The following is a 69223-nucleotide window of genomic DNA, read 5'->3' as shown; positions in this document are numbered from 1 at the left end:
ACCGGCGCTTTGACCCAACCAAGTCCTCCACCTTCCAGCACATGCACAAGCCCCTGTACATCCAGTATGGCACAGGCAGCATGCAGGGCGTCCTGGGCTACGACACGGTCACCGTAAGTGGGGCTGCTGGCTGGGGGTGGGGTGCACCTCGCCTTCCTGTGGCCAGTGGCCAGGAGCCCTTTGGGTCCTGCCCACATGCTAGCTCAGGCGGAGGGGCCAGCCAGCCAGCAGCCAGCCGCCCTCCTCTCCTTCCTGCCGCAGGCTGACGAATTAGGGCTCCTGGCAGGGGGATTTGCTGCCCAGACATTCGTTTTCCTCTGCCACCATCTGCAGCCATTTGCTTTCTTCTCCTTTTTTGGGGGGCGAGGCACAAACTTGCCTCCTCCCCAGAGAGCTGGCCCTGTGCCTCTGCTGTGGCGAGCCTGGCTGTGTCCACCTGTGTGCCTTGGGTCAGGCCCTCCCTCCCCCTAGGTGGCAAGAAGGCCTCAGGCTGGTTTGGGCTTTGCCTGTTTGGACCAGCGTTGGATAGGGCTGCTGAGGGGATGGAATGGGAGGTCCTCCAGCTGCCTGTCTTGAGCAGGAAGGGCTTTAGGGGTTGAGGGGACAACGAGGAAGTCCAGGGGGCTTAGCCTGGCTCGAGTGAGGGCGGGGGAGTCGGGGTTGGAGCAGCTGGGGCTATCACAAGAGCCACGGGGGCAGGGGGCTCTGAGCACAGGTGTGGGAGGGAAACAGCTGAGGTCTCTTCCATGTGGGGGGTCTCCCACTCACCCAGGAGCACCTGGGGGAGGAGATCCACTGCGGTCAGGAGCAGATCTCCGGGGCGGGTACAGCTGACTTCTTGTGAGCTCTGTTGCTTTGGGCAGACCTCAATATCCCACTCTGTAAAATGGAGGTGTTTCCAGCACGCGGCCCCCTTGGTCCAAATCTCCAAAGGCCCCGCCTCCTCTTCCTGCAGTCGGGCTCCCTGTGACTCAGTCACTGTGGCTGTCAGAGGGCTGCCCGCCCCCGGCACAGGAATGGACCGTCCCCCGGTCAGGCCCATGGCCACATCCACAGGGCCCAGCAACACACACTGGAAGAATGAACCATTTATTCTTGAGCTTAATCATCATTCACTCATTTACCTCACAAATGTTTTTTGGACCTCATTACAGGAACTGGGGGTCCAGTGAGGGACAAGAGGGGCCAAGGACCTGCCTTTCCCCTCCCCCCACCTAGGCTTACAAGGGCTGTACTCTGAGCTCCCTCAGGCTCCCCTGGGGCACTATGGTTGCCACGGTGATGGCGTGACTTGGGCGTCCATTTTTAAAGTTCTCTTTGGCCACTCTGCCTTTGTGGAGAGTGGTTTATCTGGGGCCAGACTGGGAGCGGGAAGCCTGAACCGGCTTCGGTGGTGGTCTAGGCTAGAGACAGGGTGGCGGAGAGTAGGCTGGGGGACACAGGGGCCTACCCCAGGGGGCTGGGAAGACTGAGGAGCTGCCTTGGGGTCAGCGCTTCCTGGCAGCGTGCAGCCAGGATCAGCCAGGATCAGTGCTCGGTGTCGGCATTGCATAGCTTGAGAGACACCTGTCCCCACTGGGGCCCTGTGGATGCACGATGTGACCTTGCTTTTCCTGTACATTGTGTGCCTCTGTGATGCCCAGGTGCCACAGATGACACACAGGGCCTTGGCACATCCCTGGTCCAACCCCCTTCCTTGGAGGTCTACTCCCCACCCCCTTCCCTGCAGCAATGAACTGGCTCCTGTCTTCCACAGCACGGGGTCTTGGGAAGGGAGTGGGGTGGGGGTAGTGTTTCCTCTTAAGCTCAGATAACTGTGTTGCCTGTACGAGCGATCGAGGCAAAGCCAGCAAGGCCGAAACTCTGACGCCAGCTCCTGATCTGGGCCTGGCTACCCCTGTCCTTGGGACTTGGCTGTTTCTGGCTGCAGGGGGCTCCCTGGTGGGTGTCAACATGACTCTTGCAGGTCGCTGGCATCGTGGACACACACCAGACTGTGGGCCTGAGCACCAAGGAGCCTGGCGATGTCTTCGTCTACTCGGAGTTCGACGGGATCCTGGGCATGGGCTATCCGAACATCGCCTTCCCTCACTCGGTGCCGGTGTTTGACAACATGATGCACAAGCACCTGGTGGCCCAGGACCTGTTTTCAGTTTACATGAGCAGGTAGGGGCTGAGCACAGCCGGGGCAGGGCTGTGACGACCCGGTGGAGATCGCCAGCTGAGGAGTGGGCCCTACTCAGAGACACGAAGCCCAGGGGCTGTCCCCAGCATCCAAGTAAACCCTCCCTTGTTCCCAGGCACATCCAGTCTCTTGTTCAAGGCCCGGATGTGGCCATGGGTGCAGCGGGAGCTCCCTGGGCCAGCATTGGACTCTGAGTTAGCCTCGGCTGTCTTGGCACAGGCACCTTTGCCTTCTTTTCCCCAACGTGGCAACGTCTCAGCAATCATCTGTGGATACCGTTAGATGTGCAGACTCTTAGAGACGGCACAGATCTTACAGCTGAACCTCCTCTCATTAGGGAGGAAACTGGGGTCTCTTGGGAACTAGGGACACAGCCAGGCATGGGGCCCAGGGCTCCTCTCCTGGCCCAGGGTTCCCACACTCTACCTACCTGTTCCCTGTGATGACGTGGGTCACCTTGGACAGAAGGATGGGTGGCAGGATGGGGAGAAGGGGTTCATGCCCAGGAGGCTGAGGCCAGGGGACCCCAGGAGAGAGGTAAATTGGTACATTGCACCCAACCGTCCATTCAGTCACTCGCTGGATGCTTCCTGGGCCAACGCAATGTGGAGGGACCAGGCCCGCTGATGGGGCTGCATCAGCAATCTGCAATGTGAACACGGAGGTTACATTTTAACAGGGAAGACAGACACAAGAGCACCCACAATTTTAATCAAACTCTGTAGGAAGGGGGGATTTGGGTGTGTCCCAGGCTTAAGGACTGGGAAGCCCCTTCTGACTGCTGCACGCACCATGCACTGTGGGAGGCCGGGCAGGTGTCCCTGGGGGATAACAGGTGCGGGATGGAGGGATGGTGCCCTGTAGGCAGCGAGGGCCACATGTGCCAGAGCCTGCAGCTGGGAAAGCCTTGCTGAGTTCCAGGAGCTGCAAGCAATGGTGTGGGAAGCAGGTGAGGGAGACTGGGGGAGGGTATCCCGGCCATGCCTGTGACAGAGCCCAGGAGGAACAGAAGGGGTTGGGCTCTGGCTGCTCCATGACCTCCCCTCTGGTTGGGCTGTGGGTTCCAGGTGCTGCCTGAGCCCAGGTCGGGGCTTCAGGGCCCAGAAGAAAAAGGGCTGTGGCTGACGTCAGAGCAAAGCCTGGCTGTGGAGGGGTGTGGGGAGGCTCGGGAGTGCTTCTGAGGCCTCGGGGGGGGGGGGGGGGGGCGGGGCGGGGCTGGCCACTCCCGCTGGGCTGCGTGTCACTGTGCCTTGGTTCCAGGTCTGGCGAGGGAAGCATGCTCACACTGGGCGGCATCGACTCCCAATACCACACAGGCGACCTGCACTGGGTGCCCGTGACTGTGCAGGGATACTGGCAGTTCACCCTGGACAGGTGGGTGAGAGGCATCCTGTGTGGCCCCCGGCCAGAGGCTGACTCCAGGAGTGGGGACGGGGGCCCTGTGTCGGGTGCAGGAGCTCGAGGGCCACTCAGCAGAATCTGAAGTAGGTGGCCTTTGTCAGTGAGGCTGTCACACTTCCACCTTTGTTGTTGATGAGACTAGTTCCACTGACTGAGCACTCACTACCTGCTAGGCACTGTGCTGAGTGATGGTTTGACCATCTCATTAATGCTCACAAATTCCCTGTGAAGTGGGTGCTGTTATTATCCCCATTTTCTAATTTACTGACATGGAGTACAAAGCTCATGACCACCCTTTGAGGAAGTCAAGGAGGGAATTGCTAATGTACCCATTTTGTAGATGGGAAGGCTGAGGACACAAAGGCTCTGGGATAACTTGCCTGAGACATGCAGCAAGTAAACGGCCAGGAGGAAACTGGACATCAAATCCTTAGGCAGCCAGAATAGGGTTCATTCCACCTCTAACGCACACGGACTTGACGCCCTACTGACATTTCTGGCCCCTGGAAAGTGGGATGTCCTGAGTGAGCCCAGTAGGGAAGGGTGGGGAAGAGCCAGGGCGGCAGTGGAGGGTGGGGGTGCTGGACGTGCCTCGAGGTGCTCCTGCTGGCCCCCTGCAGGGTCACCGTGGACGGCAAGGTGGTGGCCTGTGAGCGGGGCTGCCAGGCCATCCTGGACACAGGCACTTCCTTGCTGATCGGTCCCGACAGCGAGATCCTCCACATCCAGAGAGCCATTGGGGCCTCAGAGGGGGAGTATGGAGAGGTAAGGCCGCAGCCCCACCCGCCAAGGCCCCCACGAAGCGGGCCCCTGGCACCTGACAGCGGTGGGAGAGGGAAATGGCCAGGGAGCCCAGTCCTAAGCGGGGCTCAGGAGGTCCCCGGCGACCTTCGCTGCGGCCCTTGGGCTTCGTCCCGCGCTGCTGTCGGAGCTCCCATGGTTCACGCAGCAGCTGCTGTCTGACCCGACCTCGCAGTGCACTGGGAGGGCTGCTCCTGAGCCGAAGACTTTGGCTCTGCTTCCCTCCGCCTCCCAGGTAGCCCGGTGCTGCCGGGGTCCCAGTGACCCCTGACACCTGGAGGGGGCGACACCGAGGCGAACTCCTCTTTGTCCCATGCCGGGGTGCGTCCTTGGCTTTGCTGAGTCTGTGGAGGACCCACTCCTGGGACCACACCCATCCCGAGAGCCTCCCCGTGGGGCTCCTGGGGCACAGAGGAAGGCGGTCTTTGCCCAGGAGATGGCGCTGCCCCTTCTAGGAGGCCTTTGCTTGCTTCTTCAGTTTGGCTTCAGCTGCAAGAGCCTGAGCAGCAAGCCTGCAGTGGTCTTTGAGATCAACGGCAGGAAGTTCCCACTGTCGCCTTCCGCCTACACCAACAAGGTAGGGGGACGAGGGGGAAGGACCTGGGCCCCGCAAGTCAGTGAGGTTGGGGATCAAATGACTCACAAGCACCCAGCCTGGGGACCAGAGCTCTGTCCAGGGGCTTTTAGCTGGCCTGGGAGGGGGTGGGGGGTGGGGGAGGGGCTCAGATCTGCATGACCCTGCCAGGTCATCTTGGATGAAGTCACATTATGGTTTGAATCTCCATGTCTTGATCTGTTGATGGGCTCACCTGGGAAGGTTCTTTCAAGGACAAGACGAAATAACAGAGGAGAGAGTCCTGGGGTGGGAGTGGGGTGGAAAGATGCCCGCGCTGAGGCCCAGCAGGCGGCCTGGGCTGCAGCTTCATCCCAGCCATGCCTTTCCCAGGACAAGGGCTTGTGCTACAGCGGCTTCGAGGGCGGTTCCCAGCTGTGGATCCTGGGGGATGTCTTCATTCGGGCGTACTACAGTGTCTTCGACAGGGCCAACAACCGCCTGGGACTGGCCACAGCTATCTGATCGCACCATCCACCGAGGACCACACTGTCCCCAAACACGTGTGCCCATGTGCACGTGCACCAGGGTACAGGAAGCTGGTTCTTAGTAAACAGCTCTGCAAGGCTCGCCTGCCCTTGTCCTCTTTGGGGCCGAAGCCCTGCACTTCTCTAGGGGTGGGGCAGTGGCAGAGAGGGGAGTGGAGGCTGGGGGGACACAGTCAGTGGTGGGACTCTTGTAGAGGTGGGGAATACCTGTCTGAGCCCTAGTATGTCCTAGATCTTTCTGGGAAAAGGGTACAAGATGGAGAGAGACCTTGGCAGGACAAGGCTTTCTTGTACCTGGGGATGAGACACAAGGCTTTGGTGCAGTGGGGTTGCATGGAGAACGCTTGGTCCATGGAGAAAAATGTTGTCCATCTTTTCTCATTGGCACTGGAAGACACAGGATGGGCCAGGCAAGGAGGTCAGGGGCAGATCCTCAGGCCCTGAGCTGGCCATTTTCCTTGGGCAAAGTCCAGGGGCCGGCACTGTGGTGTAGCAGGTAAAGCTGCCACCTGCAATGCTGGCATTCCATACGGGTGCTACTTCATGTCCCAGCTGTTCACTTCCAATCCAGCTCTATGCTTATGGCCGGGGAAAGCAGTGGAAGATGGCCCAAGTGCTTGGGTCCCTGTACCTGCATGGGAGACCTGGAGGAAGCTCCTGGCTTCGGCCTGGCCCAGTGCTAGCCATGTGGCCATCTGGGGAGTGGACCAGCAGATGGATTTCTCTCTCTCTCTCTCTCCATCTCTCATTGTAACTCTAATTTTCAAATAAATAAATAAATCTTTACAAATTAAAAAAAAAGAGTCCGGTGCTAATGAAGACTCAGAACCACCTGCCAGCGCTCAGAGAGCAGCTGCGTTACTGAGGACAGGTTTGTGTCAACCTGGCTCCAGGGGCCGACCATCGAGGCCAGACCCCAGCACTGGGACTGCAAGGAGGGCTGCGGCGAGCGATGAGCAGATGCTTTGGCTCCCAGGGCCTCGTGCTCCTTCCCGGGCACCAGGTGGCCAGGACGAGGTGGGCGGGGGCCTGGGGCGGCTTCCCTCAGCCATGGTGCTCTTGGCCTCAGCTGCCGTGGGGTCAGGCAGTCAAGCTTCTTGGGGAGCTTCTGTGCGTGCTGTCGGCTGGAGAGAACAACTGTGCAGGCTTCTGTTTCCTAAATCACGGCCAGCCTTGCCCCCTCCAGTTCACCACCCGCAGCAGAGTGGTCGGACATAAAGTGACACCTTCGTAAAAGGGGTGGGGGGCCATCTCCCTGTCTAGTCCCTGCCCCCTCAATCCTGGTAGCAGGCTTGTCCTATGAGCAGCTGGGCAGGGGGTAGGCAGACCATTCAGGAGCCTAAAGGGACAGGTCTGGGGTGACGATTCACAAAGGAGACTGGCTGATGGAGAGGAGTGGGAGTGGTGCAGGGTTGGCTTCTTTCTCTGCTGCACGTGCAGAATAATTGTGCTGGGGGAGTCTTGTTGCTGTACAGCAGCCCAAACTGGTCAGAGGCATCGCTGTGGAACCCCCAAACTGGGTCCACTCACCTGACGTCTAGAAAGCCGATCACTGATGTCGGGGTCAGGGAAGAAAGCAGGTGTTTATTGCAAAGTGTGGAGAAAGGAGCCAGCAATTATTGCTTCATTCCCAGGCTCCCCAGAATTAAAGGCAAAGGTTCTTACAGATTGACGTTGGGGCTGAGAGGTGCGCGATCAGCTCGTGTCCAGGTTCCTGGTTGGTCAGTGGTACCCGTGACCCTTCTTTGGTTGGTCAGCGATGCTGTGCTCCTTAGGGAAGTTATGGGGCCAGGTGGGCTCCAGCTGGTCTGGGGGTTGCATGCAGGTGGCATCCACCCTCTGCCGGGCCCTGGAGTTCCCCTAGACAAACCACTCTAGGACAGTGCTGGCCATCAAGGTTCATTTTTTTTCTTTTTCTTTTTTAAAGATTTATTTATATTTTGAAGGTCAGAGTTACATAGAGAGAGGAGAGGCAGAGAGAGGAGAGGCAGAGAGAGAGAGAGAGAGAGAGAGAGAGAGAGAGGTCTTCCATCTGCTGGTTCACTCTCCAATTGGCTGCAACAGCCAGAGCTGCACCGATCCGAAGCCAGGAGCCAGGAACTTCTTCCAAGTCTCCCATGTGGGTGCAGGGGCCCAAGGACTTGGGCTATCTTCTACTGCTTTTCTAGGCCATAGCAGAGAGCTGGATCAGAAGAGGAACAGCCAGGACTGGAACTGGCGCCCATATGGGATGTCAGCACTGCAGGTGGCAGCTTTACCTGCTATGCCACAGCGCCGGCCCCTCTAGGTTCTTATCTCTTGCAGAAGCAAATGACTTCCAATGATTAGAAGTGTGCAGTCCAGCTGGATCTCTGCCTCAAGTCAGTGAATTCCTTTAGATAAAGGGCAGGCAAGGAGATCCTGGACACGAGGCTGGGTCCTGCTTTCATATTGTAAGGGTTCAGTTTCAGTGCCCGTATTTCTTGTTACTCCTTAATCCTGAGGCACTATGATCCCGTGACTGCTTCATGCTGTTTACGGGGCGAGGTGGGGTATTTTCAGGATCAGGCGAGAGGACGTTGTCAGGAAACTTCCCAGTCCCAGGTTTAGCGGCGGAGATCCGCGGCGTCACGACAGCGTTCGGCCCAGCCGGCCTCTGCACAACGTAATCTTGCCGATGTGTCACTGTTCCCCTGCAGCGGTAAGGCCACCCCACATGAGCACCCCCAGACCTAAAGGAAAGCCACTGTTCCCAGCAGAAGACTTGCAGTTCCGAGCAGGACTAGAGCTGTTGCTGAAGACGGAGTGTGTAGCACTGTCATTTTCGGACGGGCCGAATATTACTTGTCAGTGTCTTACGGAGCAAAATCACCCTCCAGCCCTCGCTCTAAAACAAAGATAGAATGTCACCACACCAAAGGAAGACAGACCAGGGCTGGCTATAAAGCCCACGCTTGGGGAACTGGCAGACCTTTGTATATATTTTTCTATCCTCCTCGAACCCAAAGAAAGCCTTTTCTGTATCCTAGGGGAAGCCAAGGCTACCAAAGTTTCTTCCTCACTTCGAGTTAGTGTGGCTGTTTACCTTCTTCCCTCTTCTAAGGTGTAAGGCGTGGGTGAAGACTTTTTGGTGGCAATGCTATTGTTTCTAAAGTTTCCTAGAGACTATCTACTGCATACCCAAGCCTTGATTCTTTTGGTTCACAAAGCTGTTTTCTTTTTCTTATTATTATTTATTTTTTTTTATTTAATAAATGTGAATTTACAACAAAGCTGTTTTCATCCACGAATGTTTCAGGTCTGTTATCTCAGCTTCATCAGATCCAGCCTGCTAGGCCACCCTTGTTCAATAACCTATAATCCGTAACATACACGGGTTTCCCAGGGGGGTCTGGGGGCAGGGGGCTATAAGACAATACAGTTCAGTTATTGAATAATACAGCCTCGTATCTCCCAGTACTAAGTGACCCAGTACCCCACCTTTTGCTCCAGAAGTGGCAGTGCACAGTGGGCTGCATGGGCTCTGGTGGGCTGTCCACAGGTGAACCGCTCCGCTTCCCGCAGTGGGCCGCAAGCAGTTGTCATTTCCAGATACCTCAGCCAGCCTTGGGTGGCGACATCTAGATCTTACACCGTCATTTGATCTTTTCCAGACTTGGGGTCCTAATCCTTACTTCTCAGATAAGAAGCAGCCAGAGAGCTCCCTCAGCACCTCACTGTGGGTGCTGTGCATAGGTCCTAGCATCCGATGGGAGAAGACCACGTTCTGGATCTAGTTAGCCTCTCCCTTTTGAAATGAGGCCCTCTCTGGACGGCATGAGCCATCATCTGAAAGTGCCAGGCCAGCATTGTCCTGCTGGGAATTATGTCCTGTGGAATTATGACAGGCAACAGGCACAAAGCACAAATAGGAAAATATATGTATCAAAGCCAACAAGATCATAACAAATCAAGTTTGCATCTTATTTTTAAAGATTTATTTTATTTATTTGAAAGGTAGAGTTACAGAGAGGCAGAGGCAGAGAAAAAGAAAGAGAGGTCTTCCATCTGCTGGTTCACTCCCCAGATGGCCACAATAGTCGGAGCTGCACTGATCAGAAGCCAGGAGCTTCCTCCAGGTCTCCCACATAGGTGCAGGGGACCAAGCACTTGGGCCATCTTCCACTGCTTTCCCAGACCATAGCAGAGAGCTGGATTGGAAGTGGAGCAGCTGGGACTTGAACCAGTGCCCCTGTGGGATGCCTGCATTGCAGGCAGTGGCTTTACCCGCTATGCCACAGTGCCAACCCCAAGTATGCACCTTAAATTAATGAACAGGATTATGGTTTAATAGCAGAAATGTTGTAATTGACTATTCACGTAAGTACAGCATGGAAGGTGGACTAACCACAGAGTAATCAGACCCAGAGAACTCTCAAGGTTAGCAAGCCTGAAATCAGCGAACAGAGTTACAATCTAAGAACAGGTGTGGGCCGGTGCCGCGGCTCACTAGGTTACTCCTCCACCTGTGGCGCCGGCACACCGGGTTCTAGTCCCAGTCAGGGCGCCGGATTCTGTCCCGGTTGCCCCTCTTCCAGGCCAGCTCTCTGTTGTGACCAGGGAGTGCAGTGGAGGATGGGCCAGGTCCTTGGGCCCTGCACCCACATGGGAGACAAGGAGAAGCACCTGGCTCCTGCCATCGGATCAGTGCGGTGCTCCGGCGGCGGCCATTGGAGGGTGAACCAACGGCAAAAGGAAGACCTTTCTCTCTGTCTGTCTCTCTCTCACTGTCCACTCTGCCTGTCAAAAAACAAAACAAAAAACACACACACAACAAACAAACAAACAAAAAAACAGGTGTGCTAAGGTTTGTTGATGGTCTCTTTTACATTAAGGGCACGGAATAACCTCAGATTTACAAACTCTGAAAGTTGAAAGGTCAATGCAAGGCAGACTTCAATTCCTAAGTTTTTGAAATTTTAGGGCCTACTGAGCAGTGACATCCCCATTCAGGGACTGCAAGGCTAGGAACCTTTGAAGCCAAGTAGTCTGTGTGTAATTTTAGTTATGCCAATGTTTCCAACTCTATTCTATCATGACAAGATCAGGTTCTAGCTGAAGTCATCCAATCAAGGAAGCCAAAAGCCTCAGAAAAGTCTGCATTTTAGAGGAATTAGGATTAAAGGTAAACACTTTCATTCACCCACAAAACTCTCCCAAAGCCCTGAAACGATAGAAATCACAAGAAAAAGTTTTCCTGACCCTAGAAAACATTTTAATATACAGCCAACAATATTTTAAGTAAAAAATACAAGTCCACAAATTTTATGAATTAATTCAATGTCTTGCAACTAATTTTTGTTTGATCTCCATTAGCAGCTCTGTGGACTTCATAGTTCTTTTTCTTTTTTTCATTTTTTTTTTCTGGAACTTCTTATGTAGTCCATTGCTCTTAATGCTGTCAGAAGCCTGCATTCAAGAACATTGGTTAGAGTCTTCTCCAGAGATCTGCACGCAAGTGTTTCTGGAGAAAAGAGACAAAAGACTCCAAATCACCATGGCTATAAAATCATAAAACTCGTGAATTGACAAGGAAAGCCATTTATGTTCATTCCATACAGTGTTTTAGAAAGCACTCAAAGGATTTTACGAAACCTCATCCCTTTTAGGCCTCTGGGCCTTTTTTTTTATCAAGAAAAGCATCGTAACTGATACCACACTACAGGACCGTCACAGGGCTCTAGGTTTTGTATGATTTCTAGGATGACTTCACATCTTGACGCTACCTTCCATACAACCCAAGAAGCCAGATTAGTTATTACCTTGATAGGCTGACAGATCTATTCTTTGACATTTCCAGGGGCCCAGCTGGAAATCTCAAAGTCAGAAGGGTTTAGATTCCTGATGCTCAGGGAGGCCTTTAACTATCTGGTCAAAATAAGATTCCTCCCCATCGTGAAGTAATATCCATCCAAGTAGTCGGAATGATTCAAGGTATGGCTCAGATTGGTAAATAATTATAAAATGATCATGCAAATATTTCAAAATAAGTACATATCCCAAAACACCCTTAACTCAAAATTTTAAAACTCAGCTCTTTCCAAACAAACAGAACTCAGCAAAGACAGCAGAGAACACATGAGGCTGCCTTGGTAAAACATAGAGTGTGTGTGCCCCTGGCCAGTCACTGGCTAAGAACTTGAACAGAAGAGTTAGCACAGAAAATCGTCTCATAACGTGGACCAACGTACCAGGGTCGGAACCCGGGAAGAGAACACATCTTACTGCAGCTGGCCAGAAAACTGACAGAGTCACCAAGCAAACAGAGGCTATTAAAGGGAGATGGTGCGTTTTTTTTTTTTTAATTTCGAAATTCGAGATCAAGACTATTTCCAGATATTTCGATATAACATTTATATATATTTAAAACCTTGTTGCTTTAACAGAGGATCAGATTCTAATTTTGTCACTATACCTTTGGTATTAATGCTATCTTTTAAGAAAACACTGTAAACAACATTTTAAGAATGATGGTCACTCTATCACACACAGATCCTACGAGATTATCCCTCTCACACCGTCTGTGACTCCCTCGCTGCTCCTGCAGTTTACTCAAATCTTGTGGTGGATGGTCTGATCCTTCCCTTTCCAGCCCGGAGTGACGCAGCCATTCTCCTGAGGACCAAAACTTTTACAAGCAGTGCCCTTTCTTTATTTAAAAGCTTTTCTTTCTTTCATAACCTTCCTCACCAAGAACACATTTTCATGCTGGCAACTTTTTTTTTTTTCCCATCTGCTAATTTCCTTGACTTACATTTTGAAATAATCTCCAAATGAAGACATTTTCTAAGTCAAAGAACATATCAGATTTCAACCTTAGTCACTTTTAAGTAGTCTTGAATTATTCATCATGTATGGACAACTTACAGAAACATATTTGTTAACAAACCCAAATAGGTTTTTTTTTCATAGACTGTAAGACACTAAGAGTACTTAGGTTTACATTTAGAAACATTAATCTCATTTACTCTTACCCAATTTATACTTAGGAGCTGTACCAGATGACTTAAGAAATAGACGTACGATAAGCATGGCTACCGTTTGAAATCGTTTTCCTGTCAAAGAAAACTCTAAGGCCTAGTTCATTGTACTTAGTGCGCAGAACACAATGAGTATTATATCTTCATCTGATAATGTGTTCTTTGGTCAAAATTACATTTTTACTATTTCAAATGACTAGCAAGAATAATATAACATCTCCTGACCTGCAAACACAGGCCGAAACATATGTTAGCAATTTTGAAAATATCTTAATTTCTTTTTCAAACAAATATAAAGCAGATTACCTATCAAAATTTTACTTAAATTGTGTGAATCAACAGGCACTTGGCTTGACATGATTTTCCTGAACAACCGTGCATTGTCTCGCGATGGGATAACAGCACAAAAGCTCGCATACGTAGAGCTCACTCCCATTTTCTTTTCACAAAACATCTCTGGCGGGAACACAGTGGCATAAACCAGACCTCTGTTAAGTGGCCGTTTCATTCAACCTCAGGGAGTTAGGCCAAGCAGTGCAGCTGTGAAACACCATCTTTTTCTTTCCTAGCTTTAAACCAAAATTCCTTGATTTTGCAAAATCCACCCTAGGGGGCTGTAAGAACAGAGTTCTGATCACTCTGATCACTCATTGCTATGGTGCTGGGTCTGTTAAACCCGGTTACAAAGCGAGTTTGGCAAGTTTCAAGGCAGTTTCTCAAGGCAGTGCTCTCTCTGGCTCCAAGAGGGAGAGATCCTTTAAAGCCACTGTCCAGTCACAGCTGAACCGAATTAGCTTGAGAGCTGCTACCCCGGAATACAAGAGATGTTACCTTGGCATCGTCCTGCACGAGATTGCTACACACCAAGGACGTCTCTCTAGCTGCTAAGCTGAATTTAAGCCTTGCTTCTTCCACCCAACAAGCGCCTTAGGCCGACGACCCCTGGTCAACACCTACTTGAGGCTGTCTCTGAAACAAACAGACGTTCAGGCAGCTGCAATACAGGACCCAAGGGTGACTGTGGGCCAGGGGCTGGTGTGCCATGGGCAAGAAACCCACTCGGGACCGTAGTCACTTCGTGGTCGCCAACTGTTGCCGAAACAACACCCCAAACTGGTTGCTGTGGAACCCCCAGACTGAGTCTGTTCGCTCAGTGCCCAGAAAGCTGATCACTGACGTCGAGTGGGGGAAGAAAGCAGGTGTTTATTCAGAGCAAGGGGCTGGGCAGCCATTGCTTAATTTCCGGGTTCCCTGAGGAGTTAGGGGTGAAGGTCCTTAGAGACTGACATTGAGAGGTGCGTGATCAGCTCGTGTCCAGGTTCCTGGTCGGTCAGTGGTGCCCGTGACCCTCCTTTGGTTGGTCAGCGATGCTGTGCTCCTTAGGGAAGTTATGGGGCCAGGTGGGCTCCAGCTGGTCTGGGGTTGTGTGCAGGTGGCAGCCGCCCTCTGCCTGGCCCTGGAGTTCCCCTACACAAAGCACCCCGGGACAGCGCCAGCCATCAGGGTTCTTATCTGTTGGAGGAGCAGGTGACTTCCGGGGGTTAGAAGTGTGCAGGCCAGCTGCATCACAGCCGCGAGTCACTGAGTTCCTTTTGATAAGGACAGGCAAGGGCAGCTGGGGCTAAGGGGGCCAGACACGAGGCTGGGCCCTGCTTGTACATGACAGGGGTAGGGTTTCGATCTCCTGTGGGCTTTCTCAGCTGTACCTAAGGAAGACAAGGCGAAGGACCCCGGGGCAGCGGAGCAGCTGCCTGCAGCCAGCAGGGCAGGAGCAGGGCTCGGTGCTCTGAGGGGAGGGAGGAAGGGCCCAGGCTGCGGCACCAGGCTGAGCCGAGGAGCCTGGCAGGGCTGGGGGCGGAGGCCACACGAGGACAGCCGGGAACTCAAGGACAGAGGAGCTTCCTGGGTCAGGCTGCCAGGCGCAGGGCCCAGGAGTCAGTGCTGGCTGCAGGCGACATCTCTTGGTTGCACTTTTCTTGCCAAGGACCTATATTTCCTGTTTGCCAAGGGCAAGACAGAACTGGGCCACCTTTATTATTTTTAGTCTTCTTGTAGGGTAAAAAAAGAAAGAAGATGACGAATGAGCTTACCAAAATGTGTTAGTATTTCGGTGGTTTACATGTAACAACTGTATTTTAAGTACCCAAACCTCAGTTGGAGAGGATGTGGAAAATCTAAATAGGATGACTTGCACACACGTGAGGCTGGGATCAAATGCCTCCCACTCCAGTACCCCAGCCCACCTGACCCTGGTGGCCATCTGTGAGGGGACAGTGAGATGGGCCTGTGTGGCAGCAGGTGGCGTGGGCAGCCCAACACCCCTGTGGCCGCGGTTCTGCTTCTGGAATGTTCTCCACACCCCAGCCCCTCCATCTGGCATTTAGTCATCCTTCCATCTGCATCTCTTCTGTCTGCTCCTGGCCAGGCTGGGTGCTTACCACTGTGACATTTATTTCCTTGACTGTGGCCCTGATGGGCACGGTCACTGCCCCTCTCATTTTGATATCTGGGAGCCAAACCCATGGAATGCCCCAGGAAGTATGGATGAACGAGTGAAAATGAATGAATGAGTGAAGGAAGGAAGGAAGGAAGGAAGGAAGGAAGGAAGGAAGGATTTGGTGAGGGAGGTTCCCAGGAGTCAGCACGCTTCATGCTTCATGTGGGAGGACCCTGGAGGGGCGATGGTGCGCAGGCTACCTTGAGGGTCTTGGGGTTTCTGCCAGGAGGGGTCAGGGTGAAGAGGCCCTGGGGAGGGGCCAGCTGCACCTGTGGGTTGCTGGCCGAGCGAGGAGAGAGGGAGGCTGGGGGCCATGGAGGGGCTGTGAGGCTGCAAGGGCTCTGCGGGCCTGGCCAGCTCACTGCCCTGTCTCTCAACAGCTCCCTCTGCAGGTGAGGCAGCCGGAGTGCCCACTGCAGGGGAAACCTGGGAGGCCATGGGGTCCTGTCTTTCTGCCCCGGGGCCACACCCCACACCCAGCAGGGTGTCCTGCCCCACCCCCCCATCCTGCTGCCCAATCCCTTCCTGCTTTCTCTGACCTGTGGACTGTTCCTCCCGAGGCCCCCTCCCGGGAGAGGAGCCCCTCACCCCAGCTCTGCCTCCTTGCTGCTCCACAGCGATCCTTGCATCAGCATTTATCACACTGTGGTTATTCGCTTCCGCATCTGCCTGACCAACAGCACCCGCCTCCTTCCTCTCTCCTCAGCAGCCAGTGTGGCCCTCGGCGCAGCCACCGCGCAGGCTCGGCCAGGGTCTGAGGCTGGCACATCTGCGAGAGGTGCAGCTAATGATCACTGAAAATCACGAGAGCTCACAGAAATGTGAGCACTGATACGCATGTTCGCATGTACACATGTGTGCATAGGTGCATGCACACATATGCATGCGCGTGTGTGTGTGCATGCGCGCGCACACACACACACACGCTCATGTGCCCACCCTGCTCCTGCCTAGGTAGAGGCAGGCAAAGGCCTCAGGCCCGGTTTGGGGGGGGCCCTGTTTCCAGCCCTTCTCCCTCCTGTGTCACACAGTTCCCTGCCAGTTCTCATGCTAATGAGAGGAAGCTTTTTGGCCGTGGAGAAGCTTGGAAAGGAAGTCTTTGAAATGGAAATGTTATGACATAATGATGGATTGTTTTCCCTGGGCTGTGCTTCGTGTTTCCTCCCAGCAGCAGAAGGGAGAATGAAACTGAGACAGGGGTGGCAGAGGCTGCCCCATGTCAGGAAGCCTCAGACACTAACGAAGGCAAATGAAACCCAGCCCAAGAGCAGAAGCAGGCCACTGGTACTCTAGGTGAGGGAAGAGCCCAGGACGGGCAGAGGGACAGAGCCCGGCTGCTGTCCAGTAGCCCTGGTCCTGGCTACAGCATGCAGGGGCTGCCTGGAGGAGGTGGGGTCTGCTCAGACCCAGAGGGACAGCTGCTCTCTCCTGCTGCACATGTGCCCAACACCCCGCAGGCCTGGCCTCGGAGCCTTTGCTCATGCCTGCCCTTTGCCCGCTGTGCCCCTTTCCTGACCCTACTCCGTGAACGGCTCTCATCCTTCAAGATCCGCTTACAGGCCCCACCTCTGAGACAGCCCCTACTGAATGTGAGCCTCACCCCAAATCTATAAGAATACTGGCCAGCTGGCCCCCAGCCCCTCACCTGACTTAAGGCTGGTTATTACCACCACCTGTCCTGTTCGTGATATGATATATTGAGTCCCCCCATGTAGGAGGCCCTGTTCTAGGCACTGCATCCATTGGTACACACAGCTCCTCCTCCCCACCTCCACCCTGGGACACGGCAATAGTAACAGCGTCCAAGGTGTGGCATTCTGGGAAAGTGGGGATGGGGGAAGGATTGGGAAGACCGAGCTTCAGAGGGTAGGGCCGAGGGCTCTGGGTGCAGGTGACATTTGGGTAGAGGTTTGGAAGAGGAGTTGGCCATGCACACAAAACCCATCAGTCCTTAAGGAAGGGAAGTTACTAGTGGGTAAATATGGAGACACTCTTGTTTGCTTATGTTGCTTATCTTTAAAAAAAAAAAAAAGATTTATTTATTCATTTGAAAGACAGACTTATGAAGAAAGGACCAGACACAGAGAGATCTTCCATATGCTGGTTCACTCCTCAGATGGCTGCAACAACCGGAGCTGGGCCAGACCGAAGCCAGGAGCCAGGAGCTTCTTCCAGGTCTCCCACATGGGTGCAGGGGCCCAAGTAGTGGGGCCATCTCCCACTGCCTTCCTAGGAGCATCAGCAGGGAGCTGGGTCGGAAGTGGAGCAGCCAGGACTAAACCAGCACCCGTATGGGATGCTGGCATCGCAGGTGGTGGCTTTATCCTTATGCTGTTTATCTTCCTAGAGAAAACTGAGTCACATATCAATAATTTTGTATCCTTTACAACACTTAGTGCTTGGATGTATGCTGAATGAATAAGCAAACTCCCAACTGTTCTGCTGAAAACCACAAGACCTAGGCCAGGGTTGCCCAGGAGTCAACTCTAGTCCTGGAACGCCCTCTAGTGACTGAATTTCAAATGCCAGCCCTGTGCACCTTTTCTATATCCTGGGACATTTCCTCCTAGCCTCTGGGGGAACACTGGGGCAGTGGCCAAATATGAATAGAATGGGCTAAGTGTCCCCTTCATGCAGGACACAGTTGCAGTTTGTGCATGGGGCACAGGACACAGGGGACATGGTCCCTCCCTTTGGACATCCCTGTGGTTGGCAGATCTTTCTGGATTATCCACTAATATCAGAATTTCATCTTGATCTGGTGCTAGCCTGGAAGGATGTGCCTGCTGTGTGCGCCTCAGGGGTTTGGGGACAGCATTAACCTAGCAGGCAAGTAGAATAGCCCGTCACTCCACCAGGGAGCTAGGAATTCCTCCAAGGTCTGGCCCATTAGACACCCCATGGAGTTTCTGGGCCAGCAGTGGGGCTGCAGCTGGGTACCATGTAGACACCATGTCTCCCCATTCTGCCTGCTGGCATTGTGCCTCTTTTTTGATGATGCTCACTGCCCCACCCACCTCCAAGACTGAAGGCCTTGGTCCCTTCCAAGCCAAGGTCGAATCTCCATCCCTGAGCTCCTATTGCCCCCCTCCCCCGACTCCTTGTCCTCTCCTCTGGCACAAGTTGTGGAACTTGAGAGCACCGTTTTTCCCCAGAGGGCTCTGATTAGCACTGAGATAAGAATCACCGTGACCTTGGAGCCCCGTGTCTAGGGCTTGTGAAAGGGAATAACAGGATTCTGGAGACGGGCCTCCTGTGTGGCACCGGCCATACCTCCTGCAGCTTTGAGGTCTTGCTTGGGAAGTCCTGTGACCCAGGCCTCCCCCATGAGACCCGGATCTCAGCCAGGCTTCCCAGCATCAGCTTCTTGGGGTGCATGTCTCGCTGGCAGGGTAACTTCCAAGTGAAGAAGCAGCTTGTGGGCCGCTGGACGTCTGGGTGCTCAGGCTTCTCTCACAGTGCCTCTGGACCCCTCTGCATCTCCCTGGTGGGTGGTCTCTGGCCTCTACTCCCGCCACAGAGATGCTGACGGCCCAGGTTGCAGCAGGTGCTTTGGCTTGAGTTCCAGTACCTTAAGGGGTGTGTCACTGCTGGCTGTGGATATATGAGAAGAACGGAGAATCCTCCAGGGTTTTCGTGAGTCCACGTCATTCACAGGAGCCCCAGATGTAAGCAGTGAGGGAGAGAGAGGGCTGGGGATCAGGCAGGCTTCAGGAACTCGTGCCTCTGATCTGAGCGTCTGCTGAACTGGTGCATAGCAGGCTGGCTGTGGACATACACCAGGCTGTAAGGATTTGTGTGGACCCCAGAGGGAGAGGAATGGCTTTCTGCAGCCCCTGTGCTCCCTGCAGAGGCTGGAGCACGTGTGCGTGGGCCCCGAGCCCTGCCCTGTCCTTTGACCACTCAGCCTCTGGCATCTTCCTCCCTCCCCATCCTGGCTGCCAGCCCCATCAGGCCCTGCTGCTGTCAGTCCCTCCCCACCCTCGAGGGTTGGAACTGCACCAGGAATGCCCTGTGCATCTTGGGGACTTGCTAGACCCTAAGGGATGCAGGGACCTGGAGAGACCCAGCACAGCTCCTCCGACATAGCACAAGGACACTGGAAACCACCCGCCCCACTGCAGGTTCCCGAGCGAGGAAAGCAGCAAAGAATGACACAGGGTCCTGGCATCTTTCCAGCAGAGCTGGGGGCCATGGCTGATGCCTGGGGGACAAATACGCTGGGCTTTTGCCTGGGCCTTGGCAGGTGTTCACGGAGCACCCCCAGCCCTGGGCACTGAAGTACGATGCTGGGTAAAGCGCCATCACCATCTTCAGAGCTTGATAAGGGTGAGAGTTCCCGGGACTTACTGGATGGGACCGTACTTTTCATTTAACACTGAGTATTCTGTCCTCTCGTTCTCTCAAGGGGTCACACGCAGCATCCGGAAAGGGCCTGTCCTTCTGAAACTGGTGCCCGTCGGCCAGACGGTTCAGCCAATGAGCACCCGAAAAATGCCTTGTCAGACCCCGTGTCCTGGTTTTCGGTCTGCTTGGTGTGGATCAGAGCCCTGCTGGGAGGAGAGAGAAGCAGCAGTGGCCTGGGACCTGGAGACCCTAAGCACAGCTCCATTGGCTTGGAAAGGCGGTCCCTCCCCAGGGCTCTCCGAGGATCTGGGATCAGCACCTGAGCCCTCCCTGGGGGCTGGACCCGATGCCTTCAAGAGCAGGCATCCAGGGAAGATGGTGCTGCCTTGACACTGGTTTAGACAAATACATAGACATGTTTTGTTCTCACTGTAGGTAATAATTGTGTGAAACTTTTCTTTTTTAAAAAATATTTTATTTATTTATTTGGGAGGCAGAGTCACAGAGAGGGAGAGACAGAAAGGCCTTCCATCTGCTGGTTCACTCCTCAAATGACTGCAACAGCTGGAGCTGAGCCAACCTGAAGCCAGGAGCCAGGAGCCAGGAGCTTCTTCTGGGTCTCCCACGCAGGCACAAGGGGCCAAGCATCCTCCACTGCTTTCCCAGGCCATAGCAGAGAGCTGAGTCTGAAGAGGAGCAGCTGGGACTAGAACCAGAGCCCATATGGGATGCCAGTGCTGCAGGCAGGGGCTCAGTCCACTATGCCACAGTGCTGGTCTTTCTTTCCTAGTTTCTTCCTCCCTTCCTTTCCTTCCTTCCTTCCTTCCTTCCTTCCTTCCTTCCTCCCTTCCTCCCTTCCTCCCTTCCTCCCTTCCTCCCTTCCTCCCTTCCTCCCTTCCTCCCTTCCTCCCTTCCTCCCTTCCTCTCTTTCTTTCTTTCTTTCTTTCTTTCTTTCTTTCTTTCTTTCTTTCTTTCTTTCTTTCTTTCTTTCTTTCTTTCTTTTTCTTTTTCTCTCTTTCAAGATTTATTTATTTGAAAGGCAGAGTGACAGAGAGAGAGAGACAGACAGACAGACAGATAGACAGAGAGATCTACCTGCTGGTTCACTCCCAAAATGGTCGCAGGGTAGGCCAGGGCTGGGTCAGAACACCAGGCTGAAGCCGAGAGCCAGGAGCTTCTTCCTGGTCTCCCATGTTGGTGCAAGGACCCAAACACTTGGGCCATCTTCTGTTGCTTTCCCAGGCTCAATATTAGAGAGCTGGATCGGAAGTGGAACAGCCAGGACTTGAACCAGTGCCCATATGGGATGCTGATGCTGCAGGAGCCGGCTTTACCCACTGTACCACAGCACTGGCCTGGGCCCTGACTTTCTACAGAAAAACACCAATCACTCCTAAAACTGGGTCTCTACCATAAGATAACCCTGGGTGAGACTCAAATGAGAGCCAAAGTCCCAGAAGACACTGTCTTTAGCCACAGTGCCACTCCCTGGAACTTCTTTCACTTCAAGGTGGTGCTGTCTAGATACATGAAGTTTTCAAAGCTTACATAAACTTGTGGCTGTCAGAAGACTGAGTTGAGCTCCATCCCTGTCACTCACTGGGCCATGTGACTTTGACCTTCCTCTTGCCTCAGTTGTTACACTGGAATGTGCAAGAACTACCTACAGATGGGAGTGTTGCTGTAATCTGAGGAGTGTGAGCACACTGGGAAGTGCTGGGAAGCGCTTATGGGCTGGAACCAGGAGGACAACTGTGTCTTGATCACAGGAAATGGGTCTGGGTGGGCTGGGGGCTGGGAGACCTTGATTTTCCCATGGGGAAGACGGACAGCGCCATTGCCGTGTGCTCCTCCCATCTGAACGCTCCCCTCTGCTGGCCGCATCCCCTCTGTGGCAGATGAACTCTCGCCCCATGACTGTTTTACCCTCTGTGTTGTCGGCCTTCCCAAGCCCCTGACAAACCCGCCTTCAGCTCATGCCTCCCCCCAAGCATGAGCTGGAGGTTGGCCATGCTGCGTCCCTTCTGCGGCTGGCTTGCAGAGACGGGATTCCTTGTTCTCTTGTGCCCTCTAAGCTGCCCTGTTGAGAGCAGCACCATGAAGAAGTCCACATGGCGAGGCACTGAGGATGGCCAACAGCCAGAGAACTGCCTCCCTCTGCCCCAGCAATGGGGGTGAGCTTGGAGGAACCTCCCTACACCTGCTGGAGGCTTGAGCTGACTATGGCTCCGGTAGATGCCTGCATGGCGGGGGCCCTAAGCCTTACATTCAGGTAACCACAGAAGCTGTGAGATGGAAGTGTGTGTTGTTCAAAACCGTTAGCTACATGGCACTGGCTGATGTCCCCTGTAAAGCATCATCAAACACTAATGGGCGGCAGCAGGATCACAACTTTAATTTCATAAATTGGGCAAATTATCTGATTGCTCTGTGGCCCCGTTGCTTCATTTATAGTCATAGGTCCCACCTTTTCTTTTCTTTCTTTTTTTTTTCCTAAAGATTGACTTATTTATTTGAAAGTCAGAATTACAGGGGTGGGGGAGACAGAGAGAAAGGTCTTCCATCAACTGGTTCACTCTCCAGATGGCCACAATGACCAGGACTGGGCCAGGCTGAAGCCAGAAGCCTAGAGCTTCTTCCAGGTGTCTTACATGGGTGGCAGGGGCTGAAGCTCTTGGGCCATCTTCCACTGCTTTTCCCACGCTGTTAGCAGGGAGCTGGATAGGGAGTGGAGCAGTAGGGATTCAAACTGGTGCCCATATGGGATGCTGGCTTTGCAGGCGGTGGCTTTACCTGCTATGCCACAGCACCAGTCCATGGGTCCTATCTTGTAAAGAGTCATGAACTTAAGTTAGTTCACTTCTATTAAAAGCCTTAGAACAGGGGGCCTGCGTTGTGGCATAGTGGGTAAAGCTGCTGCCTGCAGTGCCGGCATCCCATATGGGCACCAGCTCAAGTCCCGGCTGCTCCACTTCTGATCCATCTCTCTGCTATGGCCTGGGAAAGCAGTGGAAAGTGGCCCAAGTCCTTGCACTTTTGCACCTGCATGAGAAGACCCGGAGGAAGCTCCTGGCTCCTGGCTTCAGATCAGCACAGCTTTGGCCGCTGTGGCCAATGAGGGAGTGAACCAGTGGATGGAAGACTTTTCTCTCTCTCCATCTCTCTTTCTCTTTCTGTGTAACTCTGACTTTCAAATAAACAAATAAATCTTTAAAGAAAAAAGCCTTAGAACAGTGCATGGCTTGCAATCAATATGCTTTATGTTGTCTTCTCAAGGAAGGCCGTCGGGTCTTCGTATCTGCCCTCTTCCTTTGTCTTCCTTCTTTCCTCCCTTCATCTGAGCACTGGTGTGGTCCAGAATGTCCACGGACTCTGGACTTGAACTTCGGAGCCGTTGCAGTGCAGGGATCTGAAGCATCAACAATCCACTTACAGGGGCGGGGCGCGGCTGCCTGCGGGCTGTGTAAGGCCCATGAGACCCCTTGGTCCGGCCTTGCCGAGGCAGCCACAGGCCGGACTTGAAATCCAGTAAATCCATAGCAGGTCCCCTTTTCAGTTGATCATTGTGTATGGCCGACAACTGATGCCATAAAATCTACCTGGCCCCGGGCAGAGAAGCCCCTGACCCCTGATTTTAGAATTTAGCAAGACGCCAAGGTGTCTTGGGGTGGGGGCGGCTGTGTCACTCCCAGGCTGAGGCTCAGCTCTGTCTAGGGTTGAGCCCCTCTGTCAGATACTTGCTCCTCTCTCTTCCTTGCAGCCACAGGGCTGGAGGGAGTGGGGGCAGGCTGGCTGTGGGGTCAGCGCTTGACCTCTGAGCGTGCAGGACAGGGACCAGGACAGGAAGAAATCTCACACGTGGCTCAAGTAAAAGCAGCTTCATTTTACCCATCACTGGTAGGGGCTGTTTCCAGAAGCTTCCTTGTTGCTCTGATGGAAAGTGGGGAGGAGGGGAGGAGGGGAGGAGGCCGCTCCCCCTGGGGACTGGCCCAGCCCGCTAGCACCTCTCTGCTGCCTCCCCTCATCTCATCTGCAGTGGCAGGGAAGGGCGTGGGGTAGGAGGTCAAGGTTGCTGGCCGGGAATCTTTCCTCCGCCCCCGTCTCAAACCACTGAACAGTCTGGAAGGGACCTCTGTGCCATGGCCACTGGGCTTGATGCTCTGGCTGCCCATGTGGGCTCTGGCACCAGGGCGAGCAGCTGCAGGTATCCCAGCTGTGTGACTATAGGTGTGCATGGGTGCCCTCACTTGCAAAGGTGTCTGGCAGGCTATGGGTTGGGTTGTGCCTCCCCCTCCCCTCCGGAGTGTGACCCCATGTGGAGACAGGCCCTCTATGTGTGTGGTTAACATGAAGTCATTAGATGGGAGCTCATCCTTGGAGACTTAATGACAAGGGGACTGTGACGGTGAGGAGCCCAGGCCACAAGGGTGTGGAGAGAAGCTCGCTTCCCACCCCGGTGTCGTGCTCTGCCAGGGGACGCGTGGCTGCATTGGATGGAAGTGGAGCTGCAGCCCAGGAGGGACGTTGTGCCAGTGTTGGGCCCCGGGTCTGGGTGGAGAGTGAAGTCCCAGGATGTGGCCCTTTGTGAGGGAGATGGCCTTGCCCAAGGCAGCCTCATTAGCTGGCAGGAATTGGGGCTTGCTGCCGGGTGCACGCAGAGGCAAGACCGGTGGCGCTCTCTCTTTAAAAAAGACTCATTTTGTTTATTTGAAAGACAGAGTTAAAGAGAGAGGGGGAAAGATACACACACACACACACACACAGAAAAGGGAGGGGAGGAGGGGAGGGGAGGGGGAAGAGAGAGAGAGAGAGAGAGAGAGAGGAAGAGGATCTATCTTTTATCTACTCATTCACCCCCAAATGCCCACAATGTCCAGGGCTGGGCCAGGCAGAAGCCAGGAGACCAGAACTCCATCCCTATCTCCCGTGTAGGTGGCAGGGGCTCAAGCCCCTGGGTCATCCTTCCCTCTACTACAATTTATTTAGTGCTTTCTCCAATTTGTCAACCCATTTGCTTCTCTTGGTGGTTCTAACAGATCTGCATAATGGATCCCAATTTACAGCTGAAAGGATTGGATCTCAGAGGGTTCCAGTGACCTGGCCGTAAGAGCAGAGCTGGGATTCGAATCTCCACCTCTCGTATGGGCCCCGAGACCTTGACTCCTGCCGCGTGCTGCCTTTCCAGTTCCCACGCGGTGTTTTCTGCTTACGCTTCCCCAGAAAGCCCAGTGTCCCAAGCCGCTCTGCAGGTCAGGAAGCCCCCACCTGTTGGAGTTCAGCGTTTCCCTTACAGACGGCTCTTCAGGGTAAATGAGAACATAGACCTCTATCTTCTCCCAGTAGTCGTCCTTAATCGTAGATTCCCCCTTTTTCCTCCCTTCAGTGTCACAGGAAAGGCCGCAGCTCTTCCATCTCACTTCAGCCTTTAACAAAAGGGGCTTCCATGCTCGGCACACTCCCACTCAGGTCTCCCGGCCACGCGTCCTTCTCAGTTATCCCCAAGGAAAGAAACAAGAGCACCCCAGGGCCGGTCTGTGTGTGCACCCCGCAGCGAGTCCCACGTCCCGCGGTGCTGGTGAGGCTGTCCTGAGAAAGGACCTCCCCCTCTTTGATGGAGACATCCTGGGGCTTCGCTCTCCAGCCAGAGCTGCCTCCCTAACTTGAACCCAGGGCCCAGTGCTGGGATGACCTGAAGACCTGGTGAGCATTTGAGGAGAGAATGGGTGTGCTGTCACTTATGACTGTCAACTTATGACTCCGGGGTTGAGAGCCTGCCTCATTTCAGGAGTCAACCCCAGCAGGTGGATTTCCATCCTGGTTTACCCAGCTTTGACACACTATTGCTGATTGTGGATCTGCCAGGTGGGGGCCAGGCCACACCCATGCACTCCTCTTTTGTGTAACACCTGTCAGGGTTCATCAAAGCCTCTCACCTGTTACCTGGTTTCGTTGTCACAGTCACCTTGGGAATCTGCTGTTACTTCTTATTTCTATTGTATTTTGTTTATGGGAACACTGGGGTGAGAGTGGGGGTGGGAGCAGGAGGCGCAGGGCTCAGAAGCCCCACCCGAATCCCTGAGGGCACCTCCGTTCCCTCCCCAGGCAGCGGAGCTGACATTTCCCGGGCAGTCTTTTACCTCCGAGTCCCCTGAGATTCACTACAAGTTTGTCTGATCTTCGCTTTTTCCATCTCCCCTGCTCCCTGCCACCCCCAGCTCTTTTCTAGCCCTGTGTTTGCAGGCAAGTTGTCCTCCTGTCCCTAGGACGTGCCAGCTGAGCAACCACAGCGGTCCCCAGGGAGCCCCAGGCCGGCTCTCAGCCTCTCACTTCAAAGCACCTTTGGAGCCCTCTGCTCCGCTGTGCAGGCGCAATGCCTTTCATTCCTTAGGAGGCTGGAAGTAGCTGGAATTAGCACGGAGCAGGGTAAGTGCAAGTGTAAGTGGGTGTTTCCTTCCCTCCCCCATTCTCTGGGACCCCACAAGGGGGAGGGGTCAACAGATGGGCTCCTGGGATGGGGCTGAGACTGTGTGGTCACTGGCAAGAGGGGCTGTGCTCAGCAGCTGTGCCCATGCAGGACTTGTCAGGAGTAAGGTGCACCTGCTACCATCCTGGGGGAGCGTTGAGCTGGGCGGAGGCTGCTCCAGGGAGGCTGGGAGGCAGGTGTGACTGGGAGGGACGTCCAGGTGGCTCGTTCACTGTGGCAGGTCTGCGCTGTGCCCTTCGCAGCGGGCGGGTCAGAGAGAAGCGGGCTCGGGCTCTCTCCGCCCTCCTGCAGTCCTGCCCGCCAGCAAGGGCAGTCCCATGGGGTGTGGACAGAAGCTTTCCCCTGAGCTGGGTGGACACCCTGTGGGCTGTTGCTGCTGCTCCCTCCTCACCTGGAAGAAACCCCTTCCTTTCCCTGCTCAGAGGGCTGGGTTGTTTTTGTTTGTTTGTTTTTTATGTATTTATTTGAAAGACAGAGTTACAGAGAGAGGTAGAGACAGAGAGAGGTCTTCCATCCACTGGTTCACCCCCCAGATGGCCACAACGGCCGGAGATGTACCGATCTGAAGCCAGGAGCCAGGAGCTTCTTCCAGGTCTCCCATGTGGGTGCAGGGGCCCAAGGACTTGGGCCATCTTTTACTGCTTTCCCAGGCCATAGCAGAGAGCTGGACCGGAAGAGGAGCAGCCAGCACTAGAACCAGCACCCATATGGGATGCCAGTGTTTCAGGCCAGGGCTTTAACCCGCTGTACCACAGCACCGGCCCCAATAAATCTTTTTAAAAAAATTTCTGTTATGAAAATTTAAAAAATAGAAGAGTAATGTGATTCTACCCCTGCCCCCATAGACCTGGATTCATCATAATCAAGATTTGGTTCCCCTTATTTCATTTATTCTCCTATTAAGGTTTTATGTGAAATCTCCAAACGTAAAGGAGGCCTTCTGTGAGTCAGCTTCACCCTGGGGTCACAGCACAGCCCTGTTTAGGGGAGCCAGCCCACGCCCGCCGGCTGGGAGGGTGTGGGGGGCACTGGGCCAGGCCTGCCTGGGCCCCTTCCTCAGCTGTACTCCAGACTCTGGGAACCACCCCACAGCCTTTTCCAAGGCACAGAGCCCTCCCCAGACACCCTGCAAGCTGCTGGCCAGTTCCAGGTGACCTAAGAGGAGCTGAACTCTGAGGCAGATGCACTGGTCCATCTTCCAGGCGGGCCCGTTCTCCCCACAGCCAGGGTCTTAGTCTGTTTTCTGTGGCTGTCAGAAAATATCCGAAGCTGAGTGATTTACACAGAAAAGAGGTTTATTTAGCTCCCAGTCCTGCAGGGCTAAGAGCCCACGCTGGCGTCTTCTTGACCGTCACATGCTGCTCGGGTCGTGGAGAGAAGTGGGAAGGAACGAGCTGCACTGGGAAGCGGCTGAGGGGGTGGAGCAGCCTCCCCCGATCCCAACTCACTCTTGGGGTGACCAGCGCAGGCCCAGGAGAGCCAGAGCTCACTCCCTTGAGAAAAACCTTATTCCCTCTTCACTACTTAATCAGCCCTCGAAGACCCAAACCCTTCAGCACCATCAGATTGGGGATCAGTGTCAGCACGACCTTGGGTGGGGCAGACCATATCCAAACCATCACACTCCGGATCTCCAGGCTTTGTGTGAACCCCTGGACATGGGCCAGGTGGAGGGCACCTGGAAGTGTGCCTGTTCCTCCCCTGTCCAAGGAAGGGGCTGAGGAGTGGGGGGTTGGGGCAGGCAAGGGGTGGCTTTCCCAGGCCAGGCTGTGACCCTGGGGCCCCACAGTGAGAGTGTCCCAGTCCAGAGGCTTGCTGTCTGTGTCTTACAAAAGCCGACTGTCACCAGCTCCCCCCAGGTCCAGCACTACTACTTCTTCTTCTTCTTCTTCTTCTTCTTCTTCTTCTTCTTCTTCTTCTTCTTCTTTTTTGACAGGCAGATTTAGACAATGTGAGAGAGAGACAGAGAGAAAGGTCTTCCTACATTGGCTCACTTCCCAAATGGCCGCTATGGCCAGCGCATTGTGCCGATCCGAAGCCAGGAGCCAGGTGCTTCTTCCTGGTCTCCCATGAGGGTGCAGGGCCCAAGGATCTGGGCCATCCTCCACTGCCTTCCTGGGCCACAGCAGAGAGCTGGACTGGAAGAGGAGCAACTGAGACAGAACCGGTGCCCCAACTGGGACTAGAACCCAGAATGCCAGTGCCGCAGTAGGAGGATTAGCCTAGTGAGCCGCGGCACCGGCCTCACGTCTTCTTCAATGGTGGAAACAGCATGAGGTTCACAGGCAGGAGACTTGGCAGCACTGACCCTGTCACTGTCTCAGGTGACCTTAGGCAAGCTGCTATCCCCTGGATTTTGTTCATCTGCAATGCGGGAATTATAATCAGATCTGTTACACTGAGATGCAGTGAATGCACTTTGAAAAATGTGTGCAGTGCTGACCAAGTATACATCATCATCATCATTATCATTACATTATTATTATTATTAAACAACTCAGCTCTGCCTCATCGCTCACACAGCCCCTAGCCTTTTCATATGCTTTATCTTAGGAAGACCCAAGTCAGTGCTTCTTAATCTTTAGTGTGCAAATAAATTACCTGGGATGTTGTTAAAATGTGGATTCTTATTCAGCAGTAGCTCTGTGTAGGCCTGGACTCTGCAGTTCCACGCTCCCAGGTGACAGCAACACTTCTGATCTAGGGACTCAAAGTACCCCGCTCAGGAGAGGAGAATGAAGTTTCCTGTAGTGGCTGGGAAGAAGTAGCTGGGTGGACACGTGGTGCACCGGTGCCCCTGTACCTTGGGAAGCCCGCATTCCGGGTCAGAGTGCCTGGGTCCAAGCCCCGGCTCTACTCTTGATTCCAGCTTCCCGTTAATGTGCACCCTGGGAGGCTACAGGTGATGGTGCAAGTACTTGGGTCCCTGCCACCCACATGGGGGACCAGATGGAGTTTGTGGCTCCTGGTTTCAGCCTGGTCCAGCCCTGATTGTTGTGGGCATTTGGTGAGTGAACCAGCAAATAAATGGAAGACCTTTGTTTCTGTCTTCCTGCCTTTCAAATAAATAAATTAAAAAAAAAAAAAGAAAACACAGCTCAAATATGGATTTATTAAAACAGCTTATAATCAAAGATAGCATGTTGGTCACAAGAGATCACTTTTGGTCCTTGGAAAGATCAAGAGTTGGGCGGGGACAGACCTGAGTAGCCCCTGGCTGATCACTTCCTGGGCTTCTCTGGGGAGCAGCCACCGTTGGTCTTACTGAGAGAGTCTGTGCTGCCCATTCTTGAGCCCACGCTGTTGAGGATCTTGTCGATTTCTCCTGGGATGTTTTGCTTCTCCTCATTCTCAGTCTCCCGGTGGTAGAAGTAGTTGAAGTTGGAGACGATGACGGGCACGGGGAGTGCAATGGTGAGGACCCCTGCAATGGCACACAGAGTGCCCACGATCTTTCCCCCTGGGGTGATTGGGCACATGTCACCATAGCCCACGGTTGTCATGGTGACCACGGCCCACCAGAAGCCATCGGGAATGCTGGAGAAATGGGACTCCGGCTCATCCACCTCGGCAAAGTAGACAGCGCTGGAGAAGAGGATGACCCCAATGAAGAGGAAGAAGATGAGCAGCCCCAGCTCCCGCATGGAAGCCTTCAGCGTCTGCCCCAGGATCTGCAGCCCCTTGGAGTGACGGGACAGCTTGAAGATGCGGAAGACCCTCACCAGGCGGATGATCCTCAGGATGGCCAGGGACATGTTCTGCTGGGCGCTGGGCTCCGTCTCCTGGACCAGCTCCGTGATGAGGGTTGCAAAGTAGGGGATGATGGAGATGATGTCGATGATGTTCATGATGTTCCTGAAGAAGTCCGTCTTGCTGGGGCAGACCACGAAGCGGAGCACCAGCTCGAAGGTGAACCACACGATGCACGTGGACTCCACCATGAAGAAGGGGTCGGTGAACATGGTCTGGGGGAAGGCCGTCTTGTTCGTGCTGAGGCTGGGGTCTCTGACCACCTTCAGCTCCCTGTCCTCCCGGAACTCTGGCAGTGTCTCCAGGCAGAAGATGGTGATGGAGATGACCACCACCAACACAGAGACCACGGCCACGGCACGGGCAGCGCTGGAGCTCTCAGGATACTCAAAGAGGAGCCAGAACTGCCGGTGGAAGTCGTTAGTGGGCAGCGGTATCTCAGGGTCTTTGATGAAGCCTTCGTCTTCCCGGAACTGGTCCATGGCCTCACTGCCCAGCTCATAGAAGGAGATCTCATCCGCGAAGACGTCGATGGGAACGTTGGCCGGGCGCCGGATCTTCCCTCCAGATTGGTAGTAATATAGAATTCCATCAAAGCTGGGCCGGTTCCGGTCAAAGAAATACTCATTTCTCATGGAGTCAAAGAATTGCATCCTTTTCTCCCGGTCTCCCAGGAGGGTCTCTGGGAACTGATTGAGGGTTCTGAGCTGGGTCTCAAACCTCAGTCCTGCAATGTTGATGATCACCCGCTGGTTGCCTTCATTCAAAGCCACGGGCTCAGGCCCTGGGGGATCTGTGTAGTCCCCTGGGAGCTTGGAGAAGGTGGTCTCGTGGGTGGTGTTGTCACTGACGAGGATCTTCCAGTTGGGGAAGGTGCCGCTCCCGGGCCGGCCTCTGGGGCTGGCTGGGTCGAAGTTGGTGGCATAGGCTGACTCTTCCTGGATTTCGTCCGAGTTGTCAAAATTGACCAGAGCAACCTCCATTTCTTTCCAGCCGCACACATCCATTTTAGGGGAGTTGGGAAAGCAGCATGGAGGCCCTCAGTCTTTGCTGCCTGCTGTGAGCCATGGAGAAGAAGACATTCAGGGCAGGTATCCCGGCGGATTGAGCACTGACTTACTTTTACCTTGGGTAGGAACATCATGGCTGTTTTGGCAACCTTGTTCCTTTGAAAGTAATTTACCCCCTGAATTTTCACATCCTGAACACAACTAGAAATTGCAAAGAGGGAGCATGGCCCAGGGCAGAAATTCTCTCCCCGGCAAAAGGGGGTCTCCAGGCACCATGGCAGAGAGAATGAAGAAGTGGCATTTCTCCATAATGAAAGTCTATTTCTCACCACCCTCACCACTACCTCTGGGACCAGGTGATGTGGGGTGGATAGACAAACCCAGCTGGGCTTTCCTGGGGGCAGGAAGAACCGGAAGGTGGAGGCTAACTGGCCAGCCAGCAGCACCGGCCAGTCTGAGCCTTAAGCCCCTCACCTGGAGGTAACTCCTGGGCATGTTGAAGAACACATTACATGAGATGCTTTGTGGGATGATGCTTGGTGGGAAGATGATTACATTAGAGTTACCGTGGGTTTTGCCATTGGAGTATTTTTGGTCCACGTTCAAGGTGTTGATGGGGAATGTTTTCATTTAAAGAAATCATTTTAGGTAGGAAGTAAGTTAAATGATTGTGTGTGTGTATGTGTGTGTGTGTGTGTGTGTGTGTCTCAGGTTCACATTAGCTTACATTTTTTTTTGACAGGCAGAGTTAGTGAGAAAGAGAGAGAGAGAGACAGAAAGAAAGGTCTTCCTTCTGTTGGTTCACCCCCCAAATGGCCGCTATGGATGGTGAGCTGCGCCGATCTGAAGCCAGGAACCAGGTGCTTCCTCCTGGTCTTCCATGTGGGTGCAGGGCCCAAGCACTTGGGCCATCCTCCACTGCCTTCCCGGGCCACAGCAAAGAACTGGACTGGAAGAGGATCAACCGGGACAGAATCCGGCACCTCAGCCAGGACTAGAACCTGGGGTGCTGGCGCCGCAGGCGGAGGATTAGCCTAGTGAGCCGCGGTGCTGGCCTAGCTTACATTTCAATTAAAGATCACTGAGGCAAGGCAGGCTGGGGCTGACGGTGGGAGAGAGGTAGGGGAGCACTTCTGAAGCAAAAGCTATCATTGTCAAGGCCTTGGGCTGTTCCACTGTTCCATTAGGAGGTGACCGGGTTACCCTGCAGGGTGCAGTGCTGTGACCAGGCGGTCCTGTAGGGTGCAGTGCTGTGAGCTTTTCAAAATGATTTCAGATTCTCTCATCTCACTAGATGACAATAACTGGGTGAAGTTAGAACCTGTTTTACAAATAGGGAAACTGAGTCACAAGGGTCAAATGACGTTCTCAAGAGCCCTGACACGAGTTCGGCTGCAGCCTCCTGGCCCAGGACCTGTCCCCTGGATCTCGGGGTCCCTGCGTGGGAGCCGAGGCCCGTGGGGAGCCACGGGCTAAGCTCAGAGCTCCTTCAGTCCCGTGCCCGCTTTTATCCATTCAGGTGCCATGACCTGGGCCAGGAGATCAGGCCTGGTAGCTCAGCTGCTCCCTGCTGGATGGGGCTAATCGCACCTGTCCTTGGGGGTCCCAGCGGGGAGGAATGAGGCGCCGCGCATCGTGCAGAGCGTGGTGCCCGCACGGGGTGGGCGTTCCACAGACGGGGCTGCTCTTCCCCTGCACACCTCGCTCAGGCCTGAGACCCCGGCTGCCCCCGCCCTCCAGCGCTTCAGGTCAGCCGCGGAAGAGGCTCTGCGGTGCGGGTGATCTCTGCCGCAACCAGACCAGGCACTTCCTGCAGGCAGGCTCTCCCCGAAACAGACATTTTCCGACTGTGGGTCTGCGTCCTCAAGGGCACAGAGCTCCGCGGAGCCCCGCCCTTGGTCTCGCCCCGTAGGTCGCCGTCGGTTGCCTAGCAACCCCAACACCTCCCACACTCTCAGGTGAGGCAGCAGCTGTCCCTGAGCCGGCGAGTGCTTGAACGATGCCCCTCAGGGCCCGCGGCGCCCGGGGACGGCGACCGGGAGCGCTGGGCTGCGTCGCGGGAGACCTCAGACGTCGCAGGGCCGGCAGCAGGTGCGGGGACAAGGGTCTGGGCAGGTGGGTTTGGCGCGGGGTAGGCTCCCACTCCTCCGGTTAAGCGATGCCGGGAGGATGGAAGGAAGGCGGGGCGCGGAAGGCTGACCTGGGCGCTGATTGTGTCTGGGCAGAAGAGGGCGCTATTGTCCTGCTGGAGGAACCCTGGTCTGCTCTGGGCGCGTCTGGCCGGCTTCTTCCAAGTGTCTTAGTCACTTCCCAGGGCCAGCCAGGCCTGAGGTGCTGAGGTCCTGCCGTCCCTCACGGTGGCTCTTAGAGCTGCCCTTCCTAGTCTCCTCCCCTCCTTCAGTCTGTCCCATCTCTGGGCTTCTGTGAACCCCCAGGCCCAGCCTCTCTGCCTCTCCCAGGGATTCAGTTTCCCTGCAGTCCTGGAAAAGACTCCCTGGCTCCACCTCCCTCCAGAGCGCCTGTCCCTGTGGGGAGGTCACCACAGGCACTCAGCTCCCGGAGGCTTTCTGCGCTAAGGCAGAGGGTGGAAACGGCAGCTCTGGAAACAGAGGGGTAGGGCTTGGAGCTGAGAGCTGCATCCTTCCAGCGACCTGGTCCCAGTGGGCGGCAGGCTGGGGGTGGCAGGGGCCCCGGGAACCTCAGATTCATCCCCAGGATGGATCCCTGGCCAGCCCTGGCCAGGCTCTGGCTTGGACGCCTGGCATCTGTGTGATTCCCTTGTCGTAGGGCTTCTCATCTTTAAAGTGGCCTTGTCAGTGCCTGCTGAGCAGTCGGGTAAGGAAGTGAGGGCATGGAGGGAGCGTGCAGCACACACGCCAGGAGCATCATCGCTGGGCCCGGGATCCACTGGCTGGCCCCTGCTACTGGTAAAACATGTGTGTTGCACTCACTGCTGTGGCAGCCGGGTCCTTTCAGGGGCTGTACCTTCCGAAGCCAAGCCTGCTGGGGTGGGCGTGATGGTGGGGGTGGGGAGGGAGACCACAGGGGCAGATGTCCTGGGGCCGTCAGAGGCTGGGGAATGACTTCGGTGGCCTGTGCCTTAAGGCTGTCTGCCTGTGGTGAAGCTGCCTCCCCCTATGCTGACTCAGCGCCCCCCCCCCCCGCCCCGGTTAGTTCCACTCACCTGCTCTGCATTTCACATGGGACTCTAGCCTCACGATGTCCCCTAAGGTGGGCAGCGACAATCATCCCTACTTAACACATGAAGAAAGGTGGAAACACACGAATGAGTGGCCTCCAAGTCGTGAAGCTGTGACCCAAACCTGACACGCTCTGTCCTGTAGTCCCCACAGCCACAGATCCACTCCGTGTGTGATCCTCAATCAGAATCATTCTGTCAGTCAGGGGCTGAGCCCGAGACACACACCCAGATACACTCACACACGCACACACACACACACAGCTGTGTGACATAACTGTGCGTGTCCTCTCACACCAGTAGCCACAGACTGAACACACACACACACACACATCCTCATGTGCAAACACCTAGACACACATGAGCAGACGTCCTTGTCTGCACTTGCACCCCCAGCAGCCACCCACAGTGCACAGATGTTCTGTGCCAGGTGTGCCCCGACACCCCCTTCTTGCACGTCGTCTCTCGCCTCTTGGAACAGGAGAATGTTCTGTTACTCGGAGTGATGGAAGCACACAGAGAGGGCTGGCGGGGGCTCAGACAGCTGGTCACGTGGCTCCCTTCCTGGTGAGAGTGGCGACGGGCACCGCGTGGGTAGCCTGTCACTCTCCCTGTGGAGTCTGCTCAAGGACAAAGCTAGATCTTCCTAAAGGGATGGAGTGATGCGGGCAACAGCTCTTCCCTTTAAAACCTCAGCAGCAGCAGCAGCAGCAGCGGCGGAGTGATGCTGAAAAGAATGATCACGGGCTAATTCACTCCAGCGGGAGTGCAAGGGCTTGCGATTGAACTTCCAGGACTGGAAGAGCTCCCTGTCCACATGGGGGAAACACCCATGCTCTGGAAGTCAGCTGGGAGGCAGGGCTCATGCACCTCTTGTTTCTGTGCACCCGGGAGGCCCCATGTCCCCTTCCTTGGGATCCCAGAGAGAGCAAAGCAGCTGCTTCTGATGGTGACAGCCACGAGGTCCCTGGAGGGTGATACCGAAGTCCCAGGGCTGGTGCCTCCTGCGGGCTCTGCTCACGTGTGGCAGTGCTTGGGGGGCTGGTTCCACCTGTGCCTATACCTTCACCTATGCAGCTTCTGCACGAGCCTGTCACGGAGACACCTCTGGGTGCCCGGAATTGGGGAGCCTCGCTGTGGTTTGGGGCTGGCTCCTACTTGTGAGCTGTACCTGTGCAGTCCTTGGAGGTACAGAGCCAGGAGGGGCAGCAGAGAGCGCGGAGGCTGAGCCAGGCGTCCTCTCCCAGGTCCTACTTCCAGCCTTTCTGCTCTGTGCCCTGCCGCTGCTCCCCAAGGGGCTTGTTGGAGCCTCCCCCCTGCCCCACCTCCCTCTTGTCCAGCTTGGCTCGGCTGCATGTACAGGGTGGGGACAGGCAGCTTCCTGCAAACCCTCTTCCGCCCATTTCCAGAAAATGTGGGTTTGTGTTTAGCCATTCCCGGGAAAAGAAAAAGAGATGATTTTCAATAAAAGCTAAAATATTTTAGAAAGAAGAAACTCCAAGTCTCCAACCATAGCAATGCCCAATACAGATGACTCTGTTTTGAGCAGTACGTGTCACGTACAGGTGCTAAAATGTCACACTGTACCCCAGAAACAGGTATAATTAATATTAACTTGAAATATTTAAAAATCCATAAAATAGGAGCCTCTCTATTTAACCCTCCACTCTTGCCCACCTTGGCCTCAGCCATCAGTTTTTATAAAGCCCATTTATTATCTGGGAAAGGCAAGATGTGTGCAATCTCTAGACATGAGTTCCAGTTTTGCCTCTGCCTCTCACTAATTGTGGAGTGTTGGGGAAGTCACTTGAGCTTCCTAAATTTTAGTTTCAACACCTGCCCCTCCCACCAACACCTGGCACCTTGTACAGGGAGGGGGCCCTTAAGCCAGCTGTGTTGAGTGACTGGGTCTGAGACACAAGTGAGAAACAGATGTCAGTGCTCATAAAACCACATGGGGGCCGGCTGGCTCACTAGGTTAATCCTCCGCCTGTGGCACCGGCATCCCATATGGGTGCTGGGTTCTAGTCCCAATTGCTTCTCTTCCAGTCTAGCTCTCTGCTGTGGCCCAGGAGTGCAGTGGAGGTTGGCCCAAGTGCTTGGGAGACCAGGAAGAGGCACCTGGCTTCTGGCTTCTGATTGGCATAGCTCTGGCCATAGCGGCCATTGGGGGTGAACCAACGAAAGGAAGACCTTTCTCTCTCTCTCTCTCTCTCTCTCTCACTGTCTAACTCTATCTGTCAAAAAAAAAAAAAAAAAAAAAAAAAACAAAAAAACGGGGAGGGTAGGTGGGGCAGTGCAGCAGGTTAACGCCCTGGCCTGAAGCACCAGCATCCCATATGGGCACCGGTTCTAGTCCCTGTTGTTCTACTTCCCGTCTAGCTCTCTGCTATGGCCTGGGAAAGCAGTAGAGGATGGCCCAAGGCCTTGGGACCCTGCACCCACGTGGGTGACCCGGAAGAAGCTCCTGGCTCCTGGTTTTGGATTGGCCCAGCTCCTCCGGCTGTTGAGGCCATTTGGGGAATGAACCAGAAGATGGAAGCCACCCCCCCACCCCACCCCGCCTCAGCCTCTCTGTAACTTTGCCTTTCAAATAAATAAATAAATCTTAAAAATAAAGAAAAGAAACCACACAGGAAGGTGGCATCTTGCAGGCTGGGGCTGAACCTGCCACCCGATGAAGAGCTTTCTGGAGTGCAGGTGCACGATGCCCATGGCAGGGCCGGTGCTGTGGCACAGTGAGTAAAGCTGCCATTTTTGACATAGCTTCCCATATGAGCACCAGTTTGAGTCCTGGCTGCTCCACTTCCAATCCTGCTCCCTGCTAATGGCCTGGGAAAGCAGCAGAAGATGGCCCAAGTCCTTGGGCCTCTGCACCCACATGGGAGACCCAAATGGAATTCCTGGAATTCCTGGCTCCAGTCTTTGGTCTGGCCTAGCTCCAGCCATTACAGCTGTTAGGGGAGTGAGCCAGCAGATGGACAATAAATCTCTCTCTGTCTCTCTTTCTCTCTTTCTGCCTTTTAAAATAAATAATAAATCTTTTTTAAAAAAAGACACGCGTGGCTCCTCCACCATCTAGATCTCGTGTCCTGCCTCATCTGTCAACCCCACGACCTATAAGCTGTTTTCATGCTCGCGTTTTCGTTTGAATGTCAGCATAGATCCAGGGGATGGACAGACGGCTGTTACTGTCCCCTTTTACAGATGAGGAATCTGTGGCCCAGAGCAGTGAAGACAGAAGGTGGCAGTGCACAGGCCTGGCCCTTCTGTGTCTGATTCTAAGCCCAATGCCCCCTGCCACCTTCCACCCCTGCTGCTGCCAGCAGTCCCACCCAAGGCTGGGGGTGCACCCTGAACTCGCCTGGTCCCCACCTCTCCTCCCCATGCCATCCTCACTGTGGTGATGAAAGTGTGGCTCTTGGAGCCAGCAGGCCCAGGTCTGCAATCCCCACTGTGTGCCCAACTGTGGCCCTGAGCAAGACGCTTCGTCTCTGTGCCTCAGTTTCTTCATCTGTAACATGGGGAGACTACCTACATCCTAGGGCTGTCAAGATGAGTGGAGGAGTGGACGTGGAACCAGTGGGACAGCACCAGACCATGGCAAGCGCTGTACAGAAGGCACTACTGGCGTGTGGCTACCCAAAGAAGACTTGTCCTGCCTCGGCCAGGTTTCAGGGGGCCTAACCGTGTCTTCCTTTGCACCTGTGACTGTAAGGCTTCACAGTGTCTGATTCTCTGCTCAGGTAAAGGCCTCCTTCTCCCAGATGGTCACACACCACCGTGAAGTCCTCTCTCCTTGCCCTCCTCTCGCCTTCTTCCCCTCTCCCCCACCAGCCTGTACAGATGTCGCCTCCTTCCCAATTACTGCCATGGCCTCTCCAGTCTTTTCTGTCTACCCCCACCATGTGTGCCTCTCCTCTCCCTTGTTGTGGGATGCGGACCTCATCTGATCCCTGCAGCCACTTCTGGGGTCTGGGACACATGTAGCATCCATCAGGAAGCTGGAAGAGGGAACGCATGTGGTCCCTGTTCCCCCTGGCAGGCACCCACCTCTCCTTCTTTCTCCCCCGCTTTTCTCCACACAAGCAGTTCAGGGCCAGGCAGTCATGTCCTGTGGCCAGGTATTGACACTGAAGAGCAGAATGACAAATGCCAGCCTGTCGTTTCTACAAGCACCCCAAACCTGAGTTGCTTTCCTGGGGCCACCTCTCTGGAGAACCAGCCCATCATCATTTTGGTCCAGGATTTATGAAGTTGTACGACCTTGGGCAAGTGACTTAACCTTCTAGTAAGGCACCAACTCCCTCCTCTGTGAAGCAGGGATAATGATAAGGTCTCCAGAGAAGCGGTGGCAGAAGGGTTCCCATCTGTGTCTCATGCCAGGACCTAGTGCATCACCCTGCACAGAGAGGAACCTCGGCAAATATTTGGTGAATAACGAGCTGATTGCTAGACAAAGGCAGGAGCCAGGGAACACGGTGCCGATGGTGGAACTGCAGGCATCTGCCTGTGCGGGGGTGTGGGTGGGCAGTGGGGGCTGCCTGTGCGCCTGAGCAAATGCCACAGAGGCCGTTGTCTGTTCTCCTGGCTAGCGTTTTGCTGCCTCTGGCTTCTAGGACTGTGCCTCCATTGGCTTTTATGTGGGCCATCGAGCAGAGGACTGAGAATGGGGCTCGGGGGCCTCCTTCAATCCCAAGGCAACGGCGGAATTTCTGGGGCAGACCTGGGGCTAGTGGTGGGGTTGTGGGGGTGCAGCTATGCTTTCTTCTGGTGGAAGAACAAAGCCCAGACTGAAGCTGGTGTTCTTGGAAGACCCAGAGCTAAAAGAGCTGGGCACGTGGGCCACAATGGCCCTGTGCCTCCCTGAGAGCCTTGCTGGGACCTGAGCCAGACGGGCTGGCTTATGATTGTTGCCAGACATGCGGCTGAAATTCCCTGTGGGCTTCAGGAATTCCAGGAGGAGGATGCTTGGGGCGCTCTGCTGTGGCAGTGAAGACCCAGCTGCCGAGATCCAGGCGTGGGGCAGAGGAAGCAACGTGGCTCGGAACTCACCAGCAGGAGCACTGGAAGAGAAGGTGAATCCTCTGCAGCCGATGTGAGCCTCCCACGGGTGCGTCAGCCGGGGCAGCTGTCCATGGTGGAGGGGCGCGGCTGGTCCCCGGTGCACGGAGGACTGGAAGGAAGAAGGCTGCTCAGCTGATGCCTGGGATTCAGAAATCCTACCCTCCAGTGAAACAGGATCGCCTGGCTGCCTCTGTCTTCGGTGGAAGCTTGGTGGGGGGCAGGGAGTGAGAGAGAGGGGGAGAGAGAGAGAGAGAGAGAGAGAACCCAGCAGTGGCTGGTGGGCAGGGTTGCAGGGTCAAACTGGGCAAAGTGAACTCAGGAAGGGACGACCTCCAATCTCCTGGGTGAAGGTGCACGGATCGGATATTGACCGGAGGCTGAATTAGCTCCTGACTCACAATGCTGCCTGTAGCTGTGATAACAGGTGGACAGTGGGGGTGATATTGGGCTTGGGTACCCCCACGATTGGCCCCAGCTCATAGCAGATCTTGCGATAAATGGGTAAGCAAGTCAGGCATGCTTTTCCTGGGCCCCTCAGTGAAGGAACGTGGCATTGAGGTTCTCACAATGGGCCCAGCTCATTGCCTGTAGGAAAGGTTCTCTCTCACCCTGCCACAGAGCCATGGAACTGCCCCAGCTTCCTGCCCTCGCCCTTCTGAGGGACTCTCTTTGGTAGTAGCAAGAAGGAAAGGCAGAGAGGTGAAATAAAACTACAGCAGAGTCAGAAGGCCCAGTGTTGAATTTTTTAAAAAAGATTTATTTTAGGGGCTGGTGCTGTGGCATAGCAGGTAAAGCTGCTGCCTGTGATGCTAATATTTCATATGGACACTAGTTTGAATCCCTGCTGCTCCACTTCCAATCCAGCTCCCTGCTAATGTGCCTATGAAAGCAGCAGAAGATGACCCAAGTACTTGGGCCCCTGTACCACGTGGGAGACTCAGATGCAGTTTCAGTCTCCTGGCTTTAGCTTGGCCCAACCCTGGCTGTTGTGGCCATTGGTGAGTGAACCAGAGGATGGACGATCTCTCTTTCTGTCTCTCCTTCTCTCTGTCACTCTGCCTTTCAAATAAATAAAATAAATCTTCCTCATTTTTTAAAAAGTTTATTTTATTTATTTGAAAGGCAGAGTGAGAGAGGAGGGAAGGAGGAAAAAAGGAAGGGAGGGAGGAAGACAGAGAGAGGGAGGGAGAGAGGATTAATGAGAATCTTCCATTTGCTTTTTCACTCCCCAAATGCCAGTGACAGCCTGCACTGGGCTAGGCTGAAGCCAGGAGCCAGGAACTCCATCCAGTCTTACACGTGGGTGGCAGGGGCCGAAGCACTCGGGCTATCTTCTACAGCTTTCCCGGCACATTAGCTGGGGCTTGAACTGGCACCCATATGGAATGCTAGCATTGCAGGTGGTGGCTTAGCCTGCTGCACCTGGCAGGAGTTCCTACTCCTGGCTGCAGCCTGGCCCAGCCCTGGCTGTTGTGGGCATTTGGAGAGTGAACCAGTACATGGAAGAATCTCTGTCTGTCTCTTTGCCTTTCAAGTAAAGTGAAAACAAATAAGTAAATTTTTAAAATGTTTCTTTTAGTTCCTTTAAAATTCTTACCCCCTTTTCCCATGCTAATTGCCAGTTAATTACAGACCTGTTTTCTGTCATTACAGATTAGTTGGAATTTTCTAGAACTGTCTAGAAATGGAATCATAAGTTATATATTATCTTTGGCCTGGTTTCTTTTACTCAACATAATTATTTGAAGATTCACCCATGCTGTTGCCTATATCAATAGTTCATTTCTTTTTTAATGCTGTTTAGTATTCCATTGTATGGCTATTACACAAATTACTTATACCTCAATTTGTTGATGGATATTTGGTTGTTTCTCGTGTTTGTTACAAATAAAGTTGCTCTGGATGCTTCTCTCCTAATCTGTGCATGGATTTATGCTTCAGGTTCCTTTGAGCAAATGGGCAGGAGTGGAACAGCTGCCCTAGTTTTTTTTTTTTAAGATTTATTTATTTATTTGAAAGGCAGAGCTACAGAGAGGCAGAGGAAGAGAGAGAGAGAGAGAGAGGGAGAGGTCTTCCATCTGCTGGTTCACTCCCCAGACAGCTGCAATGGCCAGAGTTGAATTGATCTGAAGCTAGGAGCTAGGGGATTCTTTCTGTGTCTCCCACACAGGTGCAGGGGCCCAAGGACTTGAGCCGCCCTCTACTGTTTTCCCAGGCCATAGCAGAGAGCCGGATCAGAAGTGGGGCAGCCAGGACCCTAACTGGTGGCCACATGGGATGCCGGCACTGCAGGCAGCAGCTTTACCCGCTACCCCCTTCCCCACTGTCGCCACCCTGGCTGCCCTAGTTTGACAGAGCTAAGTGCTCAGCAGATGCAAGCAATCCCAGATTGGCTGAATCTTCCAGAATCTCCCCAAGATGCTCTTGGGTTCTTGAAGGCTTTTTTTTCCCTTGAAGAGAAAGCAGATGTAGATGCACAGGTAACTTGGGAAGAAGCAGAAGAGGTTGGGGGCGGGGAATACCTTGTAAATGACCACAGCTAAAAAGCTGTCTTGTTTTGAGCCAACAGGAAATGGTCTTTATACTGCAATAAGCAAGGCTCAACAACTAGTCACCAACTTTGACCTGCAGGCTGCTATCCTGGGGCTTAGTTGTCCGACTTCCTGGGCACCAAGGGGTTTACTTGGCCTGGGACAGAAGTACCCAGTCCCTGGCCAGAACAGCTGGGTCTTGAGTGGTGGGCACTGCAGTGTCAGCAGCAAGCTAGGAACAAATATGCAGAGCAAACATTCCCTGCCCCGGCCGCACTGGGCCCCTTCTCTACTCCCAGCTGAATCCAGGCACAGGAGCAGCCTGCCTGGGGGCATGGGGCACCTCCTTTCACCTGGGTAGCTGGGCTCCATCTGGCTGGGGCTCACCTGCTTTTCTCTGGAGGATACTGGGGCTCAGCCATTCTTCTCCCTAGGTGGCTTCTAGAGACCTGGATCCTAGATTAAGAGCAAGGAGGAATAGGGCTGCTGAGCTTCTCAGCATCTCCAGGGGTGTGCTAAATGCTTAAAATGTTCTTTATGGGGCCAGCATTGTGGTGCAGCAAGTTAAGCCACCACCTGCAATGCTGGCATCCCCTATGGGCACCAATTTAAGTAAATTTGGGGAGTGAACCAGTGGATGAAAGATTCTCTCTCCCTCAAATAAATAAATAAATCTTAAAAAATAACAAAATAAAATATTTATTTCACTGGTTATTGGGCACAAAAGCTGTACTTGGTGCACAGGTTATGGAGAGCGGGACACAGATGCATGCTCTTCAATGGGTTCACAGTGCAGAGGGAGGCCTAGCAAGAAGGCAACAGCAGGTGCACTGCTTGGGAAAGAGCCCACAACAGGAGCAAGCTCTGGGGGCTATGGGGGCCTTTCCTGCTGTGCATGGGGAGGGGGCCAGGGTGCCCTGGAAGAGGACTGCTCCCTCTGATAGGCAGTCTGACAGCCAGCAGAGATGTCAGGCACCAATGAGGGGTCACAATCAAACAGCACAAGACCTAGAAGGCTGGGTGAGAAGCCGTTCTCTACTGCCTTCTAAAAAAGATTTATTTACTTATTTGGAAGTCAGAGTTACATAGAGTGAGGGAGAGACTGAGCGAAAGACAGATCTTCCATCCACTGGTTTACTCCACAAATGGCCACAGTGGCCTAGCCTGGGCCAGGCTGAAGCCAGGAGCAAGGGTGGCAGAGGCCCACGTACTTGGGTCATCTTCTGCTGCCTTCCTAGGTGCATTAACAGGGAGCTGGATCAGAAGCGGAGCAACCGGACTTGAACTGGTGCTCATACAGAATGCTGGTGTCGCAGGTGGTTTCCTAACCTGCTGTGTTCCAGTGTGGGCCCCAACACCTTTCTTGTTTATTTCCTCTGCTGGACATTGCTTCTCTTCCCTATTTTCATTGGCACAGGAACCTGCCAATCTTGTCAGAAGGGTCATTTAGCAAAGAAAATGCAAATTTTTGAGCCGTGAGTGCAAAAGTCTTGGTGGAGAAAAGGTACAGGAAATGGAACCTGGAATTGGTTTCAGAACTCACTGAATGATGATATTCAGTGCAGCAAACAATTATTGAGTGCCTATGGTATGCTGAGGTCTGGTGCTTTGCCTATGTTACCCCATTTAACCTTCCCAGCAACAGGAGTGGGGGCCATTGTTATCTGAATTTATAGACGGGGGAACTGAGCAGCGAGGTTTGCTTGCTCAAGGTCATGGTGCTCCTGAGTTGGCAGAAGCTGAAATGTGTATTGAGACTTGCAGACTCAAGCTCCGGGCTCGTGATGCATGTGTGATGTGTTTGTATGTGTGTGATGTGTGTCTCTGGGTATGATGTGTTTGTGTGTGTGATGTCTTTGTACATGTGTGTTGTATCTGTGTGTGATCTGTTTGTGTGATGTGTATGATGTGTGTGTGAAGTGTGTCTGTAAGTGTATGTGATGCATGTGTGATGTGTTTGTATGTGTGTGATGTGTGTGTCTCTGTGTATGATGTGTTTGTGTGTGTGATGTGTTTGTGTGTGTGATGTGTTTGTACATGTGTGTTGTATCTGTGTGTGATCTGTTTGTGTGTGATGTGTATGATGTGTGTGTGAAGTGTGTCTGTGTGTGTATGTGATGCGTGTGTGATGTGTTTGTATGTGTGTTATTGTGTGTGATGTGTGTGTCTCTGTGTATGATGTGTTTGTGGGTGTGATGTGTTTGTGTGTGTGATGTGTTTGCATATGTGTGTTGTGTCTGTGTGTGATCTGTTTGTGTGTGTGTGTGATGTGATGTGTCTGTGTGAGTGAAGTGTGTCTGTGTGTATCTGTGTGTGTGATGTGTGTGTGAGTGTGTGGAGGGGGACTTACTCTGCAGGAGGAAATCAGGCAGGGATCCCCCAGGGAGGCAGCATTTGCGGGAAAGGAAAAGTCCTCCCTGCTGAGAAGCACAGGTGCGAGGACAGCTGCCCAGTGAGAGGAGGCCTGTGGGAGCGGTGGTGTGGACATCCGGGAGAGCCGTCTCTCTGGACTAGAGTGTGGGCTGATGGGAAGAGGCGGGGCCTCGACAGGCTGGGGAAGCTGGTGTGGGCTGTTCCCCAGCTGGGGTGCCTGCTGGCGGCTTTCTCAGTCAGCGGAGCCTGAGGCTGGGCGACCAGCCTGAAATCCAGGCCACTTACAATCCCAGGCAGAGCCGCCATCATCACCATCACCATCACCATCAACAAGAGCTTCACAATCTTTTTTTAAAATGTATTTATTTATTTAAAAGTCAGAGAGAAAGTTACAGAGAGAGAGAGAGAGAGAGAGGTCTTCCATCCGCTGGCTCACTCACCAACTGGCTGCAATGGCTGGAGGTGCGCCGATCCGAAGTCAGGAGCCAGGAGCTTCTTCCAGAACTCCCACGCGGGTGCAGGGGCCCAAGGACTTGGGCCATCTTCCACTGCTTTCTCAGGCCATAGTAGAGAGTTGGATCGGAAGTGGAGCAGCTGGGACTCAAACCCGCTATGCCACAGCGCTGGCCCCGAAAATCACAACCTTTTCTTCAAAGGAAATGGTGTGGGGTCCGTGCTGTGGCTTAGCATGTAAAAGCTGCCACCTGCAGTGCCAGCATCCTATATGGGTGCCGGTTTGAGTCCCAGCTCTCTGCTGTGGCCTGGGAAAGCAGTAGAAGATGGCTTAAGTAATTGGGCCCCTACATCCACGTGGGAGACCTTGAAGAAGCTCCTGGCTCCTGGCTTCGGATCGGGGCAGCTCTGGCCGTTGTGGCCATCTGGGGAGTGAACCAGCAGATGGAAGACTTCTTTCTCTCTCTCTCTGCTTCTGCCTCTGGCTCTCTGTAACTCTGCCTTTCAAGTATATAAATAAATCTTTTTTTTAAATATAACTATATTTTTATATTGGAGGGGCATTGGGGAGAAGTGGGGGAAAGCAGCCCCTAACACTGGGCCCTAGTCAGTGGCAGCTTCTTGTTCCATAGGGTTAAGGAAGACTTTGAGGAAATAAAAGTTGTTTGGAAAACTCCAGGTGTAGTTGCTTTGCATGCTGTGATGGGCAGAGGGATGAAGTGTGGAGGCCCCTCACACCCTCCATGTGGCCTCAGACTATGTCCTGGAGCCCTGAGGGTGGAGAAAGCGCCACTTTCATTCTTGCTTCTTGGGGTTGTTGACGGCCACGTAGTGATAGAGAACGACGAGCAGGAAGAGCGACACGCCCAGCATGTTGGCGAAGATGGCGAGCTGCACGTCCGTGATCATCCTGCCCTGCCCGCCTCGGACCCTACACTGCCTCCACACAGCGCAGAGGGAGACCTGGACCGGAACCAAGTATATAAATAAATCTTAAGAAAAAAAAAAAAAGAAATTGTGCAGGAAAGTCTGGTATTTGGCCAGATCAAAGAGAAGCTGCTGGACTTGGATTAGGAGTGGGGTGGGCTCCTGAGCTCTGCCTTTGTGGCTCTTGGCTTTGTGCTCCTGGGAACCCCCTCAGCTCCCCAGGTCACAGTCTGATGCGTAGCAGCTGCAGGAGCTACTATTTTCAGTAACACCCCACTGAAGACTGATCTCTGTGGTCCTCCCTGGCCCACACCTAGGTATGTCCTCTGGCCTCTTCCCCCGGCGTGCAGGCTGAGGGCCACTGTTCATGTTGGCCCTTGGCCAAGAACCTGATCGCCTTGCTCTCCACTCTGACCTCTGGATCTCTTACCACCACCGCCCAGGGAGCAGGGCCAGGGGCCCAGGGTGGGCCTCCTGACCAATCGGACGCTGAGCCCTGAAAGACGAACTCTGCTATCAGATCCCGGGGCCTCTCAGGCTTCCGCTGGGCTTGCCCTTCCGACCCACACCCCTGTCCTCCAGGTTCTGCAGCAAAAGGACCAGCAGAGCTGTGCACACCTCAGGCGAGCCTCCCTCCCTCCAACTGGACACTCTGGGGCTGCGCTTGGTGGGCAGAGAGAGGCAGCCTGAAGACAGAGGGAGAGTGAGCCAGAGGCGGGGCGTGAACAAGCAGCTGCTTCTGCATGGGGAGGGGACAAACTACCGGCAGGTCTGAATGCTCACTGCCTCTGCTGCCACCGCTGCTCCAGGCTGTGCTGGCCTGACCCTCTCCCGGCCCCTCACCACGTTAGAGGTGCAAGCAGCTTCTCTCCTCCTCCTTCTTCAGGTTTTATCCATTTTAAAGGCAGAGTAACAGAGACAGAAAGAGAGAAAGAGAGGGACCTTCCACTTGCTGGTTCACTCCCCCAAATGGCTGCAATGGCCAGGGCTGGGCCAGGCTGAAGCCAGGTGCCTGGAACACCATTCAGTGTTCCCATTTGGTTGGCAGGGGTCCAAGCACTTGGGCCATCTTCCGCTGTCTCCCAGGCACATCAGCAGGGAGCTGGACTGCAAGCAGAGCAGCCAAGACCCTGACTGGTGTTCTGATAAGGATGTTGGCTTTGCAGGCGGTGGCTTAACCTGCTGTGCCGCAATGCCAGTCCCTGCAGGCAGGTTCTCTTCCTAAAAGCCCATGTATCTGGCAAATTCTGAGCTCAGGGCTGTCTCGTCTGCCTGACAGCAGGATCTCATCCACACAGCATTGTGAATCGGAGGCTGCTCTGGTCTTAGATAAGGGTTCACATTCCAGTGGCATAGCCTTAACTTTTCTGAATCTTGGTTCCTTAACTCTGAAGGGGAGCTTGCCTTTCACATCAATAGGTTACTGTGATAGAAAGGTTGATGGAACAATGCAGCCACAAGATGTGGGACCTTGCTCCTGCATCTTCTTTGAGACCCAGAATCCTACACTTGGAATTCTGGAATTGGAAGGTGTCAGGCGTGGTTTTCCATCGCTCCTGCTCAGTGAGGATGATGCATTTTTCACACTGACAACTGTCCAGGCTCTGCATAGCAGTTGGCGACTTGTGCACAGGTCACTGGGCCACTGTCACCTTGACCATAGGCAGTTATTGCAGCCACTCCAACCTCATCCTGGGGGAGAGATAAAAGGGGAAAGAGAGCAGTTAGGAATAGAGGCCACCTGTTAGAGGTGCAAGGTCTTAGAGGGGAGCCTCATAGCCACAGATCTCAACTCAACTTGTATAGGCACAGAGGTCTGTGACTTGCCCAACATCACCCAGGTCTCTCGATTTCTCTCTGCAGGGCTGCCCCACAACAGCCATTGGCTCAGCTGTCTCCAGCCTGGTGACATCACAAGGGAATCAGCCAATCTCTGCAGTCTCTGGCCCTGCTGTGGTGTGGGGCTGTTGTCCCCCACCATGCATCATTACTCCTCTCATCACAGTTTACCTAGAATCCTGGGGGTGTGCAATGGACCAGGCAGAACCAAGTGTTGGTGCTGGGCTCCTGCCACTCCCTGCATGGTCAGGGTAATGGAGGCAGGTGGGGCAGACTGGAGGTGGCTGGTAGGACAAGCACATGGACTGGTATGGTGTCAGCAAGCAGTGGCTTTGGGAAGGGCAGCAGACTGAGGATCCCACAAGGTGTGCAACTTTAGCTAAGGAGTCGGTGTTGGGGGCTGGTTATAGGTGACCAGGTGTTCCCACAGGGAGGAGCCCAGAGACACGGTGGAACCCTGGCACACGTGCATCCACATGGGGTGTCACCCACATCTGATCCCAAGGGCACAGTTTCTGGCGTAAGCAAGGCCAAGGCCTAAGCTGGAGGAATTGGCTGCTAGCAAGGCTCCCAGACATGGGTTCAGACTCCGGGAACCAGGAGGGGGTTAGTGGGACCTAGCTGAAGCTGCCAGTAGGGTCAAATGGTCCAGCTATGGGGAAGGGGACTGTCGACCCTGGGGACGGTGCCGATCATGGGCCTGCTGGGCAGGAGGGCAGAGCCCAGTGGTCCCAGCCCCTCCATCTCATTGTCCCTTTTCAGTCCCCCGGGACCTCTTGTCAGAGCTCACGGCTCCCAGCATTAGTAGATTTGAGGTGAGCTCTCGGAGCCCTCGGGGACACGTGGACCAGTCCCACTTCTCAACTGGCAGGATGACCTTGGGCAATTCCTTGAGCCTCTCTGAGCCTCTGCACCCTGGGAATGACACCCCTGCTGTGCTGTCCATGTGATGTCTTTGTGGGTTCAGATAGAAGCGGCTTGTTCTGAAGTGAAGAGCTTGCCTCACATCTCCCCATGAAGTCCTTCGATCTGCGAGTCCCCCTGGAGCAAGCACCTGGCCCCTGGCTTCCCCTGCAGCCCCCACAGTCTGGAGGGCAGGGCTGTGCCTCCGTGTGCAGACCGAGTGAGAGGACGGGCCGCAGCTGAGGCCAGCCCGCGGGGCCCTGGCAGCCGGCGAGGCTGTGAGGAGGGACCAACCTGGCGATGGGTGACGCTGCCAGGCTTTGCCCATCTGGCAGCCAAGCCATTTGCATAAAAACAAAGACAGCTCCAGCGGCATGAAATATTGATGCCCTGGGACTTTTCCTGAGTGGTGTCTGAGTCTCAGGCCGCGAGGGCCTGGCTGCCGGCTGGGGGTGATGGCGCCTCCTGGCTGTTGAGGTTGATTTCTAAAGGCTGCAGGGAGGCGGGGCTGTCAGGCTGCCTAGGAGTCCTCATGGACGCACAGAAGTCTTGGGTTTCAGGTGATACTGACTTTAAGCAAACTGGGTTGGAAAAAACCATATTGGATCAGGTTCTGCCTGGCTCAGGTCCTGGTCTGATGAGGGCAGATGGGCGCTCGGTCCCTTCAGCAGGCCCAGCCTCCCTCTCTGACCCTTGCAGAGAAACCCACTGACCAGATGGCAACTTTTCCAGGTGGTAGAGTGGGGAGCAGGGGTCCCAGCTCCAAGGAGGCTTTTGGAGGGATGCATTCCCACCAGCCTCCTGGAGGGGGCGTTGTAACAAAAACTGCCACACAGTGCACCAGGCTTGTAGGGCAGTCCGCACTCCCTCTCCTAACACTGCGGTGATGAGCAAGGTTGCAGGCCAGCACCCCTACCTGCCACAGAGGGAAAGGGAGGGTGCTTTAGGCACAGGCACATTTGGGCGCTCTGTCCTCAGGCAGGGCCAACGCTCTGTTTATCTCTACTTGGGCTTCTCCCAGGAGGTGGGGGTGGTAACAGAATCTGAGCTCCCTTCTCAGCTCTGTCCCCGCAGGCGTTCCTTTCTGGCCCAGACCCCTCCATCTCCATCTGCCAGAGGAGCATGAACATTCAGCTCTAGCCAGCTTCCCACTGCCAGAGCAGGCCAGTCCTAATAGGTCTCTCTCTGTGAGCTCCTCCAGGCCACTGGCCAAGGCTTCCTTAGTTTTGTATCTGCGGCTCCTGGTGCACAGAAGGCACCTGAGCAGCCTTTGATGAAATTAACCGAATCTTGGAGTGTGGGACAGGGCTGAGCCCAGTGCTGGCCAATGGGATGCAGGGAGCATGCACAGGCCCATAGCCAAATCTGTTGGCTGTGGTAGGTACCCTTTGGTGGGGGGAGGGGGCTCCTCTATCTGAACACTCCTGCAGGGGTTGATTGACAGGAGCTAGGGAGCTTCCTTCCTCTCTGGCCAGGAGTCCTCCCCCTTTTCCACGGGAGACCTAGCAAGGCAGCATCTTGGGCTTTTGGTTTTCTGTTTTTGATTTTCTTTTCCTCCCATCTGAAAAGAAATACACATTCACGATGGGAAAATTGTGAAAAATAAGAGTACAAAGCAAACAACTGCGGTGTTCTCAACAAGTTGAGTCATGTCTTAACAGACATCCTTATTCTAAATGTGGCTGGCTCAGCTGGGGGAAGGGCTGGAGAAGTATCCTCCCCTCACTCTTGGAACAAATGATGCTAACCCTGTAGTCACCCGCTCACCCCTCGACTCATGGCGCAAACCCCTTGACCTGGTATTTCCACAGCAGAGACCAGGGAACTAGCAATCACTTTCAATATTTGCTCCACACAGCATGTGATTGTTCCAGTATGCAAATCAGATCTTTCATTCCCATCTTCAAAATTCTTCAATGACTCACCATCTGCCACAGGGCAAAACTGTTGTCTCTGAATATCAGTTCGCCCTTCTTTCTCAGTAACATAATCTTGGCTAGGCACGATGTTGCAAGAACAAAGACCACATTTCCCAGCCTCCCTTGTGGCTTGGATCAGATGACACCAGGCAGGCTCTTGGACACAGGAGCAGGCCTGGCCAACATCAGCTGGTCCAGAGATGCACAAGAAATCCTACATCACTGCAAGCTTGCAGGTGGCCTGTGATGTTACAATAGGTAACTCCTACAGCATCCATCCTTTGGTGCTCAAACTTGGCAGGAAAGTAATAGTCAAATTATTGACCATTCTGTGGCTGATCAGAGCAGAGACACAGAGATAAGAAAGAGAATGCCAACAAGGCAAAGAGACTCTATGACAAACAGAGGGTATATACACACACAAAGGACATGTCATCTGGAAGAGAAATTGCAGCAAAAGGAAGGGGAACATTGGTGTGAAAGCAACTGAGCCCATCAAAGCCTCATCCAGGTGCAGCTCACCTGGCAATCTGCTGACAATCAAATCTGCACTGTGGAAATGGGCACAACAGGCTGGTAGAGCCTGTGTCATTAAGCAAGCCAGTGAATTAATGAACTCCTCTGGGCCACTTTCTCCATGATTCTATAATTTGGCTCCCATGTAAAGGTTGGGGTCAGCTTGAAAAAATTTCTAATCCATTTGACAGATATATTTCTTAGTTCACTTAATTGACATTCTGGTCTTATTCATTGGTCTCTAAGCAAGCTTTGTTAGTGTGCACTGGTGTCCCCAAATCTGACCAAATTTTACTAGGGAATCCTGCTAGATTTTGAGCTTATTAGTTTGCAAAGATGAGGGCTAGACTCTTGCTGGTGGCCAGCTCATCAGAATAAAAGTTGTCTTCAGATGTCCCACCGACTGGACTCATGTAACCTTCCCTATATTAATATCCATGCTTTTTGCATTTCTATAGTTAATATTACTATACAGGCATATGAGTCTCAGGTAATCCCAGGTTTATAACTACTGTTGATTGGTAGGAAAAGTTGGGGGAAGGAGTCATTGTACTTGACCTGCAGAGCCAGAGACTCACTACCTAATGGTATCTTTCCAGTCCTTTGTATCTCACCTAGAAAGATAATCCTGGGATGTTGCTTCAGAAAAAAAATCCTCCAATCATCCACTCCAACCTTCTTGCTTTATAAAGGTGGACACTCAGACTCGGAGGATTCATATAAATTGCCTAAATCCACACAGTCCCCTGAATCCTCCAGATGGGAGGTTTCCCATATGGGAGAGCCCAGATTTGTTCTCACTGTGGTGTGGCTGATGACTCAGGCATGTTGGCCCGAGTGCATCTCCAAGGACAGGAGCTGTGCCTGGGCTTAACCCAAGAACCTGGTGTTGTGTGCATTCATTAGAGTCCCAACATGTGCTGCGGGCCAGCTGGGATTTGAGAGTGGGGAATGGTATGTGCACTCTACCCCTCAGTCCTGGGTTTGGCTGTTTGGGGCTTTCCTTCTGCCATCCGTTCTCCACAAGCTGTGATTCTGGCAAGAGCAATTCACTTACTCGTGCTTCATTACCTGTACTCTCTTTCCAACTGGTCATGCTCCCAGGAGATAATTAAAAAAAAAAAAAAAAAAGGCTTTCCTAACTGAAGAGCCATGAAGATTTCTCTCTCCTTTATATTTTCTACTTTATTTCTCCCCTCAAACATGTTTAATTTTGGTTCTAACATTGACTGAGTCCTGAAAACTCCAGGAAGCTTTATGCAGAAAAATCAGGAAATGATTTTGATGTAATTTCAGGTCTCGACATGTTTCAGATGAAGCATGCAGAGCTGGGAGTTAGAAGGCCTGAGTTCTCGTGTTGGGTGGCTCTGGCATGTGAAGTGGGTCATTTGGTCTTTCAGGGACCCAGACTGTTCATCTATCAAAGGAAAATGTTGAGCTACTTATATTCTGTAGCTCCATTGTGAACTCACAAACATTTCTTGGCTGCAGAGTTGAGAAACTGGACAGCACTCTTGGATTAAGTGGGCTCTGTCCTTGGTGCTGACACCCTGAGTCACTGGACAGCTTCAGGAAAAAAGAATCATTTTTAGAGAAAGAAGATCCTTAAATTTTTGGCAACTTCTAGTACTTGGACCCTAAGATATTGATCTAAATTCAGGCCATAGACCTGAGGCTTAAAGATTATTCATAGATCTGCTGTTAAAGAATTTGATGCTGAACTTTAGGCCAACAGAATGGTTGGGCAATATGTCTTCCAAGAATAGCCTAGTATGTTGATAGCATGATCACGTTCTTAGATTTTCTGGTACTATCCCAATATCAGCTATTCTTTCACAGTTTCCATAAACCATTAAAATATCCCCTGAAATTCTAGTGTTTTGTCATTTACACTACATCTTCAAGCTGTATTTTGGCTATGAAAGCAGCTTAAAAATCTTTTTGCCTAACAATGTGTCTAGAATTCTGGCTTTGAAAATATGTCTTTGGCATAGATATAATCTGTTTGATATCTCTTGTGTTGAGATAGTAACGCCTCTGGAGGAGGAATTGCCAGGATTCTTGCTTTATCATTAAAAAAATGTGATTAGCGGGCATTCCTAAGTTATCATGTAGATGCCCATGTTCTGGACAAAAGAAATTTTGACTAAGTCTTTCTCCCTGGGTCAGGCCTATTCAATATTATGCAAGAGTTATAGACGATAAAGTGTAAGACAAGTAAGGGCCTGGGTGATTGCCTGACACCGCATATTTACTTCACCAGTTGTTTTGATACCATGTTGACACAACATTGTGGATAAAATGGGAATTGTCACATGAATCAGATGCTGGGCTGAGAAAAAGGACAAGGACAGGAGCACAGGGATGGATCAAGAGCAAATGGGTCTGCTTTTCATGTTCCTCAGAGTCGTGTGGAAATGGATCTCACCCCAGGTCACTGGGGCTTCGGGTTCCCTGCCTCTCCATTTCCTCTTTTTTTATTTTATTTTATTTTTGACAGGCAGAGTGGACAGTGAGAGAGAGAGACATAGAGAAAGAGAAAGGTCTTTTTTTCCCGTTGGTTCACCCCCAATGGCCGCTGCGGCTGGCGCGCTGTGGCCAGCACACTGCGCTGATCTGGAGCCAGGAGCCAGGAGCCAGGTGCTTATCCTGGTCTCCCATGGGGTGCAGGGCCCAAGCACTTGGGCCATCCTCCACTGCACTCCCAGGCCACAGCAGAGAGCTGCACTGGACGAGGAGCAAACGGGACAGAATCCGGCGCCCCGACCGGGACTAGAACCCGGTGTGCCGGTGCCACAGGCGGAGGATTAGCCTATTGAGCCGTGGCGCCAGACTCCACTCCATCTTGTAATTGAGCTTCCTCACTCTCCTTCTTTGTTGGAGAAGCCAATTGAAAACTGATCCCAGGTGCTTAACTCAGGAAGTATCTATGAGCACCTACCATGTGCCTGTCACTGTACCTTGATCACAAGGGAAGTGGAGTCTGAAGCCTTACTGGTAATGAGGACAAAAGTGGACAAGGATGGCCATAAAGAAGAGAACCCCCAGAAAGGAAGCCATGATATGGGATTACAAGTGTGGACTGTACAGGTAGCCAGCCTCAGGGTCAAGGCTCTACCTTAGCTGCTTAGTAGGTGTGTAGGAAGGTCAATTGATTCCTTTTAAACCTCATTTGTAAAAGGGAGTAAAAATAGCACCCAAACTTCACAAGGTTGCTGCTGGAATCAAACAAGAGTTCATGCAGAGTTTGTTTAGTCAGTGCCCACAAGTGCTCAGTGAAAGGTGGCTCTCTTTGTTACACACGGATGCTGTAAATATAGCCTGTGGATTTCTCAGGAAGAACCTCCAAGTAATTTAAGGTCTCAGCTGTTGTCTCCCTCCATCTCTGTGGACTCTGAGGTTGTGAATTTGGCCCTGCAGTTTCTGCTGTTCCTCAAGGATACTTTAGCAAAATTGTCACATCTTGTCATCTTCCAGGTGGCTGCACATGAATTGTTTGGATATTTGATCTACATCTTGCCTGGTGCAGACACAGCCGTTGCCTTTGTACCTGGAGGGTTACCTCCGTGTGAGGGATGTCTCAACATCTGCCCATCACAGTCCTCAGGGGTGTCTTCCAGACTCCGTGAATCTAACACCCGTGCCAAGCATTTGCACTTCCCTGCGTGCCTTCAGGATGCAAGGCAGAGGGGCAAGCTAGTTACAAAATGTAACTCCCAACAGGACTCTTTTTAATTATGCCTGCCATGATCAAGAGTGACTTTTTATCCTTCCATCAAATGAGACACCCTAATTTATGATTATTGCTGAGCTTTAAAAATAAAGACAACACTTAAAAATGCTCCTGTTGTCATTGTCTCTTATTCTTCTGTCATTTAGCTGGGTGGAAGCAGGTGCTACAAGGGGCAGAAGTGGCTAAACTTTTTCCCTTCTTCCTCCTCTTTTTCCTTTTATACCTGGAGAATGTTTTCTTGTCCTTACTTTTCGCTGGTTAAGAGCCTTCCTCTTTTATTGCACTACCTTTTATCGCTATGTAACTGAGTGCATGATTCCTTAATTCTGCTCTTCTTCAGGTCTGATGACGACATTTGTCTGGAAGAATTTCTCCTCTTTCCAGATCCTGCAGCCACCCTTCGTAAGCTTTAGATAACATCACTCTGAGGCAAGGTGCGGCACTGATGTGACCAATACGGCAGCAGGGACACACAGACAATAGCTGCAGATACTAGGCTCCTGCTACCTGTGCCGACTACTTACTCCTTCTCAGTCTCCTCTGCAGGTTGCTGCCAGCTTCCCTGAGTTTCATGTGGGCATAGCCTGGGCACAGCCCTTGACTTCCTACTCTTCAATCTGCACTTGCTCCCTTGGTGATCTCATTCAGTTTCATGCTGTAAATCTCTTGTACAATCTCATGACTCCAAAGCTATCTCTTAGCCTCAACTTCTTTCCTAAACTCCAATCTTAGGTATCTAACTACCTCCCTGTGTCTCATTCAGATGTCTAATAGGCATTAAAAACTGACATATCTGGGGCCGGCGCTGCGGCTCACTAGGCTAATCCTCCGCCTTGCAGCGCCGGCACACCGGGTTCTAGTCCTGGTTGGGGCGCCGGATTCTGTCCCGGTTGCCCCTCTTCCAGGCCAGCTCTCTGCTGTGGCCAGGGAGTGCAGTGGAGGATGGCCCAAGTGCTTGGGACCTGCACATCATGGGAGACCAGGATAAGTACCTGGCTCCTGCCTTCAGATCAGCGCAGTGTGCTGGCCGCAGCGCGCCGGCCACGGCGGCCATTGGAGGGTGTACCAATGGCAAAGGAAGACCTTTCTCTCTGTCTCTCTCTCTCACTGTCCACTCTGCCTGTCAAACAAACAAACAAACAAACAAAACAAAAACTGACATATCTGGGGCCAGAGATGTGATGCAGTGGGTTAACGCCCTGGCCTGAAGCGCTGGCATCCCATATGGGCGCCGGTTCGAGTCCCAGCTGCTCCACTTTGGATCCAGCTTTCTGCTATGGTCTGGGAAAGCAGTGGAAGATGGCCCAAGTCCTTGGGCCCCTGCACCCACGTGGGAGACCTGGAGGAAGCTCCAGGCTCCTGGCTTAGGATTGGCACAGCTCCGGCCAATTGGGGAGTGAACCATCGGATGGAAGGCCTCTCTCTCTCTCTCTCTGTGCCTCTCCTCTCTCTGTGTACTCTGACTTTCAAATAAATAAATAAATCTTTTAAAAAACCTGACATATCTAACATGAATCATCTGTTTCTCATCCATCCAACTTCTGGCATCATCCTAATCTCAGTAAATAGATTTGGAGCTTTTCTCGACCCTTCATTCTCCCGCTTTCTACATCAAACTTCTGCAAGTCACCTTGTTCTATCTTTAAACTACAGCCATATCTCCTCTGTTTCACCTTCTTTCAAACCAGTATAGTCTTTTAAAAATATTTATTTACTTATTTGAAAATGAGAGAGAGAGAGAGATATTCCATATGCTGGTTCACTACCCAAGGGTTACAATGGCCTGAGTTAGGCTGGTCTGAAGCCAAGAGCCAGGAGCTTCTTCTGGGTCTCCCATGTGGGTGCAAGTGCCCAAGCACTTGTGCCATCTGCTGCTGCTTTCCCAGGTCATTAGCAGGGAGCTGGATCAGAAGTGGAGCAGCTGGGACTCAAAACTGGTGCCCATATGGGATGCTGGTGCCACAAGAGGCGGCTTTACCTGTTATACCACAACACCAGTCCCTTTCATTATAGTCTTGAACTTCCATTATTCCAGTAGATGCCTAACTGGCTTCCAAACATCACACAGTTGGTAGTGACAGAACTGAGATCGAATTCCAGGCTGTCTGGATCTAACCCATGTGCTACTGCCTTGGGATCCACTGCCAGGGTGTGGGATGTGGGTTTCCATCCCTGTTGTTGGAATCCATTGCCAGGGTTGGGTGCCACAAGGGTTGTTCTTGGTCATAGTGAGCTGGGACTGCCATAACAAAATGCCAGAGACTTGGCAAGCTTAAACAACAGAAACTGGAGGAAGCCACATGAGGATGGCAGCGTAGCTGGGTTCTGGGGTGGGCCCTCTTCCTGACTTGTGCACAGCTGCCTTACTTGCTGTGTGCTCACGTGGCCTGTCCTTGGTACGTGCATATGGCTGTACAAGGAAAGACACTGCTCTCTCTCTTCCTCTTCAGTAAGGCCACCAGTCCTATCAGGTTAAGACAGCACCCCTGTGAGTGCATTTAACCTTACTCACCTTATAGCCCTATTTCCAGATACAATTGCACGTTGAGGCAATGGCTTCCACAGATGTGCTGGGAAGAAGCGGCAGAGTTCCAGGCCCAGCAGCCATTCCCCAGACACAGTAGTCTGAACTCCAGCAACCGTTCATGCGGCTCATGATGGCACCTGGCCGGAGGCTCCTGCTGACTCTGACCTGGGACAGCGTGGAGAATTCTCACCAGTGCCCGCTCCAGCCGTGATTGCCCACATGCCATGCACTGGGCACCATCTCCTTTATTCGTCTCAGCGTGTGTTCTACATGCTGTCTTATCCCCACTTGGTGAGTGGGGAAACTGAGGCTAGAGAGTTTGCACACCCTGCCCCAGGCCACATGGATGATAAACAACAGAACCAGGCTGCGGGCTCAGCCCTAGCTGCAGAGCCAATGCTGTTTATTTTAAGACCCAGTGATTTTGGAGAATAAATTGAACAAAGCAAGTTACAAGGCTCTACTTGTTCCTTAAGTATAATTTTTATTGCAATACCTGCCTTGAAGACATCTTCTCTTTAAAAAACATTTGCTTGTTTATTTCTCCATGTGTGGTCTTTCATTTATTAGTTGTGAAAGTGAATTGTGTCAGGCTTTTGTGGACTTTAAATTTGTTTTTCTCAGAAATTAGCATTTACTAAAATGTCAGGACAATTAGCAGGAGGTCAGGACCATGTGCACTGACTGGGTTTAGTGGCATCTGAGCCTCTGCTGTGACCTGGGACACCCTCTCTGCTTCCTGCTAAGGGAATGAGGGGTCTGCAAGAGCTGACTTCTGAGGTCTTTTTTCCACTCTGGGTGCTCTGGGTAGGTACCTGAAGCCCCGCTGAGGCCAGGTAGAGCTGTCACAGACTTGACTTAAGAAAAACTTATTTGTTTATTTTTACTTATTTGCGAGTCAGAGCAACAGACAGAGACAGGCAGAGAGAGAGAGAGAGAGAGAGAGAGAGAGAAAGAGAGAGAGCCGATCTTCCTTCTGCTGGTTCACTCTCCAAATGCCTATAACAGCAGGGGTTGAGCAACGCTGAAACCAGGAGCCCAGAACTTGAAGTCTCCCATGGGAGTGTCAGGGACCCAACTACTTGAGCCATCACCTGCCACCCCCCGGGCTGCATGTCAGCAGGAGCTGGAAGTGGAGCAGGCACTCTGAGATGGGATGCAGGCATCTTCTCCTGAGTGGCTTAGCTGCACTAAATGCTTGACCCTTCACAGACTTTCTGAACTGAACTGCATGCTGAATTTCCCAAGTGCAGTGCGTATGTGTCTGGGGGGGTGACATGGAGGATGAGGGCGGGGATGATCGGGCATGGACCCTCCCACGGTTCTGCTTCAGAACGTGTGGAAGAGGTGGTCTGAGAGCCAAGCTTAAGGGCGCAGAGTCTTCTCTGTTCCTCCCTTGGATGCACAGGCCCAGTAGCAGAAGAGGCAAGGAAGTGGGGCCAAGTCTTGGGGTCCTGGGAACCAGTGCTTTTGTCCTGGAAGCAGTTTAGTGCAGCAGCTGTGCCACACTGACGTCCACGTGGACTCCTGCTCCAGCTTATCCCCGTCACGATCCCCAGAGAGGATCCTTAGGGGATAACATCCATGACATTGTATCCCATTAGTTCTGCTCCTCCATGTTGTCTTCACTGCAGACATGCAGGTGACATGGGGCTGGCCCTGATGCACACTCTACAAGCCAGGAGACTGGGGCCTAGCCGATGGCTGTATCCTTGGGCCATTTCTTCCAGGAGGGCATCTGGTTACTTTCTTGCCCTTGGCCTTTCTCTATCTGTGCCTGTCCCTCTGACCACCCTGTCTGGTCTCCCTTCAGCCCATCTGCTGGCCCAGTGCTTAAGCTGAAGTCATTTTCAATTGGGTCTTCTCCTAATGTAAAACTCATTCAAAGACAAATATAAAAAAACCTACATCTAACCATACAGTTTGTAAAACAGGAAATGTCCTGTGGCCTCCCCAGGGACCAGGGTGGCACGAATTCCTCTGTCCTGCCTGTCCTGACTTCTGACCCAGGCCCTTGCATGACAATGACAGACCTCTGCTCTGTGAGTGGGTTTGCCATGGAGGGTATTTGGGACTGGGGTTCTGGCCCCCTGTCCATTCCTATTGCCCCCGGACACAGAAAAGACACCTTGGGCTGATGCATATTTCAGTTTGCGGACCTGGCTGTGTTGAGAGCCCATGAGGCGTGGGAAGCTTCCTGGGTGGTGGGGAGAGACTGCAGGCTCAGGATGGGGCAGAGAAGGGAGACAGGAAATGACCTGGAGCACAGGAAACCATCAGGGGAGAAAAAGGCCTCCGGTTCCTCCTCCTAGGTGAGGCAGCTGCACCTGCCCTTCCAGGCCTTTAGTGCCCACTAGTGGTAGCGGAGGGAGCTGCAAGTGTCCCTCTGTTCATCTGCCTTCTGCAGTGGTTCCTGAGGTCTCTGCCTCTAGGGTTGCCAAATGCAATTCAGGATACCCAGGCAATTTGAATTCCAGATAAACCCTGAGTGATATTTTAGTGTTAAGTATGTCTCAAGTATTGCATGGGGGTATACAAGTACTAAAAACTAATTTGTTGCTTATCTGGAATAGAAATCTAACTGGACCTCCTGTAATTTTGTGAGATCTGAACCCTGACCATGGTTCCTGGGTGTGAGTCTGCTTCTTCCAGACAGCCACGCAGGATCCTATGGTCTGGGCTGCCCTCAGCATGCTTAGGCTTTGCTGTGGGCCCACACAGCCCTTCTGAGCCCTGAAATGCTTTTTCCACTAGAAAGTTTGCAGCCTGAAGTTACATTCTCAGTCTCTGGTGGGTTAATAAGAGGTAATGGAGAGCTGACAGGACTGGAAGGCAGAAGCTCTGAGCAGGGGTCTGACTTGCAATTCATCTATTGTTCAGAAAAGAGTGTGGCCTCCCCATACTAGCATCATCTGAGGAGTGAATACAGTAAGACCTATTCCACAGGCTTGTGGGAAAGACTGAAGAGGGTAAAACCATTCGCCAGATATACAGTGCTCAACAAGTACTAGCTGATGCCCTTTTTGGTGCAAATAGCAGAAAGCCATGGAGAACCTTGAAGGCCCTGGGCCAAGAAGGGACCCAGTGAGCGAGAGAACATGGCTTGGAAGTGGAAGGAAGGCCACATGGGGTGCTCTGTCTCTCACTGTGCTCCTTACACAGCTTTTGCTCTCTGGGCCTCTGCAGAGAAGCTAGTGCTGACCCTGCCCTGTAGTCTGGAAGCCAGGCCACCAGGTGTGGGGGCGGGCGGAGCATGAGCAGGTGCATGGGGAGATGGAGGCACTCAAGGCCTGGGAAGGAGCAGCAGAGGGCCTGGGAACGTTAGAACTTGGCCACGAGAAATGCTGGGGCCAGGAGGAAGGAGGCACGTGGGATTCAGCCAGCCATGGCTGTTGCAAAGGTGGAATGCACCGTGACCTCTTCACAGGTGGGGGCTCTTCAAAGGGTTTGTAGAAAAATGGAATTAAAAGAAAAGTTGTTTTTTCAGAAGATTTTGAAATCCATGCCCAGTGTTTTCAAAATTGTATCTTTCATGAACTTCTTGAGGATCCCTTACATGCATGGATTCCCTTTTTTTTTTTTTTTTTTTTGACAGGCAGAGTGGATAGTGAGAGAGAGAGACAGAGAGAAAGGTCTTCCTTTTTGCCGTTGGTTCACCCTCCAATGGCCGCCAACGGCTGGCTTGCTGCGGCCGGCGCACCGCGCTGATCCGAAGGCAGGAGCCAGGTACTTATCCTGGTCTCCCATGGGGTGCAGGGCCCAAGTACTTGGGCCATCCTCTACTGCACTCCCTGGCCATAGCAGAGAGCTGGCCTGGAAGAGGGGCAACCGGGAAAGAATCCAGCGCCCTGACTGGGACTAGAACCCCATGTGTTGGCACCGCTAGGTGGAGAATTAGCCTTTTGAGCCACGGCGCCGACCTGGATTCCCATTTTTAAATGCCAAAATAAGCATCTTTTAATTTCATTACCCAATAAGTTTTTTTGCAGTCCCCTGTATATGAGTTTAAGTACAGAACAAAGATTGCATTATACTTGGTATGAGAAAATGATGCTTGGTTTGAGAAAATACTATCTCCATTGGCACCAATTTTAATATGAGGGATATACAAAAGTAGGATGACAATTATAGGAGGGGACTATATAAATACAAGAAAAATTTAATCAAGCCATACTCTTTGTGCCAAACTGCCACAAAGCCAGAGATAGTAATAAAGTTCACTGCATATGCATTCTGCTTGACCCTCAGTTTTAGTGTGGCTGTGATGCTGTATCCTGTCCAGGCAGCTTCAGCCTTTCAAGTATCAATGGAGTTCACCCATGGCATCATCCATTGCTAACAAGGATTGCTCACGCTGAGCATTCGCTTTTTAATAGCAGGCAGTGGTATAAGTGTGCATGATCATGAGAGATCCTTTCCTGGAAGGGATTCTTGCAAGCAGTTTCAGGGCCTGGGTCAAGAGTGCCAATGGTGGCCCATGGGCCATACGTATGAATAGTTAAAAGGCACAGGTCAAGATAACGAGCTGCTACATAAATTGTGCTCACTTTTGACCTTGACCTACACATGTGCATTTGCAACAACCTTGGGAGGTCATCATCAAATTTAGTCCTCAGGGATTCCTGGACATTCTGTTCCCTACCCAGTCTGTAACCCAACCCCTTTCTCTTCCTGTTCCTGGCTCTGTCTAGCACCTTGAGAGTCTGTATTAGTTTTCTTTTGCTGCTGTAGCAAATTGCCACACACTTAGTCACTTAAAACAGCACAGATTTATTCTCTTACATTCCGGAGTTGAGAAGTCTGACTTCCATCTCCATGGGGTAAAAGCCAGGTGTTGGCAGGGCTGAAATGCCTCCTGGAGGTGTTGAGAGAACCTGCTTGCTGACCCGTGCCCACCTCTAGAGCCAGCTTGCGTTCCTTAGCTTGCGGCACCTTCCTCCATCTTCAAAGCCAACAGAGTAGCAGCTTTGGTCCCTCTCTGACTTCCCTGCTTCTCTCTTACTGAGAAAGATTTCTACAGTCACCCTGGGATGCCACTCCCCCACCTGGGCTTGGGTCTGCTTGGGCAAGGAATCAGAGGTCGCAGGCACCTGGAAACTGGCCCAGAAGAGAGGAATGATCAGGTTGAGCAGCCCCTTGGCCCTGAGGACTGCTTGCCCTGGGGAGAGGGATGGGGCACAGAAGAACCATTTTGGAGCCTTTGGAGGCTTGAGGCTCGAGGTCGGGGCCCCTCGTGGTTGGGTCTGAGGGTGACACAGTCCTCTGATCCAGGATTATTAGCCTGAGCTCAGTGGCTCACATGAAATGTGTGCAGTCTTGTTTCTTTGTGTGTGTGTACATTTTGAGGGAAGAAGTTGCATGGTGTCCACCAGACCTGCTAAATGACATAGAAAATTTAGGTACCACCACCCTGACCACTCTGGTTACTCTCTTTGGGGAAAAATGGGTCCTTTCTGGGTCATGCTCGTGTCCTGCAGCCCACAAGGATACAGAGGCTTCCTTGTCTTTGGGGTATGGCCCTCCCTGCTGCCCCCTGCACACACAATGAGCCTTTGCATGGCTATTCTGGGGTCTGGCGGGGCCCGTGTGGGTTAAGTGAGACTCTGAACTGAGTGGGGAGAGTAGGAGGACCTGAGGGACGTTGGGAGGAGCTGCTCCTTTCTCTCCAGCAAACAGCTGTTCAAAGGCATCGTCCACGTCCCTGGGCTCACCTGTCATGCAGAAGGTAGGACAGGAGCCAGATGGGAGACTGAATGTAGATCAGGCCACTACCATTGCTGGCCCCACCTGCCTGATGGGCTTGACAGGTGAGCCAGAGAGGCGCTCTCCCCAGGAGGGATCTGGCAGAGAGGGAAACATCCATTTCTACCATATGCTTTTTATTTTCTAAGGGCTGGAGCCAAGTTTCTTCCTCCCAGTGAATTTCCCTCAACAAGGATATTTTAAAGCTTTGGAAAACATTCTTGTCCTAGTTTAATTGTATAAAGACTTTTTGTGCTAGAAGGGAAAGCTGAGAATGAGGGAGAGAGAGTAAAGGAATGGGAAAGGAGAGAGAAGGGAAGGGGCTAGGAGGTGGGGTGGGGGCAGGGCAGGGCCGGAGAGGAAGAGCAGGGAGTGAGGAGGAGGAGCAGAGACGCAGAGAGAACGCATTCAAGAAATTCAAGAGCAGCTTTTTCCAGAATGAGCTTTTGGTCCTGGCTTGCTGCCGCCCCAGCCCACCTCGCTGAGATGAGCCACCTGGGCCTGTGGCTCTTCGTCCACTGTCGCATCCCCTCTGCATCCAGCCCCAGTGCCAGCCAGGTTCAGGACTCCTCTGTGATGAGGGGCACCTTCCCTGGGGGCATCCGATGCAAGGGAGTAGTAAAGAAAGGTGCCATGGGCCCAGAAGCTGGGACTGCAGAGCCCTGTGGGGCAGTTGTGCCGGGCTACAGTGTCTGTGCCCGAGACCTCCCATCTGGGCATCAGCTCCCTGTGGGCACTTCCCTCAAGGAGCCGGGCCTGGCGGGCTTCCAGGCTCAGCCTCCTTGCCAGTCCCGACCTCAGGCCCGAGAGGTTCAGGGGGCTCCACGCTGCCCGCCGAGTGTGGTCTCCTCCAAGGGAGGAGCAGAGGGGCCCTGGAGTGGGAGCTGAGCAGCACCCGTAGAATTTCTGTCTTTTTCGAAGAAGGAGCTTGAATTTCCCCCCTGCTCCTCCCCAGAAATTGCTACTTCTAGGGTAGAATGTCACCCTGGGGGAAACTGAGGCAATTGTGAGCCATCTGCTGTGCAGTGGGGACTCCCCACGATGCCATCTTCCTTTGAGTGACAAGCAGGAAGGACTAGCCAGGACTCTTGCGTCCCACCCCCAGTCAGCACTGCAACTCTCTGTCCTCCCAGACCAGGGCTCCGGGGAGAACCCAGGTTGCCTGCAGGCAGGAGCCGGCCCCACGGTGTCCAGCTGTCACATTACCTTTCTCTCAATGCCTCAGAGGACAAGTGGAGAACTGGGTCAGGGGAGTGCAGGCGGGAGAAAACCCCGGGAAAACCTACGAGCCAGGAGTGCTGTGCAGGCAGGGCCTGTGCCCTGGTTACCGGGACCCTCACCGCTGAGCCAGGTGCAGAGAGGCGCAAGGACCGCTGATAATCCAGGGACCGCCCGGAGCCTGGGCCTGCTAGTCTGAAGCTCCGTGAGTTTCAGATGAGTCTGGCGCTGACATCCTCTGGTTTCACAGAACAAGGTTGTTCTCAAAAGTCCCTTTGCCTAAGGCTCTGGGGATGAAGTTTAAGAATTAGCACCACCCTTGCTTGGAAGGTGCGCATTTGTTTCTTTGTGCGCTTAGCAGTGATGAGCTGAGCACTACCTTTGTGCAAGGCACTACATAAGGTGCCTGGCGTTACACTACCCGCCGGAGAAGCCAAGTCCTTGACCCTAGGAAGTTGATAGTCCAGGCAAGGGGGCAGGAGGTGGCCAAATGACCTTACAGATGGATAATCACAGACTGGGAGGGAGACGGGTGTTTTCAAGGCAAGGCTCAGGGAGCCGAGAAGACTGCATTGGCAGAACAGGGTGTCCTGGTTGAGCCCAGATGTTCCTTTCCCAGGTGAGAGGCTGGTGGAGGGGACTGGACAGGACAAGAGAACTGCAGGCAGAGGGGGCCCTTGCTCAGGGGCTACTCAGTGGAGGGGAGTCAGGGTGGAGCTAAGCAGGCCAGTGCAGCTGGAAGCAGAAAGTGATGGTGAAATAACGAGGCAGGAGGTGGAACAGGTAAAGAAGGGGCAGGTGTGAGGGCCTTGGAAGCTCCAGATATGTCTGGCTTCCGTCTGCGAGAAGCAGGAAGCTATTCTGGGGTTGGAAGCAGGAGAGTGGGGTGGACAGTGACTGGGAGGGAAGAGAGAGGGGTGCACGTTGGGGAGCAGTTAGAGGAGATGGAAGGGCTCCCCGCAGTGATGATGGCAGTGTAGAGGGAGAAAGAGGGGAGAGCCTGAGAATTACTGAGATGGAACTGACAGGCCTGGAGAACCGGATGGACAAGCTCAGAGACGGATGATTCCCCCTACAGGAAACCTGCCCGCAGCTCACTGTGCCGAGGGTTTCGGAGAAGCTGCTTGTATCAGTGAAGATGTCTTGCATTGTCACAGAAAATGCCACCTCTGGAGGAGAAGCGGCTTCAAGACGGACTAATTAGTCGCTCTACAATGTGATGAAAGAACTGGATTCTTTCCGGCCTGTTTCTCTGCTTGGAGTTTTTGTCCTCAAACTAACTTACCATTAAAAGATGGCTGAGGAAGCTCTGACATCACCCCCAATCATAACTACGTCTGGGCAGGAAAGAGGAAGAGTATTTCTGCACCTCTTTTTAAATAAAAGATTAATTTTATTGTTCTGGATGGCAGAGTTACACACACACACACACACACACAGAAAGACACACACACACACACAGAGCGCTATCTTCCATCTGCTGGCTCACTCCCCAAACAGCTGCAACAGGGCCAGGCTGAAGCCAGGAGCTTCTTCTGTTCTTTCAATCTGCACCTCTTTTTTTATTTGACAGGCAGAGTTAGACAGTGAGAGAGAGAGAGAGAGAGAGAGAGAGAGAGAGAGAGAGAGACAGAGAGAAAGGTCTTCCTTCCGTTGGTTCACCCCCAAAATGGTCGCCATAGCTGGAGCTACGCTGATCTGAAGCCAGGATCCAGGTACTTCTCCTGGTCTCCCATATGGGTGCAGGGCCCCAAGCACCTGGGCCATCCTCCACTGCACTCCTGGGCCACAGCAGAGAGCTGGACTGGAAGAGGAGCAACCAGGACTAAAACCTGGCGCCCATATGGGATGCTGGCGCCACAGGTGGAGGATTAACCAAGTAAGCCACGGCACTGGCCCTGCACCTCTTTTTGATTAACCATTTCCCAGTTCCCATCTGCCAACACAAGCTTCCCTTCACGTTCCCTTGGTCAAAGCCAGTTCACACAATGTTTCTTGAATAAATAACTATCATGAAAATGGGATTACTACAACTGGCCGAGATAAATCAGGGTTAAAATCACCTCTGGTAAGGCATAGTTTAACAATTGGGAATTCTCTTATGGAGGAAAGCAAGGAGAATGAATTTGGGGAAGGCAAGCCAAAGGGTCTTCTAACCAGGGGTCATTTCCCCACATCCTCCCAGGGACAAGAGAGACAGGGAGGAGCCTCTGTGAGCTGCCCACCGAGTGGACGGAGGCCTTCTCCAAGCCGGGTATCCTTGCTCTGGGATGGCACAGGACACTCGTCAGCGGGTCTAAGGCGATGGACTCCTGCAGTGGGAGATCCTTTGAACATCTCAGGCAGCGGTTCCTGGATTGATCAACGTATCCACTGCCTGACTAGGAATCTGGGAAGGCAGAGGTCTGGGAGTTTGGATTCTTACAGATCTCTTCCATGTACCCAAGACTGATGGTCTAATACCTGGGAACCACAAATGCACCACCACCCTCACTTTTCATGTAAGGGCAGTGGAGCCCAGAAAAGGGACTTATGCTCCTCAGCTGACACAGAGTTGGCTGAGCCCTGCCTCAGGAAGACCCTTCCCTAGGGGAGCACCGCGTGCTTGGGGCTCAGCCCAGATCCGGGGGCTTGCAATTAGGACCCTTCCCTTTTGTCTGGGCTGTAACAAGCCTCAGGGTCTGCAGCTTTTCCATAACCCCGCCATCTAAGAGTACCACCCCGTCGTGCAGATCAGCAATGCATGCTCACACCCGCTTCCACTGTTTGGGGCAATCAGACCGTGGGCCGGTGGGCCCCGGGAGCCTGTGTATCTGGGTCCCTCCACAAGGCTCTACTTCCCCCACCGTCCCGCAAAAACAAGATTGGGGACCACCGGGCTCCAGGGCCAGGCTGCTCCTGGGTTTCTGTCCTCCCTGGGGACGCAGCTCCGGCTCTGTGGGGCCTTCTTGGCTGCACAGCTCCAGCCGCGCCAGCAGAGGTCACTGCGTGGATGAAAACGGGACGCGCACCGATAACAGAGCGTGGTCGGCAGCCGCCCCCGCGTCGTCGCGGCGCCCCCCTTCCCGCGCGGTCCTGCGAAGGCCGGGCTTCTGGAACAGATCTTGGTTCCCACCGTGCGACCCCAGGGAGGCCTGGGGCTGGGGACGGGCGGGGGCCGGCGCTGCGGAGTGGAGGGCGCCAGGAGGGGGCGCAGCTGGGCCGACGCTCCGCCCCGCCCTGCCGGCTTTGCCTAGCCGGTCTGTGATTTTCCTCTCTCGGTCACGGTCACGGTCATGGGCTCCGCCTGCAGCCGCGGGGCCGGCCTGGGGCGGAGGTTACTAACCAGAGGCTTCTGCTGCCTGGGACACTGGGGATCCACACTGTGGAGCGGGTTTAGAGGTTGCATTTTAAGGCCACTGCCCCCAGAGCACTAGAAGGGGCTGAGGAGCTGGTAGGCTAAGCACACAGGCTTCTGACGCCAGACTGCTTGGACTTGAGCCCTGGGCTTCCCACCTCCAGCTGGGCACGCCAGTTAAGTTATGCCACCTCCTGGCCTCGCAGGTGCCACACCTGGACAAGGCTACAGCAATAGCCCCTGCCTAGAGGTTGGCTGTGAAGGTGATGTGTATGGTATATGTGTTAGCTCCCAGCTCTTTTTCCTAGCAACCTTGTGTCCTTGAAGCCACTTACACAGTTCCAAAGGTGAGCTCTGGCTGGCTCCAGTGCGCTCAGTGTTTCTCATTGCAGCAGGGATGGGGCCCTGAGCTCGAAGGCTGCAGGGCCCACATAAATGCCCCCTCCTCCAGGCCTCTTGCCTCAGAATGGCTCAGATGACACATTCTCCCGCCCCTCTTCAGAGCTCTGGGGGCTCAGGGATCTCACTTCCCATGATGCTGCAAGCCCTTGGCCCCTTGCTGCCCTCCCCAGGGTCTGGAGGAGTCAGAAGGGACAGGAGCCTCTGCTGAGTGGTGCAACGAGGGCCTGTGTGTTTGGTCACAGCCTTGTTTTCTGGAGATGGGCCCAGCCTCTGGCTGTGTCCTTGGTGGACTCCACACAGTTTCAAGCTGTGGCTGTAGCTCCCCGGGCCTCTGTGGTGACCATATCCACCCAAAGGGCTCCTTGTTTATGGCCATCTGGGAACAGAATGGCAGCTGGGGTGCCCCTGCAAGTGCCTGCCAGTATCTCCCAACTCCTGGGTGCAAGGAGCAGGCTGCCCGGCTGCAGACCAGACTCTGGAGCTTCCGTGCACTGCCAGTCTCACAACCCCGGGCAGCCCCTGCCTGCAGGGTGTGTGCCAGGAGGAGCCCTGGGTGGCGAGTGGGGGCTTGGGCTCTGGCCCAGACACTGCCATTTGTTGGCTGGGTGTCCTTGGATAAGTCACCTTACCTCTCTGATCCTAGGATCTTTATTTACAAAATGCGAATAATGGCAGCGGTTCTGCCTGATCCCCTGGGGTTTCAGAGAGACTGCCTGCAAGTCTTTGAGAGAAGCAAAGGGCTAGAAGTAGCCACCGGTGTTCCTGTTGAGTTACTCTGCACCGGGCACTGCTGTGGACAACCAAGCAGTTGCCTGATAAGTGAGAGAGGGATGCGGATGAAGGAGGACGTTGACCTTAGGAGATCTCTACTCCCACCCACTTTATTGGAGAAGCAGAACATACATTCCTGAGGGCAGAGAAATCTACAAATATAGACTTCAAAGAAACCCACAAGTGTGGTTTAAATATCCATCTGTAAACACAAAGAAGTTGCCAAACTAACAACAGCTGGAAGTTCAAGTGCTCCAGAATTCTGGATTCTTCAAATTCAGGAAAAGACAGTCTAGGGAGGCTTCCTGGAGGAGGGAACAGGATTCTTAAGGAAAAAAGGTACAGAGAAAATGGTAGTAGATGGTAGTGGTGGTGGTGGTGGTGGTGATGATGTTGGAGCTTGTGGAGACCAGGATGATCACATTCATAATCCGGTGAAGGTAGGAGAGACTTGGCAGTGGCTCCTGGGATGTAGAATGGCGTATGAGGAATGGTAAGCAGGTCTCCTCAGTGGGCTGTCGGGTTGAGACAGGGGTCTGGATGGGAGGGTGGACAAGTGCTAGGCTCTCAAGAACACCAGCACAGGGCCCTGCTTCGTATAGCCCGTGGGCAGAGGCCGGTTTCCCAGGAAACAGAAGTCTGCTTGCAGGAGGCTTAAGGGAGTGTACCTGGTCCCACCGCTTCCGGGGGACAGGGTGGGGGAGGAGGTTGTGCTGAGATGCGGTTGCAGCAGAGAGCTCAGCTGCTCCCACAGGGAGCTGGGAGGCTCAGCCCAAGAGTTCCTATTTGATGCTGGGAAGCCAAGACCTTTCTGTCCCCACTGAACAGTTACTGGGTGCGGGCTGTCCCAGGGGAGTAACACTTGGGGAGACTGCTCCCTTCTGCAGAGGGTAGTGCTGGAAGAGGGACCCAGCAGTCAGCAGCTGACACTCCAGAAGCTGGGAGAACGAGAGTCTCTATCCTGAAGGGAACGTCTAGGGGATGTGCCCACGATGGAGGCAGGTGTCTGAGGCCCAGGGCTGGGATCCAAAGCCAATGCTAGTTTCTGAAGTTCTAGGGCAGGCTGCTTTAGCTCTTCCTTTTTTTTTTTTTTTTTAAACTCAGAGGGCTTCCATAGCCTTGGAAACTCATGACTGGAGCATAGGGAGATTACTGATGCCATAGACAGGAGTGTCAATTGGTAAAGTCAACA

At 53.3% G+C, this 69223-nt stretch overlaps 3 protein-coding genes and 1 long non-coding RNA gene across 4 annotated transcripts in view; 2 read left to right on the top strand and 2 right to left on the bottom strand.

Moving 5' to 3' along the window:
- The window catches only part of LOC100354542 (chymosin), an 8258-nt gene extending 2688 nt beyond the window's left edge, over positions 1 to 5570 (top strand). The window contains exons 4-9 of the mRNA XM_002715787.4: positions 1 to 113; positions 1967 to 2166; positions 3446 to 3559; positions 4207 to 4351; positions 4866 to 4964; positions 5334 to 5570. The exon at positions 1 to 113 is cut by the window's left edge and continues 6 nt beyond it. Coding sequence (XP_002715833.2) covers positions 1 to 113; positions 1967 to 2166; positions 3446 to 3559; positions 4207 to 4351; positions 4866 to 4964; positions 5334 to 5465 — 803 coding nt within the window. The 3' untranslated portion in view covers positions 5466 to 5570. The remainder of the gene's footprint in view (positions 114 to 1966; positions 2167 to 3445; positions 3560 to 4206; positions 4352 to 4865; positions 4965 to 5333) is intronic.
- A 23465-nt stretch (positions 5571 to 29035) lies between these two features.
- On the bottom strand, positions 29036 to 31204 carry KCNA10 (potassium voltage-gated channel subfamily A member 10). Its single transcript, NM_001082676.2, has one exon. It carries the CDS (start codon positions 30569 to 30571, stop codon positions 29036 to 29038), a length of 1536 nt encoding a protein of 511 aa, NP_001076145.2. The 5' UTR covers positions 30572 to 31204.
- Positions 31205 to 32349: 1145 nt separating this feature from the next.
- Positions 32350 to 54779, top strand: LOC127493412 (uncharacterized). Its single transcript, XR_007923512.2, has 3 exons — positions 32350 to 32665; positions 33362 to 33501; positions 53779 to 54779. It is a non-coding gene; the product is annotated as an uncharacterized lncRNA (long non-coding RNA).
- Positions 44822 to 45169, bottom strand: LOC108177690 (dolichyl-diphosphooligosaccharide--protein glycosyltransferase subunit 4). The gene has a single exon (XM_017346007.3). The coding sequence runs from the start codon at positions 45104 to 45106 to the stop codon at positions 44993 to 44995; it is 114 nt and encodes a 37-aa protein (XP_017201496.1). The 5' UTR covers positions 45107 to 45169; the 3' UTR covers positions 44822 to 44992.
- Positions 54780 to 69223: the final 14444 nt, after the last annotated feature.

Source organism: Oryctolagus cuniculus, chromosome 7 (genome assembly GCF_964237555.1).
Source record: "Oryctolagus cuniculus chromosome 7, mOryCun1.1, whole genome shotgun sequence".
NCBI classification, from domain to species: domain Eukaryota; kingdom Metazoa; phylum Chordata; class Mammalia; order Lagomorpha; family Leporidae; genus Oryctolagus; species Oryctolagus cuniculus.
The sequence above is the reverse complement of the archived record's forward strand: the minus strand, read 5'-3'. Positions and strand labels throughout refer to the sequence as shown.

What these genes read in the sequence shown, in the direction of transcription:
- KCNA10 (NM_001082676.2), bottom strand. Translation starts at nt 30,571, where the DNA reads ATGGATGTGTGCGGCTGGAAAGAAATGGAGGTTGCTCTGGTCAATTTT.
- LOC108177690 (XM_017346007.3), bottom strand. Translation starts at nt 45,106, where the DNA reads ATGATCACGGACGTGCAGCTCGCCATCTTCGCCAACATGCTGGGCGTG.